Source organism: Vicia villosa, unplaced genomic scaffold (assembly GCF_029867415.1).
Source record: "Vicia villosa cultivar HV-30 ecotype Madison, WI unplaced genomic scaffold, Vvil1.0 ctg.003444F_1_1, whole genome shotgun sequence".
Classification (NCBI taxonomy): Eukaryota; Viridiplantae; Streptophyta; class Magnoliopsida; order Fabales; family Fabaceae; genus Vicia; species Vicia villosa.
In genome coordinates this window covers 65,233-126,180 of record NW_026706206.1, presented here as the reverse complement: position 1 = coordinate 126,180, position 60,948 = coordinate 65,233, and the positions used below count along the sequence as shown (strand labels likewise).

General features: G+C 31.9%; 4 protein-coding genes across 4 annotated transcripts; 2 read left to right on the top strand and 2 right to left on the bottom strand.

Moving 5' to 3' along the window:
• Positions 1-1,665: 1,665 nt before the first annotated feature.
• On the top strand, positions 1,666-4,996 carry LOC131640995 (heterogeneous nuclear ribonucleoprotein 1-like). The gene is made up of 4 exons (XM_058911336.1): positions 1,666-1,875; positions 2,263-2,484; positions 3,098-4,298; positions 4,411-4,996. The coding sequence occupies exons 2-4, from the start codon at positions 2,269-2,271 to the stop codon at positions 4,422-4,424; spliced, it is 1,431 nt and encodes a 476-aa protein (XP_058767319.1). The 5' UTR covers positions 1,666-1,875; positions 2,263-2,268; the 3' UTR covers positions 4,425-4,996.
• A 21,156-nt stretch (positions 4,997-26,152) lies between these two features.
• LOC131640997 (inositol transporter 4-like) lies at positions 26,153-29,462 on the top strand. The gene is made up of 6 exons (XM_058911338.1): positions 26,153-26,441; positions 26,551-26,621; positions 27,374-27,709; positions 27,785-27,892; positions 28,053-28,658; positions 28,774-29,462. Exons 1-6 carry the CDS (start codon positions 26,306-26,308, stop codon positions 29,269-29,271), a joined length of 1,755 nt encoding a protein of 584 aa, XP_058767321.1. The 5' UTR covers positions 26,153-26,305; the 3' UTR covers positions 29,272-29,462.
• A 1,174-nt stretch (positions 29,463-30,636) lies between these two features.
• On the bottom strand, positions 30,637-32,068 carry LOC131640988 (uncharacterized). Its single transcript, XM_058911329.1, has 2 exons — positions 31,931-32,068; positions 30,637-31,251 (listed from the first exon to the last, which is right to left on the bottom strand). The coding sequence occupies exons 1-2, from the start codon at positions 32,066-32,068 to the stop codon at positions 30,637-30,639; spliced, it is 753 nt and encodes a 250-aa protein (XP_058767312.1).
• A 3,223-nt stretch (positions 32,069-35,291) lies between these two features.
• On the bottom strand, positions 35,292-38,905 carry LOC131640996 (U-box domain-containing protein 4-like). Its single transcript, XM_058911337.1, has 2 exons — positions 37,403-38,905; positions 35,292-36,868 (listed from the first exon to the last, which is right to left on the bottom strand). Exons 1-2 carry the CDS (start codon positions 38,729-38,731, stop codon positions 36,806-36,808), a joined length of 1,392 nt encoding a protein of 463 aa, XP_058767320.1. The 5' UTR covers positions 38,732-38,905; the 3' UTR covers positions 35,292-36,805.
• Between the last annotated feature and the right edge of the window lie 22,043 nt (positions 38,906-60,948).

Sequence of the window (60,948 nt, the reverse complement as noted above, 5' to 3'; positions counted from 1 at the left end):
TTTTCCATAGTTATGCATATGGAGATCTCCCATTTTAAACTTGTTAGGTCACAAATCCTATCTTTTCTTTTTGGATAATTAAATAAATTAAAGATCAAAGGCAAATATACTATCAATAATGAAAAAAAAAGAGAACACTAATTAAAAAAAACTAAGACAAAAAGTTGTGGTTATCAATTAACACAACAATACCATTTTCTTAATAAATGAAAAAAGCAATAGATTATGCACATGCATATTAAACAAAAAATTAATTTATTTTCTTCCTATACCTGTTTATTCTTCTGATGAGTGGATACACAAGCAATCCTTTCTGTCATTGGCACATAACCCTACTTTTTTTAATAATTAATTAATTAATTTTTAATTTGAAAGTTGATGGAAAGGTGTTGTTGTACAGCAACCACTCGTATTAAATATCAATATTTTTGCCCATTCAACTTGTTGCTTGATTTTGTCTATTCGCCTCAAAATTCATGCCATTTCCCAAATTACTCCAATTTACTTCTTCTCCATCCTATTACATCACCATCTTCTATTTCAGCTAATTTCTGATTTCTTTCATCTCAAGCAATGCTAACAGATTTGTTTCTCTATTTGTTTCCAATTCAATGCTACCATTATTATTATTACCATTTTGCAAGATATGAATTCTATCTTCTATTTTTCTTTTCTTAATAAAATATTTAGAATAATGATTTAAATAGAAATATAATTATAAATAAAATGTAATAACAGAAATTAATTTATTTATCGATCCCATTTAATAAGATAAGGTTTGACAGTTGTTTGCGGCCGTCCAAAAGTATAAATCTTTGAAAGAGTAAAAAGAAAAAGAAAACCGTGAGTTCAGATTAAAAATGTTAAATTTTTACGTAAACGAAGTTAAACTACAATATTAAAGTTTAAATAGTTAGATTTTTGATTTGACTTGAAATTTTGACTATTTCAAAAAATTAATATTAACTATGATATTGTTATTCTTTTATTAAACCTTTGAGATACTTTATTCTTTAATTAAATTTAATTTTTATTTCTTTGGTACAAATATTTGACTTTATATATAGAATTAGTTTGAAAAAGTGAACCACCATTAAAATGATACTAACTAATCATCAAAGAGATAAACAAAAAACTATAAAAATCTTAAAATGAATATTAATTGTAAAGATAAGTAAAAATAAACAATAAGGGTATTTTAGTGAATATTTATCCAACTTATCATAATTTAAATCAATTACAAAATTTTAAACTATCAAATTTTAAAACAATATTTTTTTAATATATTAAGAAATACATATTATATCCTTAGTTGGACATGATGAGAAATTTCCTCACAATGTCTAAATATTATTATTTTAATTTTTTAATTAAAATAAATATTATTTTTTTAATCTCTTCCTATTTTCTATTCTACCTAAAAAAAAAATGAAAGTTGAGAAATGGCAAGGAGTCACCATCTTCTATCCTTTGGTATTTCTTGAACAATAGGATAGATATTAGATAGATGAGAAAGAAAGACAAACCTCTCTCTCTCTCTCTCTTCACCATCTCTACAAAAATAAATTTATAAAATAAATTATAATTTTTTTTATATAAAATTATAAAAAAAAAAGTAAAATATAAGGTGATATACAAATACCCTTTTTCTCATTCATATATCTGTTGTTTCTGTGTGTGTGATACACATCTTTCATTCATTCATTATATATATAAATAATTTATCATCTTGAATCAACGGTAATTGTTGTTTGTAAGAGAAAAAGAAACAAAGAGGAAAAAAAAAGAGGGCCTCTCGCCCTCTCTCTCCTTCTTATGCTTTCTCTCAGATCTTAGATTTCTTCCTGATTTCTCATCTGGGTTTGTCTTCTCTTGGTAAACCTTTTCTCTTAATCCAATGACTTTTTTTCTCTTCAAGTTTTTATCTTTTTGAATTTTTGAATTCTGGGTTGATCCATTAAGGATCCGTTAATCTAAGTAGACAATCATAATCAACATCATAGTACATCATAGTTTTCTGCTAAAGATGTCTGATAAAAAACATAGATTTGTTTGTTTTTTTTTGTGTGTGCATGTTTTTGTTTTATTCGTAGGTTGTTTAATCAGCATTACTATGTTTTTGTTTGATGGTTGTTATGGTTTTGAGGAAAAGATAAATTGTGTGTTTTTTTTTTTAAGGTTTTTGTTTTTGTGGATGTGGATTGTTGTGGTTTGAGATTGGATTTTGAATTTTGAATTTGATTGGAGTTGGTGGAAGTGCAGGTGGAAATGGATCCTGGGAAGCTGTTCATTGGAGGGATTTCCTGGGATACTAATGAAGACCGACTCAGACAGTATTTTCAGAGCTTTGGTGATGTGGTTGAGGCGGTGATTATGAAGGATCGTACCACGGGGCGGGCTCGTGGTTTTGGATTTGTTGTTTTTGCTGATCCTGCTGTTGCTGAACGGGTTGTGGTTGAGAAACATGTCATAGATGGTAGAACTGTAAGTCTGCTTATATATATGATAATTGGTTTATGTTTCTTTAGATAGAGATATATGCGCTTATTTGTCACTGTTGTATCACTTTCTTTTCGTGTTGAAAAAAAATTATGATTCGATGTCTTCCATCAGAAAAGATCGATGAAAGTGCGTCTATTATTATTTCACTAGAAGATTCAGATGCATTTTGCTGTGTTATGAAGCAACTTCAGTTTAGAATTTTACCAATAGACAATATCGGTTTGCGAAGAGATTTGATTACATGATAGCAATGGCTAGACAAATAGTATGAATGAAAATTGATGCCAGCCTGAGATGTTAATGCAGTATGCGACACTTGATGAATATCATAATTACGTAAATCAGTGTCGTGAAAAATTATGATCCGCTGCGATAGCTATTACAAAAGTAATACTATTGTATTGGAAAATGTGCGCCGAGAAACATCTGTTTCTGTAAGCTGACAGCTACGTCAGAATATTCCTTGAAGATATGTACTTTCCATGTGGTTTCTAATCAAGCGATAGCAGATATTTGAGCTGCAGAATCATTTCGCGAGAAGCTTTATAACTCTTGTTATGATAGTGTTTAATTGAGTTTTATTATCATCATGCAGGTCGAAGCAAAAAAAGCTGTCCCTAGAGATGATCAGAATGCGTTTAGCAGAAGCAACAGCAGCAGTCACGGGTCGCCGGGTCCTACTCCTATACGCACAAAGAAGATATTTGTTGGAGGTCTAGCATCGACCGTTACCGAGACTGATTTCAAGAATTACTTTGATCAATTTGGAACAATTACTGATGTTGTTGTGATGTACGACCATAACACACAACGGCCTCGAGGTTTTGGATTCATCACATTTGATTCCGAGGAAGCTGTCGAGAAAGTGCTGCATAAAACTTTCCACGAACTTAACGGTAAAATGGTTGAGGTTAAGAGGGCTGTCCCGAAGGAGTTATCTCCCGGTCCAAGTAGAGGCCAGCTAGGTGGATTTAGTTACGGTACTATGAATAGGGTTAGTAGTTTTTCTAATGGTTTCGCACAGGGATATAATCCAAACCTCATTGGAGGACACGGACTTAGAATAGACGGTAGATTGAGCCCTGCTAATGTTGGCCGCAATGGATACACTCTTTTCAGTCCAAGTTATGGGACAGGACTCAACTTTGAGCCACCATTGAATGAAAATGAAAACTTGTCTAACTTTGTCATGGGACGAGCATTGAGCTCTCCCTACAGTGCAAGTCCGAGCCGGTACAATAATGCCATGGGGTATGTTGGTTCAAATGTTGGCAACAATTCAGCCATAAGTTCAACAAATCAGAGTTTGTGGAGTAACGGAAATCTTAACTATGCCAATAACCCTGCAAACCCCGACTCTTTCCTAGGTTATGGAAATGAAAGTTCAAGTATCGGTTCTTTTGGTAATATCGGATCACTCTGGAGTACCTCTGTCGGTAATCCTAATCAAGCTGGAACTATTGGGTCTGGATATGGTAAGAGCAATCTTAATTATAGGCTCGGAGATATGATATTAGAGTCAAAAGCCGTAGGTTATGGAAAGAGTAATGAAGGCATTGTTGAATCTGATTCATCATATGCGTTCTCAAATGGCGGCTACGGCGAGGCATACAAAAGTACTTATGACGCAGCGCCATTTTATCAAGACCATACTTGGAAATCAACAACTTCTGAACTCGAGGATCCCGGTTCTCTTAGTTTTGGCCTTGAAAATGCTGTTTCGGATTTAATGCGCAAAAGCTCTAGTGGTGGTCACGTTGGAGCTTATGCTGTTGCTAATAGACAATCAAACAGAGGTAGACCGCGTTTCTTTCTTTAATTATATGCTCTCTTACTCGAATAATAAAATATGACGATACAAAGCTTGCATGTATTAATTAATGTGTTTTTGAACGTGTTTTGATTCAGGAATCGCTGCTTAGGATGATTAAGCCACGAATGATGCTAGCTCGTGTTTCGAAGGTGAATGAGTGTGTGAAAAGCATGAATCTACTTCGTTTTGAGATACTTTGATCGTTGCTTCTAAAATTTCGTTAGAGCCAATTGGTTTGGCTGTGTTGAATAACTTGCAAATACACAAAACTTACAAGGGGTTTTTTTTACTATAAGGGTTGAGTGTGAATTATAGGTTTTCTTTCTTTGGGATTTTGAGACTTGTTATATGGAGTTTGCCACAAAAATGATGCACACCTCTCTCATGATAGAGTAATACACAAAAGAAGAAAACCTTCTCCCTTTTATTTTCTTTTGTTATTTTTTTTTTCTTTCTCTTTTTCAAACTGTTCTTCCTTATCCTTCTTTGGACAAGTAGAGTTGGACCATGTTGCTGCTAGTCTTGGCTGGTTGGTATCTTTTAATTATCTTCTTTTCGATGTTTTTGATTTCTCAGAATCTGTAAACGATACACGATATTGTCATTGGAATGTTCATCTAGGTTCCATAAAATGTTAGCTGATTCATCTTCTACACAATACAATTTCTTTATATTTCTCTATTACATGCTTCATTTATGAATATTATCAATCATGAGTGATTCATCATCTCTTGCTTATTTTCCAACAATTTCTGTGTATATCATTTTTTCTTATGTTATCTATGAGTTGTAGCTCCTTTCCTTCTATTCATGTATGAACACAATGTATGTGGAATGACACTTTGATTACAAAGTATGATAGTGTGTAAATATGGTTCAAGTGGTTATGAAGTGTGTGTGTGTGTTATACATGGGAAATTCAAAATTCTTACTCATACTCCAACCAAACATGAAAAGCTTGTTATCCGATGTTAAAAGTGACATATATCTTTCTAAATTGAATATCCTCTCATGGTTTGAAACATAAATGATGTATTTTGCTAATGTTAGGGATGATGAACTAGAATATTGTTATGTTCACAAAACCTTTTTCCTCAAAATGAATCTCCTTCCTTTTTTTTTAAAGGGTTAAATAAGTTTTTGGTCCCTATAAATATTGCAGTTTGCAGTTTTATTTTTAGTCTCTCTCTGCCTTTAGGCAACGGTTTTTACAAAATAACCGTTGTCAGAACTAGCTGAAATATTTATAGGGACCAAAAACTTATTTAACCCTTTTTTTTTTTAATTTCAATGTGAGTTATGTGAATGAGGCTCTTCACAATTTCACCTCACTAATAGGACATTTATTAGATGATGAGTTAGTATGTACTTATTTTGCAATCTTTTTTGTTATACTCCAAATGTCTACAAAAAGATCTATTTTTCCTTTTCACATTTGTTTGCAAATTGACATCTCTATTCTCCTATACATCCACTCATTCATTTGTACATTTATATAGAAATTTGGAGGGATTATTTCCTCTCACATTAATACTTCTATAATTTTTATTCATATATTATGTTTTTTATGTGATGAACTTTATGGTGCCCAAATGTGAAAGGTGAGAAAAATACCTGAAATTAAGGGAATAGAGTTGAATTGTATTGCTTTTAATAACTTTTCTGATCGTTTTACAGTCAAAGAGTATGAAAGTGGAAATTGAAGAGATTAGGAATAAAAATCACATAAATTTATATTGGTTCACTCCATAAACTAGATGTTAGTTCAATTATCTCACATTAGAGAGGTTTTCAATAAATCACACCTGATTGATTACAGACAACCACTAAAACAACATAATCTTAAATTTTCTTGCCTCACACTAAAGAACATCTCTGCCTTAAAACTTGTATAAACTTCTTTGTCTTAAAACTTGTATGAAATTTCTTGTCTTAAACCTTTAATGATTTTATTGCCTCACACTAAAGGATTCGCTTGCTTCACATATGAGGACTTTGGAAAATTACAAAAATCTTTAAACCTTTAATGATTTTCTTGCCTCGAACTAAATGATACGCTTGCCTCACACCTGAGGATTTAGGAAAATTACAAAAGTGTTTGTTTACAACAATTCACACAATGCAGTAAACTTAATAAAATTTGTTTACAAGTGTTTAAATTTTCTAACAAAAAATAATTAATAGAGAACACTTGTGTTTAAGTGTTTGTTCTTTGCTAATATTATAGTGAATTGCAAAACTAATTCAACATGTTGCTGTAGCGACTCATAAGTAATATAATTATTGGCAGTGGATGAGCAACTTCAATATTTGAATGTGGTTCCTCTATATAGACCTTAAAATTTTGAACTTCAATATTTAAATGTGGTTCTTCTATATAGACCTTAAAATTTTGATTTGACAATCATTTGTCCTTTGGATATGGAGCCGTTGGAATTGTATGATATGTGCATAGTCTTATATAATCATTACTTGTATTGATCCTTATCCTTTTATTCATTGTACTGAAATATCTGACGTGATATGATAATTATGAGAATATTCTTTGTGGTGATTCAATATAATAGGTTTTTGTCATTTAGGCACAAGTTATCAATTCTTAGGCAGACTTCTCATAATCTTTTTAACGTGATATGATGTGGAATATCCTTTGTCTAGAATCTTAAGTCCCGCAACAAGAATTTGGAATCTTGAAAACACCGTTTTCACAGATTCATCATCTTCCATCTTGAAGGCTTCATATTTCTGGATTAGGGCAAGAGTCTCTGTCTCCTTACCTTGAGCGTTGCCTTCATGAGTCATTTTAAGGGAATCAAAGATAGACTTTGCAATCTCTTTATCAGTGATCTTTTCATAATCAACATGAGAAATAGAAAATAACAAAATAGACCTAGCTTTGAAATGATTCTTGTAAGCTTTATTTTGATCATCTATCATTACACTTCTTGCAATCTTGACACCAATTGCATCTACTGGATATCTGTAGCCATCAACTACAAGATCCTAAATATCAAAGTCAATCGCAATACAATACGTTTCAATTCTATCCTTTCAATGGTCAAATTTTTCTCCATCAATCATAGGAGGTTTAACACCATACTAATCTTTATCCTTATTATCAACAGTTACATTGTTGCTAGAGTTACTTGTGGGGGTAACCATTGTTTTTCACGTAGTCTGAATCGGTATTGAACACTATTAGGTGCTTGATAAAGATTCAAACTCAAAACAACTGTTAGGTATAGAATGACTTAGAACACAAGAAACAATATGTGTTCATGACTCGAAACAAGACTCTAAAATTGAAAACAATATCTTTGCAAAACAACTGCAAAGAATGACCTCAGACTTAGCAATGTCTGAACAATACCCTTATACCCTATGTTTGTCACAAGTTAACAAACATAACCTATATAGACTCTAAACTTACCCATACCCGAAAGAAGGACATGAGTGACTCAAACAAGACTCAAGAGAAAAGAAAAGACTCTATAATCCTGAGCAATTTAAACAACATACCTGGACTTTAACCAAAGTCTTTATCAAGAAATGTTATTTAAGGACGAACTGCACCAGGTGGACTTGTGCATAGGTTGGATCATGCACTCGATCAGAACAAGTGATACACACCATCAATTCATGTCGTCAGGTGATAATGCAAAGAATATTCTTTGCTGGTCTTTGAGAATACACATGACTTGAGTTATGTTTTGAGGTTTTTGTGTGACTTTGTTCTTCTTGCTTCAAGATTGGTCTTTGAAACACTTTGCAAATGGATAGAAGCAGAACAACATTGTCTTTGTTGATCTTCACACTCTTTTACTCCCCCTGAGATATACAACTTTAGGATGTTCGTCCTTGAAGTTCCCTTCATTTGGAATTTGCCGCAGTTTCCAAGTTTTAGAAACCTCAGTTTGCTTGCTACACAATATTCAGATTGCCACACTCTGTAACTTGAAATAGAAGAAACTATAAATGTATAACCATAAATTAATCTCCAATATACACGTCTGATTTGTTTTATACAGACATTGCAAATATCCAACACCCATCAAGATATTTAACAAAATCAGTATGCTACATCAGAGACTCTTGCCTTCTTCTTTGATGTGTGAAGATAATTGAGAACTCATGGCTAGAAGAACTTCTTCTCAGTCCAGCATCCAGGTTATAAACCTAATAAGTACTAAGTCTCCCGTCAAAGTACTTACCAGCTTTTCAGTTATAATTTTCTACTCACACTAGGTCATTCTGACTGATTACCTCTTCACATTTATACTTTCTTTTCTTGGCAAATAAACACAAAAGAATTGAAGATCTTGAGATGACGTTGTAACATCAGATACGACATCATCCTTCATGATTCTTAGTTCACATCTTTAATGTTAAATTGACAACACTCGGGGTAATAACAGAATAATCCAATTATCAGCAATATCACGACATATCAAGGGATAAAGTAGCCAGCATCTCAATTAGCTTTTCTTCAGACTTTCATTATGATTTTGAGATGATGGATGCCATAGTCTGTACCTATAGAGGAGATTCCCTCAGATAGGTTTCTGGAACAGACTTAGTTATAGCATGACACTAATTTAGTCAGGTTCATCTGACTTCCTTAATTTCAAACACACTACCCTTTCTGGATAACAACTAGGGCAGTAAACATTCGTGACCATATTTCACTGTGGTTGAGACACAGTATTCAGCTTCAACAACTGCTCTATGGTTATGAATGAAAATACACATATCTGGTTCCATTGATCAGAGGAAAATATCAGATATAAGCTCATCTTGATTTAGACATAAAGGATCAGAAAAGAATATCTTCACGAGTCTTCTTTAACACTGAGCTTTTACTTCTAACCTCCCATAAAATAAGATTTGGAGTAGAAGTACATGTTGATTGTGTCCTGATCAACTTATAATCAGATGTTTCCTCTTCCAGACCAGGAGTAGGTTCCAAACCAATGTTCTCATACTACATTAGTTTAGCACCAGAAAATCTGTTCTTCTACTGGTAGCTGCATACCAGTACTCAATATCCTAACATCCAGAAGGACATTTGTTCCTCATTTTAGGAACACTCCAGCCTTGAAACTCTTCAAGGTTCACACTTGCAGATGATTATGAATATGATTTATCAGTTGACATTCATCGGCTCTAATAAACCATGCCATTATGAGTGGACTTGAGAGATTACTCAAATATCTTTGACACTTTAATTATAGATGTAAGGTTCTGCCATACATTCTGTTGAATATAAATAACCCTAGAATCTTTCTTTTACAATAGGGGTTGCACTAGAGGCTATGCAGCGGAAAATAACCACACTTCAACAGAATTCACAATGTTTGCTTCTGCACCAAGCAACAGACTAGACCCTACTCCAAACATCAAATCCCGATCATAAACCTTAATTACAGAGGTTACCTTATCAAAGTCTTCACTCCCGCATGAAAATTTTGATAATACTCTTCTTTGTGTATAATGATTGAACAATGCAATCCAAAATCCTCACTCCCGCATGAAGTTTCTGAATTTAATCTTCTTGTCCAAGCATCATTATCTTCTTTCATCAAGAAGGTACAACGGCTCTGGTCAGGTTGGTCTAGTCTTCCACAAATAGGTCCATCCTCCATTTGAAGGGACCATACAATATGAATACTCCTTGTTCAAACAATCTTCTACCTTGTACACAACCAGAAAGTATCCCCCATGGATCTCATCAAGAAACAGACAGGATGCCTGCTCTGATACCAATTGAAATTCTGGTATGACAGACTCAGATGTCATATATGGATGTCGTGACATCTGATCTGACATTATAAAACAGACAAGGTAGGCAAAATAAAACAATGCAAAAAATTAAAGAACACAACAGAATTGTTCACCCAGTTCGGTCTAACCAACCTACTCTGGGGGCTACCAAGCCAGGGATGAAGCCCACTATTAGCAGTATCAATTCAGAGCTAAACTCCCATTTTACAACTCCTCACTTAATCACTACCCACTGACCCTTCTACCTAGGTTCTCCCTAGATATGAAATATCTCCATTCCACTCCCAATCATAGCAATGATAGCAGTCAACAACTCAGCCACTGTATCGATGGCCTAATTTCCAACATTCTAAGCACACAAATAAATAGAACTTGAAGTTGCTTCAAATCTTCCTCCAAGAACAATACTCCTCTTGCCTACAGGATTCGAGAATCATAATGGTAACCTTCCCACAGTCCGGGAGGTTTACCTTACAGACTCAGCCCTTAAAAGCTACATTATTAAAATTACGGCTGGTACCCAAACTAGGTTACAAAGCTTCCTATTTATAACCTATTCCCAATTGGACTTGGGCCTTTAATCACAGCTTTCTTTGCTGTTACAAATCAACAAAATTCTTCTGCTAAAAGAAAGGTCTTCAATCATAAGTTTCCTAAATTATCTCCATAATTAGAAACTGCATAATCTTCAATATTCTGACTTGATTCTTTTGACCTTTAAATCGTGACAAACTGACATAACAAACTGTTGCTAAAATTGCTCCACAATATAAGCTCCAAGATATTCTCCACAACTATCTCCAAGATATTCTCCACAAATATCTCCAAGATATTTACCACAAATATCTCCATAAAATATGCTCCAAATAACAATAATAAATTGTTACACTTTTACAACAGATTCTTCTATAAAATCTTTCCACATTTAGTTCCCTAAATGTTCTCCTTAGATATAGCTCCACATAGGATTCAATGTTTTAGGAGTATTCTGTTTCTATTATAACAGAATCCAAACTGCCAGCTCAATTCCGATGTCACGACATCGTCTTCGACATGTTGTTCCAACTGTTGAAACATTTCAACACAACATGTTTTTTCATTAAATAGAACTTCGATCTGCTTTCTCTTACAAGTTATAATTCTATTTATCATATTGCTGCTAAATTAGTTTTACCAAATATAAAGCCAATATGAAAACATCTACAAAATATCTATTTATTGGTCTACTTATTGTTGTCTTTACATGTATTTCTGAATTAAAAAATGTGTGTGTTTAAAAAATGGAGTTTTAAATGAAAATGAAATGATTTAAAAAAATAGCAGACTGTTCCGTAGATGCATCTACGGAACACTCTATTTTCACCACCTTCTGTATATGCATTTACGGAAGTATTTTTAATTTGAAAAAAAGTGTTTTTAAATATGTTTTTTTTAATTTTGTACGCTTCTGTAGATGCATCTATGGAAGGAGACAAATTCCTTTAAAGTATGAGGTGTTTCCGGAAATCCATGTACGAAAGTTAGGGGAAAAATGAAAATTCTTACTGTGTATAAGAAATTCATGGGATTGGTTGGGAAATTTTCTTAAACTAAATGACTCTATATTAAAGGAGAAAATGACAGTGAGTGTGAATTTTTATTTGTCGGCATGAGATAAAGAAAAATCACTTTGAAATTTGAATGTCAATTAAATCAAAGATTGTTGGAAGATCAATGCTAGCTACTACTTTGAGTTTTTGAAGTGTGGAAAAAAACTCTCTGATAACCGATAACGGCTATGTAGTCACCGTTAACGGCTCTTTCTGATCTCCGGCCTCCTTCTACCTTCTTTTCCTCTCCTTCTCTAATAAATGCTTCCTTCCTCTTCCCTGAAGCTAACCTTTCGTCCTCCTTTCAACCAAAACCTGACCTTGGAAAGAAATTTTCTACTCCCAAACCATTTGCAAGTGTAGTTTCCAACAATGTTTGTGACATCCCGCTGAGTCAATTCCCTCCTGTTTGCATCGAAGGCGATAGACTGGCCATTACTATCCCAGAAGAAGAATATAAGCTAGGCGTCGAAGCTTGCAAACACCATCTCCATGGCAGAGTGGTCTGGTCAAAGGGCTCTTCACCTCTCACGGTGGTTAATTTTAAAGAGAAGCTCTTAACGCTCTGGCCCTCGATTGGTAAGTGGGGTGTCACTTCACTGGGAAAGGGTTTCTTTGAGTTTGCATTCTCGTCTCTTGAAGATGCTCAACGGTTCGGTCAGTGAGTGCGTGGACTCTCCCTCAGGGAGTTCTCAAACTCTTCCTCTGGACTAAAGACTTCACTCCTGCTACTCTGAAGCAAACCTCAGCTCAAGTCTGGATTAGAATCCATGGGCTTTCTCAAGAATACTGGAGGCCAAAAATTCTTTTTGCTATTGCTAGTAGTATAGGAACTCCGATTTGTATAGACTCTGCAACAAACAAATCGGCGTTTGAAAGACCTTTTGGCCATTTCGTGCGTGTGTTGGTAGACTTAGTACACATAAGGACAAATTGAAAGCACCTCTGATTGAGACAGAGGCGGGAAAGTTAAACATTAATCAAGCCACTAGTGCTGAGAAGATTATTTCTGATCAGGATGTTAACTTGGTTGGTGAGCCATCTACTACTCTTATAGTTAAGGATATTAGGGAAGAAAATCCCAAGGAAGGAAATCTGGATAGTAATGCCATAATCCAGGTAAGTTCTGAGGAAGGATCTAAAACAGATAGCGAATATGTGGGTGCAACTCAAATTGTTGAATTTGTCCCAGAAACTCAGATTGACCCTGCTTTCAAGGATAAGGTCTCCATTTTTCTGAATGAAGCTTGGGACAACATGGCAGTTAATGAAAGACAGGATGATGAAGGAGTGGACATGTTCCCAGACAAGGACTTTCAGCTAGTTTTCAACAAGAAAAGGAAGAACAAGAAATCTGCCTCTTCAAGCACAATCAAAACTAGACCTAGGTCTAGTAAAACTAATCTGTCCTTATGAATTGCCTCTTTTGGAATGTGAGAGGGGTAGAAAATAGGGCTTCTAGACTGACTCTTAAAAAGCTGATTCTTAATAACTCTCCTGAGCTGCTTTTTATCTCTGAACCTTGGATGAAGTGGGAGATTTTCCTCACCACTGGTTTGACAGGTTTAATCTTAAATTATTTGCTGTTAATAATAGGGACAACCTTCTCCCTAACCTTTGGTGCTTTTGTAAGTCTAACTACAATCCTGATATTGTTTTAATTGATGATCAACATGTTTCTTTCACTTTGAATTTGTTTGACAATAATTCTGTTTTTGGTTTCTCTATTGTGTATGCTTCTACTAATTATAGGCATAGGAGGAACCTTTGGCTGGCTTTAGATAATAGATTCCCTAACATTCCCTGGACTTTCTTGGGTGACTTTAATGCTATTCTTAACACCTCTGAATATCGTGGGAGCCATGTCCCTGCCAAAGTCCCTATGCATGATTTTCAATGTTGGACTGATAACAATAACCTTATTCATATTCCTACATTAGGTAATGCCTTCACTTGGTGTAATGGCAGAAGAGGGAGACATAGGGCTGAGAAAATGTTAGATAGAGCCATTTGTAACATGGCTTTGATTAATTCCTGTTTTTCTATTGTTAGTAATACTCTCACTAAAACCAATTCTGATCATTACCCGATTCTCATTACTATTAAGAGGGATAATCTGTTTTTCAAAAGCCAATTCAAATTTCATAAAATGTGGACTATGAACAGTGACTGTGATAGATTAGTTAAGGAAACTTGGAATGAGAATTTCTATGGTTGTCCTATGTACATCCTTGATCAAAAGCTCAAGCTCCTTAAGAGTAGACTCAAGTCTTGGAACAAGGATACTTTTGGTAATGTTCACTTAAAAACCACTCAGGCTGAGAATAACCTCAAGGATATACAATTATAGATTGAGGACCATGGTTATTCTGACAGTTTAGATGAAAAAGAGGTTGAGGCTCAACATGAGCTCAATTTGGCTTTGAGTATAGATGAGGAATTATGGAAGGAGAAGTCCAAGCTTAATTGGCATCTCCATGGTGACAGAAACACCAAGTTTTATCACATCTATGCCAAAATCAAAAGAAAAAATAACCTGATCTCTTGCTTGAAAATCAATGGCAAGCTGGAGTATGACCAAAAAATCTTGGAGGATCATATTGAGAATCATTATTTTAAGCTTTTCAACTCCAATTTGGGGAGGCAGAACACTAACCTTATTCAAAGAGTGATCCCTAACTTGGTTAATGAGGAAACCAATGTTATGCTAACCAGTTTGCCTAGTCCTGATGAGATTTTTAATGCTGTTTCCGACCTTAACATCAACTCTGCCCCTAGGCCTGATGGGTTTGGAGCATTTTTCTATGTGCACTATTGGAATGTTATTAAATTTGATGTTATAAATGCTATATCTCAGTTCTTTTTGCAGGGGTGGATTCTGCCCAACTTTAATGCTAGTAGTGTGGTTTTGATTCCAAAAAGTCAGGAGGCTAATAGCATTGATCAGTTTAGGACAATTTCTATGGCCAATTTTAAATTCAAACTCATATCTAAAATTCTAGCAGACATGTTAGCTTCCATCCTTCCTACCCTCATCTCTCCTGAACAAAAGGGCTTTATCTCTGGTAGAAACATCAAAGAAGGCATATGCCTCACTTTTGATGTTATAAATATCTTAGGTAATAAAAGTTACAGAGGCAATGTTGCTCTTAAGATTGACATAGCTAAAGCTTTTGATACTCTAAATTAGGATTTTCTCATTGAAACTTTAGCTTGCTTTGGTTTCAATAGTAAGTTTTGTCATTGGATTAAGGTGATTCTTAACTCTGCTACTCTATCTATTGGGCTTAATGGTAAGGCTATAGGTTATTTCAAGTGTACCAATGGGGTGAGGCAAGGTGATCCTATCTCACCCCTTATCTTTTGCATTGCTGAAGATGTGCTAAGTAGAGGTCTTACTGAGCTTGTGACTAATAACCAAATGAATCTTATCCAAGCTACTAGAAATTGTCACGTGCCTTATCATACCTTGTTTGCAGATGACATTATGGTCTTCTATATAGGTGATACTAAATCACTCAAGGCTATTTCTGATCTTGTTGAGGAGTATGCTCTTAATTCTGGCCAATTTTGCAACAAAGACAAATCCCTCATTTATGTTGGTGGCCTGTCTCAGGATAAACATACCACTCTTGCTGACATTGTTGGTTTCAAGAAAGCATCCCCTTCTTTTGTTTACCTGGGGGTGCCAATTTTTATAGGGAAACCTAAAGAAATTCATTTACTCTCTATTGCAGGTAAAATTAAATTGAAGCTAGCAACATGGAAGGCAAAGCTCTTATCTATGGCAGGCAGGGTGCTTTTGGTAAAGACTGTCATTCAAAGTATGTTGGTTCACAGTATCACTATTTATGACTGGCCTATAAGCATCATCAAAAGCATAGAATCTTGGACCAGAAATTTTATTTAGAGTGGCAATGTGGAGACCAGAAAAATGGTTACTGTGTCCTGGAAGAAATGCTGCAAGAAAACTACTGAGGGTGGGCTGAGAATCATTTCTTTGAAGCAATACAACAAGGCCACAAACCTCTACTCTTGCTGGCAGTTCCTTAACTCTAACAGTGAGTGGTCTAAGGTGTTAGCAGCCCGAGTGTTAAGACATGGGAAAATGATAAATTACTCCATAAAGTCTTCTTTGTGGAAAGGTTTCAAGGAGCATTTCAACATGATCAAAGACAATTCAGTTTGGATATTAGGGAATGATCAAAAAGTGAATTTCTGGCTGGATGATTGGGCAGGTGAACCTCTTGCTCTTAAACTCAAGATCCCTGAAAAATTCCATCATAACTTGGTTTACAAAGTTGCTAATTTTTGGAAGAACAATCAGTGGTCCCTCCCTGCTAATTTGCTGCTAGCCAGGCCAAACATCATGGACTCAATCTCTAGTTACTCTGTCACTGATATGGGCAAGGATGACTTGTTGGCTTGGGAAGACATTGAGAATGGATCTTTAACTATCAAACATGCCTACAATCTGTTGAAGCCTCCTGTTGCTGATAAAATGTTTAACTTCCTTTGGGATCCGAATGCTGCTCCTGTCCATTCCATGTTCTGCTAGAGATTTCTCCATAATAAGGTCCCTACTGATGAGAACTTAAAGCTCAAAGGTTTTTCTTTTCCTTCAATTTGTTCCCTCTGTTGTGCTCAGGTTGAATCTACCCTGCATCTTTTGATTGTCAGTTTGCCCGTAACATTTGGACCTGGCTAAGCGCTTTTATTTCTAGTTCTACTCCCATCAATTCAATCACAAACTGCGGTCGAATCATGGAGAATAACCGGGGTCTTCAAGCAAGGGCAGTGGTTAAGTCTATGATGCTTCATGCTTTGTATTTGATATGGCAAGCCAGAAATCTGTTAAGGTTTGAGCACAAGCAATCTAATTGGAAATCCTGTGTTAGTAGTATTATGGCTAGGGCAAGATTGGTAGGTAACTTAACCAAAAAGAAAGCCAATGACTCAATGCTTAGTTTCACTTTTCTCAAAAGTCTTGGCATCACCATTAATCCCCGTGAATCTCTTTCTTTGATTGATGTTCTTTGGTGTCCTCCGTTATTTGGGTGGATCAAGTGCAATGTGGATGGCATGGCTAAGGGTTCCTTGGCAGTTGTGGTGGTATCTTTTGGGACTGTCATGCTTCTCACATCCTAAGCTTTAGTGCGTTTATTGGTGAAGGCACTCCGGTGGTTGCTGAATTCATGGCCACTATAATTGCTATTGAAAAAGCTCAACAAATGAATTGGAAGAAAGTTTGGATCGAGACAGATTGTAAATTGGTTGTTCTTGCTTTTACTAATTGTAACTTAGTGCCGTGGAAAGTTAAATCTCGTTGGCTTGTGTGTTGGGCTTACATGCTTAGGATTGATTTTAGAATCACTCACGTTTACCGCGAAGCCAATTTTTGTGCGGATTTTCTGGCAAATATAGGTTTTATTAGCAAAAGGTTTTCTTGGTTTAACCATGTGCATAAAGATATCACAAAGGATTACTTGCTAGACAAGAATGGTACCCCTAGACTAAGGCTTAGTGTTTAAGAGGTTTTAAAAATAAGGAGAGTATGAATTTTTATTTGTCCGCATTAGATAAATTGGTATGGTTTGAATTCTAGAACTTTATAGTTTCAAAATTTTTTTTCTAGCCTTCACATATGAGAAAAGAATTATAAACACCAACTTTTTATCCTAAAATATATCATAATGATTATATTTGTACCCTTAGCGAATTAAATAATATATTCATCTAAATCTCATATCTAGTCGTAGAAAAAAAATAAAAATTGAATGATAGCATAAATAAAAATATTTAATTTGAGTTTTCTACACAACGATAAATGTAATTTTTTTTTGGTATATTACGAATTTGAATAGTTGCGTGACTAGAGAGATTTTTTATTTTTCGTTCAAAAATAATTTATTGAAAGATTTTTTATTTTTTCATTCAAAAATGATTTGTCGAGAGAATTAGTAATTTTTGGTTCAAAAATTATAATTGAGAGAGTTTGTAATTTTTCCGTCTAAAAATTACAATTGAGACATGCAATTTTTATTTTTCCAACAACTTAAAGGTGATTTAGTAAAAAGTTATACATAAATTATTTTATTAGTTACCTACCAATTTAAAAATGCTGCAGTAAATACAACTTTTGTTTTTTAAAATTCTACAAATTCAAATAATATCCACAACTATAGTCCAATTCGTAAAGGACAGGTTCCAGAAATTGAGTAGAATATTTGGACATTGTTGACCTCTTTAAGTAAGCAAAAAAGATTTGTAAGAACATATTCAAGGAACATACTTTTGAGCAAAATTCTCATTTTACAATGTATTAGATGCCATTTTAATGTTTTTCAAAGATAAAAAAGATGTCCTTTTAATGCCAGCTATTAAGAGTTTATCCAATGGTCTAAAAGAAAAATGCTTTTGTTCTAAAGTGGTACCTTCATTGTAAGTAAATATTTTTTCAGGTTAATTGAGTAACGAATGTATTTGATTCTTATGTTGATTAGATATATTTATTAATTAATAAATTTAAAATAAAAATATTTATTTATAATAATGACAATAACTGATTTTTTTTGGTTAAGATAAACCTCTTATCCAGAATAAATATAACATAAATAATTAAATTATTGATTAAATTTAATTTTGTTATAGACCGATACCTAATAAGAAAAAGTTTTACCTTGAACTCCTCATGACTTTTATATATAAAGGATTCTAGGTAAAGAAATAGATATAAAACATTTCATTCTTGCTCATATATTATTTATTATTATTTCACTAACTTGTGTGTTATAATAATTTTGCATGTCGCCTCTCTCTCATCAGAAGTATAAATGTACTGCAGCAAAATATTATCTTTTTATTTCAACGATTATTTCTAATTTAAATCAAACAAATCTATATAATTTTGGTAAGAGTTTCGTTTATTTATGTTACTCTTATGATAAATAAATTGAATTATCAAAAAGAAAGTATTAAATCTCAACAAATATATGATGATGAAAAGAAAGTATTAAATGAATAAATGTCAACAAATACATGATGATGAGAAAATGAGTGAAGCATCTGTCAATTAATCATCACCATATATTCAAGGATTTAATGGATATGTACGGTCAGTGTAAAATTTTTTACACAGTCAATGTATCACAACCAATCACATGTATTATTTTATAAATAATTAAAATAAAAGTTAAAATTCAATAAATATTTATGGGCTACAATTCACTGAAAGTGTAAAACTGCTTTACAGTGTCAGTGTATTTCCATTAAATCTTATATTCAATTAAACTATTTTTTATTTAAAAAATTAATAATATGACATATTTATGATTTTCTATAAAATAACAGTGTAAAATTATTAATTAGTACCTTTTAACTCCATGACTATATCATATGTTGTTTACCAAAAAATATGTGATTTGCATAATGATCTAGCTAATAATGAAATAATAATGAAATAATTTGAAGACTCAGAATCTGTCAATAAATTAGAGAAACTCGAAATTTGACATGTTATTCAAATTTAACAATTTTATTTTTTGATTTAACTATTTTAATGAATAGTAAATATAAAATATAAATCAATATTATTTTATTAAAAATAGGGTTAAATATATTTTTGGTTCCTACAAAATTATCAATATTTTCTTTTGGTTCGTATAAAAAAACGACATGTTTTAGTCTTTACAAAATTCTTTTGCATGTAGTTTTAGTCTCCGCTGTTAAACTAATGTGTATTTGCTAATGATTATTTTGCAGATATGTTTAGAACGTTATAAAAATTTCTTTGAAAACAAAAAGGTAAAATTGGATTTTTAAGTCGAGATTTTCATTACTTATTATCATTATCTTTTGAAATTTAAAAAATTCATATTTAATTCTTCTCATTTTAAAAAATGCTAAAATTTGACAAATAAACATTTTACAGTATTACAAACATGTATGGAAAAAATTATTTAAAAATTTAAAAATTAAACAATAATTAAACAATTTTCAAAATTTTAGAAAGTAACAAATACTAAAACTGCATGCATAAAAAAATTGATAAGGACCAAAATATATTATTTTTAATAAAGATTAAAAATAAAATTTAAGATAATTAAAAGACTAAAAATATATTGAACTCTTAAAAATAATACAAAAATATAAAATAGTAACAATGTATATAATAACTAATCAAATCTTAAAATAAATTTTGACAACTCATTAATAAATAAAAAAATGAAATTCATAATCATAATATTTATATTTGTTCAAAAACAACAATATAGGTGATTCCGAATAAGAAGTGAAAAAATGGCTATGTACATTAATGAAAACTAAATTGATTTTTTTCACTTTCTAAAATGGCTATGTCGCATTAAATAGTCATAGTTCAACTAACCAAAAAGATATTGTTAGGTTGAACGTCAAGATCGAATTTAAACTCTTACTCTTATGATTGTATAAATTTTTAGTGGCTACGACCCTTATGAATTATATATATATATATATATATATATATATATATATATATATATATATATATATATATATATATATATATATATATATATATATATATATATATATATATATATATATATATATATATATATATATATATATATATATATATATATATATATGAAAATGTGTTCTACAGCAAAATCCAAATGGAGCTTGACAATGCTGATATAAGTGGGATCGATAACTTCAGAACCTCATAACTTCAGAGTCTTCTGTTTTTGATATGCTATTGTTCACCAGAACCTTTGTAGCACATAAGCGAGGGTTAGTTTCTTCTAAGGTTGGCCACACTGTTCATCAGATTCAGAACTTGTTTCTTAGATGAGACACTCCCTCTGAGTATCAGACTTGATAAAGATAAAATACCCAAATTATGAACCGTCCTGGGTAACTCCCCATGGTTCCAATAAATCAGATACTTTCTTTAGAGTCTTGATACTAGAGATCTTCCGTTTTCACAACTTGATTGATAGATTCATTTCAGAGCCTGATTTCCAATATGGAAAACTCAATGCTTAAATGAAATCTTCCAGATCCTGATCTGTTAAATCTGAGTGAGATCTTTTATAGCTTTCGGAGAATCAAAGTTTTTCTTGATATAACTATTGATTCTGAATCTTCTATCAAGTACTTGCAGACAGTCATCAACTTCGGATAAGCTCATTTCTTCTGGCACACATCTTTGAATGTAGATTTTGTCTTGACTTCTTCCAGGAAGAACTTGTATTCTGAAAAACTTGTTTTGATGTCTTCAGATATGAATCTGAGAATTCTCAACTCCATCAAATTTCTTTCATTTTGACCTGTCTAAGAATGCCTAGTGAACTTGTTCAGAGTTCCTCGGTTAAACATCAAACAAGCAAACATTAGAGGTAATTGTTTTTTATTTTATCAATTGATTAGAGATTGAATTATTGCTCAGAATTAATGTTGCTAAAGATAAGAAAATTAACATGCTTCTGACATTAATGATATTCCTTCAGATTTTTAATTTAGATTCTTAACACTGTATTCGTTTATGATGATTTAAAAGAGATAGTGTAGAATACTTGAAGATAAGCTATTTCATTCATTCATTAAGGAGCACAAACACAACAGACGACAAAATAAAAATTAGGAATGACAAACATATTAGAACAAACATAACTACAATGCAATAGTTCAGAACTACACAAACAAAACTTCACATCTTTATTCTTCATGAGCATCTCTAGGTCCAGAGTGATGAACTTCTCCAACAATCTCAGCCTAGTATAAGAGTGCATAGAGAACTATCCCTAAAGGTATTACAAACTGATGATGGTTCATTGAAACCACAATTGGATCCTTGAGATAGTTGAAGATGGTCTGAGGTATATTAACTCTGACATGATGCATAAGACAGTAGATGAAAATTCTATCATCAAAATCTAGAATGTTCAAGTTGAAACCTCTAGGTCTGAAATTTTTTAGCACAAACTGAAACCAGACAGCCGCAATGGGATTAAGAGTTCCGGGATTAGGTAGTGTATATCCTTTTGAGGGGTCATGGATGACGCTAAGCTTTTCAATTGAGAAAAATAATAATTATTTTATGAAATAGAGAATTATAAGAGATTTTACTAAATTGTCCTTCATTAATTATATGGGAAAGACAAATAAAAATAATGTAAAGAAAGAGAATAATAAATGTTTAAAGGTATAATAGAAAAAAATAGTATTCAACTATTAATGATTCATTGAAATTGTAAAACGAATTATAATAAAACACATTTTTTTTTAAAGTGACTTATAATAAAAAACGGAGGGAGTAATAGATTGTTTTGATCCTTCTATTTTGTCATCCCTAATTTTTATCAATACATTAAAATTCGATTTTATCATTATATCATAAGTTTAATTATTATGATTAATCGTCTGTGACTTTAGGTGTAATCATGTTAAAAGTTAAATGTTTTTAATAATGAAACAGTTGTGATTTATTAAGTCTAATTCTTTCTAACATTAATGGTGTTTATAAATCCACATTGGTTAAGACTAGGGGTGGCAAAACGGGCCGCCCGCCCCGTCTTATGCCTGCCAAAAAACGAGCGGGGCGGGCATGCCCGCCAAGTAAAATGGGCATAAAAGTCATGCCCGCCCCGCCAAGATGGCGGGTTGGAGGGCGGCGGGCTTACCCGCCTATTTTTATTAATATTTTTTTAATAGATTAATAGGCTTTTTTTTACCTTTTAATTAAACTTTTCACTTATTTTTTAAAACAATTTTTTATGAAAGTAATTTTTTAACAAATTTACTCAAAAAAATATTACATATATTTATAAATAAATGTATAAAATAAACCATCAAGAATTGCAATTACTAGAATTAACTAAAAAAAGAGTGAGTTTTGGAGGAGGAGCGGGCTTTGGCGAGCGGCGGGCTTTGGCGGGACGGGTATGGCGGGCGGCGGGTTTTGGCGGGGTGGGCTTTGGCGAGCGGCAGGCCTAAAATTCCAACCCAACCTGCCATTTTTTAGCGGATGCGCGAGCGGCCCGGCGGGCCCCGGCCTGTTTTGCCACCCCTAGCTAAGACCTTGTAATTTATTGTTATTTTTCTCTACTCAATTGATTTTTTTTTCCGTATTTTTTTAAAAAACACTAGTCTTTTTAGTTGTAAAAAAAAACATTTATAATATAAATATAAGAAAAGTTATTGTTATGAAAATCACAAAAATACTTTTTTGTTATTTTAGTCTAAATTAATAATTTGAGAATAAAAAATGTTTTTTGTTGGTTTCTTTCAACTTACTTTCACTTTTTTACTTTTCACTTTTCAAATTCACTTTTCAATTTTCACCTTTTCACCTTTTATTACTTTATTATTATTATTATTATTATTATTATTATTATTATTATTATTATTATTATTATTATTTATAATAAATTATCAATCAAAACATTCTAATAAATTATTTTTTGATAAAAATATTAATACGATTATTTTAAAAAATTGTTAATTTAGATTTAAAATAGTATTTAATTTTTAAAAAATTAACTTTAGTAAAGGAATATTAATAATGAAGAAATATAATTTGAAATAATTTTTATTTTAAAATACAATATTTTTTAAAAAAATAATAATAATTTTATGTTTTTAAAAATATTTCAATTAAAATGAATTTAAAAATATACTTTAAAAGGTGTGTTATTAGATAAAATACAAAAATGTGTGTAACTTATCATTAACTTTAATTTATATGATTCAAAATATTAGTATATTAATATATGTCATTAATAAAGTTTATACAATTAAACTATTGTTTTCACAATTAAATAAGAAAAATTATTTGTTATTGATGTCATTTCACAAATATATGTTATCAATGTAAATAGGAGAAATATATATCTACCAGAAAAAAATCTATTATTGATCTAAATATTTTTATATACGAAAAAATGGTATTTATGATCCAAAAAAATTTTACTCAAAAAAGGTGTACGGGAAAGAAACTATTATGGGTCTAAATATTTTTATGTAAACGATACCTAAACATAAATAGTATTTGTATATGAGAAAAAACTATTAACGATCTAAATAATTTTATATATGAAAATGATATTTATGATAAAAAAAATTTATTCAAAAAAGGTATACGGGAAAAAACTATTATCGATCTATATATTTTTATATACGAAAATTTACAATTGATTCAGATATTTTGGTAAACGATACCTAAACATAAATAATATTTGTATATGGGAAAAATCTATTAATGATCTAAATATTTTTATATATGAAAAATGGTTTTTGTGATCTAAAAAATTTTGATTCAAAAATGATATACGGAAAAAAATCTATTATTAATCTAAATATTTTTATATATGAAAATTTACTGTTGATCCAAATATTTTTTTAAATGATACCTAAACATAAATAATATTTGTATACGGGAAAAAATTTATTATTGATCTAAATATTTTTATGTACGAAAAATGGTATTTATGATCCAAAAATTTTGGTTCAAATTTTGTTTTGATTTAAAATAAATTTATTAGGTATCAAATGCGCACAGTATTTTAAAAACTGGATCAATCATCAAATTGGTGAGTGAGGATATTGGGTCATTGATTCATTGGTCAAATCACATGACTAGACTGAATAGCTCGGTTGAATAAACCAGTCTCTATTGCAAATCTATATATTTATTAAATTGGTTGAATCGAATGACTCAGTCTTAAAAAAAATATCACAACACCTACAAAATTCTAAATTTTCAAAATATTATAATTTGACATGTTTATTCTTTACATTCAAACTCTAAATATAATCATCACTCACAATAAAATAATACAAAATTTAAATTTAAGTAAATTTTGAACTAGGTCTAATTGTAAACAGGATAAAAATTATTTGAAATACATTTTGAATAAAGTCTAACTTTATTTTAATTTTATTTTTTTAAAAAAAATTATGAAAATAGCGTCATTTTGTGTTAAAAAAACATACATTTGAATTGTCGGTTTTCTAAAACCGCTATTTCATCAGGTTTTTTTTCCAGTTTTGACTAATTTTAACCGGTTCAACAATATATCTGATCCAACAATCAGACCAAACCGATGATCCCTCCGATTTCTAGTACAATCGGTCCGATTGACCGCTTTGGTTCAATTTTTAAAATACTCAATGCACATACCAAACTAAAACTTGTGCGTATGTACGGATTTATTAATGATTTATATATAAAAAGTACTCACCAACCAAATTTTTAGTCTTAAAACAAGTTGAATTTATACAAAAACATGAGTTAACTCTTTATAATCTCAACTACTTATTGTAATGGATTCAATGATTTTTTTTTTGTTAAAAAAATTCTAATAAAAGGCCCTACGATATTAATTGAATTCATTTTTCAAGTACAAGAGACATTTTTTTTTTGTCTTATCTATTTAGATTTTAAGAAAATATCACGGTATAATCCAAATTCAAATGTCTTATATTCCACAAAAGAAAAGGACCTTTTCTATTAATAGTTTTTAAGAGAAAATTTCATAAATCTAAAAAATTCAGCATAAATAAAAATAAATTAAAATATTGTTCTATTTAAAATTTAAAATTCGAATAAAAATTCATTTTAGTACCTCACAAAAATTATACTATTCAAATTAGTTTCTCAAAAAAAAAACTGATTTAATCCTTTATAAGATTTAATCGAACCATATCAATAATTTTAAATCGTAATTGGACCTCAAGTTGACTTTTATTGTTTTATTTTTTAAATACTCATTGCTACAAACAAGATATTACAATTAATTATTCACTCTTTAAAATCATAATTATTTCAAAATATTACAATAAATTAAGTTAAATCCTTTGATACCCATGAGTTTTAGTTGGTTATCAATACCTTTAATGTAAATTGGTTTATATTTTATTTTTTTAAATAAAATAAATAAAATGGTGATATGACATTGAATATATTCATTTGATTGGTTAAAGGTACCTGTACCCATCTAAATTCAAGGGTACCGAAATATTCACCGTAAATTAAACTTTATTAACAACTCAAAAGTTAAAACCATGCCACCTCACTCAGCCAAAACAACTCATTTATTACTCTAACAAGTTTCCTAAATTAAAATAAAAAAATATTTTTTATTTTAATACAGCTAATTTGTTTGTTATTATGTCGTGTAATTAACATCTTTAACCTCACCATTCGGATAAACATAACCTTTTAAATTTCTATTTATATAAAGACAGATAATAACAACAATAATTTAGGTAAAAAAAAACAATTTATTCTTTATAAATAAAATTTTCTTAATATTTATAAATTTTTTTATTACAATAAAAGAAACCTAATATGAGTAAAAAAGATGCACTAGGTGCGGAGTGTTGACCTGATTTAAGACCGAACGTCACATGTGGGACCCACTACATTCACTCTTGTTTCTCTACTTTTTCTCTTCACTCGTTTCTATATAACCTTAAACTTTGGTCTCATTTTCAACACAACACTCTGCATGAAACAATAACAAAAACAAAAACAAAAAAAACAATCATTGTCTCATCAATAATCAGACAACGTTTAAGATTCTTTGACATTGTTCATCAAAATCAAATCGTGTTTTTGTTTATTTGATCGAAGATGGCTGAAGGGGGTCATCAATTAGCTGACAAGACAGAGTTTACGGAATGTTGGCGAAGAACAACGGAGTCACCTTATATTATGCGACTTGCTTTGTCTGCTGGTTTAGGTGGTCTTCTTTTTGGTTACGACACAGGTTAGTATTTGAATCTATAAACCGATTTGTGAAAATTTTAGGAGATTCTTTTTTTTTTTTTGTTGCATCGTTGCATGTTGTGATGATTGGTGGATTTGTTTACGTGTAGGTGTGATTTCTGGGGCTTTGTTGTATATTCGTGATGATTTTGAACAAGTTGATAAGCAAACATGGTTACAGGTGATGTTTTTTTTTTGTTTACTGCAATGGTTTTTGTTGAGTGGGACCCGATTTTTGGGGGTTATATTATATGAACCATGCAAAAGTCGAGAGATGAGATCAGAAAGTTTTGTTTTGTTTTGTTTTGATATTATCTATAGGATATAAAATATATTGTATGATCTGGATCTAACGGGTGAGATTTGTCAATGTGATTACAGAGGAAAAACCTATGTGTGTGTTTGTTTTCAACTTTTTTAGTTTTGGAGTAGAGAAAATTGATTTTGTTTTTTAAGTTGTTCTGATTTGGTGATGATATTTGAAGATTGAAAATTGATTTTTAGTCTATCAACGGGCTATTACTGAATGTATCTGAACATAAATCATTTTACGTTCAATTCATATAATTTGTACCGAAAATTAAATCATTTAAAATCAGTTTGCATGTTTGTAGAATTACGCACAGAAATTCGGGATCTTATGCATTTCAAGGGAATTGAATCGTGTGTGTTTGTTTCAGAATGACAATTTTTTTTTTGGATAAATTAATTACGTAAAATTGATTATGGCTGAAGCACGATTTGTGTCGTGCTTCTGCCAAAATCTTTGATTTCTCTATTGCAAAAAATCATAGTTGAAGTGCTAGGGACGTGAGAGTTATTAGTGCACCAGGTTACGAAATATATGTTAATAGTGATTTCGGATTCTATTCGCTGCTGGGAATCTAAATCGGATTTCAAGATGGTTGTTGACATGATTGTTTTGTTATGCAGGAAACGATTGTTAGTACGGCTGTAGCAGGAGCCATAATTGGTGCTGCATTTGGAGGATACATGAATGACAAGATGGGGAGGAAGAAAACTATCTTAATGGCTGATATAGTGTTCATGTTAGGTGCAATAGTTATGGCTATTGCTCCTGCTCCTTGGGTTATCATCGTTGGAAGAATTTTAGTTGGTTTAGGAGTTGGTGTTGCATCCATGACTTCTCCTCTATATATCTCCGAAGCTTCCCCTGCTAAGATTCGAGGAGCAATGGTATCCACCAATGGGTTACTTATAACGGGGGGTCAATTTCTCTCGTACCTCATCAATTTGGCGTTTACCAAGGTATGTTCTATATCGGATTGAAAGTTATTTAGTTATTGAAGTTTATTCATAACATAACAATTTGATTTGTTTTAGGCCCCGGGAACCTGGCGTTGGATGCTTGGAGTGGCTGCGCTTCCCGCTCTGCTGCAGTTTGTATTGATGTTGTCCCTCCCTGAGTCACCTAGATGGCTCTACAGGCAGGTAATCTTAATTATCATCATGGCCATTGTTGTCAATCTCAGATCACGGAAAATAGTAATTTGATCATCATGGCCATTGTTGCCAATGAAATGGGTTATGATTTGATGTTATTATGCTTAATTACAATGAATATCTTAAATTATTGTTTATTTTCCTCCAGGGAAAGGAAGATGAAACAAAGGTTATTCTGTCGAAAATCTTACGCCCTGATGAAGTTGAAGACGAGATGAAAGCCATGCATGATTCCATTGAATCTGAGAAGGCGGAAGAAGGCTTAATTGGTCATAGTCTTGGACAAAAACTAAAGAGTGTTTGGTCTAACGACGTCGTTCGAAGAGGGCTCTATGCAGGTGTCACAGTCCAAGTTGTTCAGCAATTCGTCGGTATCAACACAGTCATGTATTACAGCCCAACCATAGTTCAGTTTGCTGGAATCGCCTCCAACTCCACCGCACTTGCACTTTCATTGGTTACTTCTGGTCTTAATGCCGTTGGAACTATATTGAGCATGATTTTAATTGATAGATTCGGAAGGAGAAAGTTGATGTTAATCTCCTTGATTGGCATCTTTGCTTCACTTGTAGTATTAAGTGTTACATTCAACCAAGCAGCTCACCATGCGCCTGCAATCGATAAACTGGATTCCCTTAGCTTTAGCGGGAACTCTACATGCAAGGCTTACATATCGGCCCCGAATCCCTCGTCGTGGAACTGTATGCAATGTTTGCATGAAGAATGTGGCTTTTGTGCCAATAGCAAGAGTGAGGTAAGTTCTACTACATTCCTCGTACATTTGTTTGTTGGACTCCGAGGCTCATCAGAGTCAGAGCAGACCTTAAGATACATAGAGCGTTAATAATGTGATTACTTGTGTCATACAGTTTCTTCCGGGAGCGTGCTTGGCAGGAGAAAAGATTGTGAAAGGCATGTGTGGCGCCCAAAAGCGAGTATGGTTTTCACAGGGTTGTCCGAGCAAAATCGGTTTCCTCGCAGTTGTAATCCTCGGTGTCTACATCATAGCATATGCTCCTGGAATCGGAACAGTGCCTTGGGTTCTAAACTCGGAGATTTATCCGTTGAGGTTCAGAGGACTAGGAGGAGGCATAGCAGCAGTTTTCAACTGGTGTGCTAATCTAATTGTGAGTCAATCCTTCTTAAGCATGATAAAGGCTCTAGGAACTTCAGGAACATTCCTCCTCTTCGCAGGATTCTCATTGATCGGCTTTGTAGCGATTTATTCGTTAGTGCCGGAAACGAAAGGGCTTCAGTTTGAGGAGGTTGAGAAACTGCTTCAGAAAGGGTTTAGACCTTTCCCATTTAACAGCAAAAAAGAAGATGTGAAAGGGAAAGGGAAGGAGGAAATGAATGACTTACCTTGATTGTTATAGACTCTTTGTTTGAGATAAAAGAAAAGGCTATGTAGTCTTGTGCTATTTTATGGCAAAACTAGTCAATAACATTGTGTAATTGTGTGTGGATTGACTCTGGAAATGCTATAATAAACATCAACTGTGTATAAATGATTTCCATTTTCATGAAAGTTGATTATTATGAGAATAAATGACTTTAGTTTCTGTTCAAGTGTAGAAATTTTTTACAGTTTTGCTCTCACATTATTTAACGTGTATGAGAAGTTTTGTGCTTCTAGAGCTGTGTTATTTGTACACTGCATTTTGGTACACCGTATTTAGCTGTGTTATTTGTACACTGCATTTTGGTACACCGTATTTATACCGTATATGGCTTTAAGGCAAAATATTGTTATGCACAAAAATCAAAGTACAATGAATTATTAAAAAACTAAAATTAGTAGACCATATATATACCATTACTGTGTAGATGTTAGAAAATGGTGTAGAAATAGGTTTTCTCTTTTAGTTAATAGTTAACCCAATTGTCTTGTATTGCGGCAGAACCTCAATTGCAGCGTAATTTTAAAATCACACGTTGGGCCGCATTAGGAATCCCATGAGACAATTCCGTCTTTGTTTCTTCAAATACTTTTATCAAAATTCATAATTTTAAAAATCTCAAAACTCAACTTACATGTAATTAAAAAATTTAACATTAAATATTTTTCAACGTTATATATAAAACTTCAGATATAATTAAAAATTATTTTTCAACATTGTATTTAGAACTCCTCTCAATTAAAATTCATGTTGCAACCATCGCAATACACCTTGCAATAACCATAATAACCACAATCATAATTTAATTAAGGATTTTTCAATGTTTTATTTAGAATTCTTCTCTCAAGTATTTTTCAATGTTGTATTTAGAACTCTTCTCTCAATTAAAAATCATCTCGCAACGACCGCAATACGTCTCACAATTTAAAATCATGCTTAACATATTAAGTATGCTGTTTAACTTTTAAGTTGGTTATTTAGAATATGTTTGTTAAGACTAACTAGCTATTGAACAAATTCACACTTTCTCCGTCCGTTGGCTTAGTTTGCAAGTTGAGTGTTGGGTTGAGACTTGAGAAGGTTTTAATGAAAAAGTTTTACCTTGTACCCTTATACTTACACTTATCCACATGTCTCTACCTTTAAAAATAATGTTAACTTCACACACAGGTTTTTAACCAATTTACCATTTAATTTTCTATTATTTATTTAAGATTTTCAACAAAAAAAAATATGCACCCTTTTTTTTTTTAATAGGCAATGGAATTCATTCAAAGGAGCACTAGGGGTGCTCAAACCCGATACAAGAGTTGCGAAAGCATATAGCTTACTTTAGAGAAAAGTTAACAATGGCGCTATATACCATTCATAATAGCTACAACAGTTTGAGATGCTTATTCTACCCGAGTTTATCCACTTCCAAGAGACGAGTTTTATGGAAGATAAACAGTCTTCAAAATTCACCACTTCTTCTTCAAAAATTGCAGCATTCCTTGTATGCCAAAGGGTCCTAACAACAGCCAGCCAAATCATGTACATCATCTCCCTAGTCTCCTTCCTTCCTACCTTTTTGAAGCTGTTAGGGTAGTCCTCAAAATCTTTCTCTGTTATCCAATGAGGGCTGTCCATCCAATTGAAAACAGCATCCCATATACGATGGCTAAAAGAACATTCGAAAAAGAGATGGTACCTTGTTTCAGTGCTGGTTCTGCATAGTTCGCATCCTTTCTTCGTTTCTTCTATTTCAATTCCTCTAGCTGTTAATTTGTCCTCTGTTGGAAGTCTGTTTAGGATTAGTCTCCACCCAAAAAGAAGAATGTTGGTCGGAGCTCTCACCTTCCATAAACTTGCAAGCGATTCTTTCATGTTCGTTGTGATCCAATGAGAAGTTTCCTTTTTTGCGAATGCTTTGTAACATGAGTTAACGGTGAAGGCACCGTCGTTCTCCTGTGTCCATAGGGGTGGAAATAGGCCAGGCCGATAACAGGGGCCTACAGGCTAGCCTATATAGGCTCAGGCCAGGCCACGCGTTTTATTTAAATAGAGAAGGCTTGGGCTTTTTTATAAGCCTATATAATTAAAAAGGTTAGGCCTCAGGCCCTAAACAAAGCCTTTGAAGCCTACCAGGCCGACCTATTTAAATAAATATGAATAATTTTTTATTATCATTATGTTATGTTTTGTACTTTGAATTAAAATACATAAATAAAACTTGATTATCTTGAAGACCTTGTGAAAATGAGATGAAAACACGTGATGAACATTGTTTTCATAAATTCTCTTAAACAAATAGTCTCACAAAATTAATATTAATAGGTAAGTTAGAATAAGTCAATGCAAACAAATTTTTAATCTCTTGTTTTTTTTAGTTATTTAGTCTATTTAAACATTATTTTAAATGCTTATTTACATATGTCTAAAACAAATAGGCTTTTATGTAGGCTAACAGGCTAACCAGGCCTTCGAAAAGGCCAGGCTCAGGCCTAAAAATAAGCCTACGACAGGCTACAAGCCAGACTTAGGCTTCCGTTTTTTTGACAGGCCAGGCTCAGGCTTGACAAAGCCTAGCTCGGCCCAGCCTATTTCCACCCCTATGTGTCCAGCTGAATGTGTCGTGGCCATTTACCTCCGGTTCTATTTCATTCAGCAACTCTAACAACTGTTCCGCTAAATGGTTATTTTCTTCTCCTTCATTTCTGATGATTTTCTCCATGTTCCAATGCCATTTGTCTTCCTCCCATGCTCCTGCTGCAGCAACGCTCATAGATGTGTCAGTTGCAATGCACCCTACATATATGTATCGGAAGACTTTGGAAAAAAATTCCGATACATATTTTTTGTGAACCATAACACTAAAAAAAAGACATTCAGTTTGTATTTTTAAAATTTCTGGAACACTTATAAAAAGAGTTCTGATTTGGACATTACAGTATGAGTGTACCAGAGATTCGGTTTGTTTTTTGTTTTTGTTAACCATAACACTTTTTTAACTCTTTCAGTTTGCATTATTAATTTTTTTAATGTTTGCATGTATGGAAATTTCTCTGCAAATATGCGATAAAAATCAAATATGTGTAAATAACTCTGATGCATTCTCAATTACACAAAGATTCGTTACACGAGAAGAGATAATAATTAAGGTGGATTAAAGAAGTTGGAATTGGAAATAACATAACTGTTATCATCACTTGTTCAGATACCAAAACAGACAAGAGAGGGAGAAGCAACAAAGTAATATTTGGCTGTGATAAATGTGGGTAATACAAGGATACTTATAGTGGAACACAAAGTGCGACTAAGAAATGTAGATGTCCATTCATAATCAAGTCGACTCTGGCGAAAGATGGGTATGGATGGAAGGTTGATGTAAAATGTGGAGTTCACAACCATGGCTTACCTCATAGATTAGAAAGTCATTCATTTATTGGTAGGTTGACCACATATGAGAAGCAACATGTTGTTGATTTGACAAAGAGACATGTTCCACCTAGACACATATTGCTTTTCTTGCAAGAGCGAGATCCGGAGGATGTCACTCGAATCACGCAAATATATAAGCATAAGAGTATGTTACAAAAATAGATAAGAGATCCTAGAAATGAGATACAACATTTGTTTAAGCTTATAGAGGATGCAGACTACGTTTATTGAAGTAGAAAAAGAGATGACTAGAAAGTTGTCAGAGATATTTTTTAAGCCCATCCAGATTCAGTTAAATTGTTGAATATTTTTTCTATTGTTTTAGTTATGGACAACACTTACAAGACAAAGAATATATAGACAACCTCTGTTTGAAATTGTTGGCATGACATCAACTGAGTTGACATTTGTTGTTGCATTTGCTTATAAGGAGTCTGAGGAGACAGAGAACTTTTGTTGGGTGTTAGATAGTGTTAGAACTTTTGCGGCTGCGACTTTGATTAGGTTTCGATCTTTACCCCAACTGATATTATGGCATACTCATCATCTAGATGTCCATAATGCATTTCTACATGGTAATCTTCATGAGACAGTCTGTATGCATCAGCCACTGGTTTTTTGTGATCCTCATCACCCAGATTTAAGTAAGCGCCTCGTGCCTAGTACCATCGCTTTGCTGAATTTGTCGCCACCATTGGATTTCACCCCAACACCTCTAATCACTTTTTTTTGGGCGAAATCCATCATCTCGATCAAAGTTGTAATCAAGTGTAAATTCAATTCTGCTTTCACACCATCTTTTAGCCTATTGAGAAAAATCCCTTTAAGATAATATGGTTCTACCCTTCTAAAGGGGGCCAACATACAGTTCAAATGTAACGTGAAACTCATCGACTAGAGCAGTTCATAAAGACTTTGATGCATTAACAATTGAAAGCATTTACTCAACCAGCCTTAAAATGGCGACTGGGTTCATAATTTTCCTGCCATTGATATCAATTGAGTGTTCTTTTCTTCCATAGCTATCATGGCATCCATAACATTATTCTCGCTAGTTACACCCAGGGTTCGATGCGATTAGTCCACCTAAAAGTGACTTAACCCTCGAAGATGAGAACCATAAGTTTCCTTCAATTTTCATCAGGGTTGCGGAGATTTGGTCAAAATATAGAGATATTGTGGCCTAGGTTGTAAATTTTAAGGGTGAGACTGCATAAAATTTTGAATAGCTCGTCAATTTGGCACTGTGATTCATATTTCTCATTTTCACCGTATTGCACATCTGCTAAATTTATTCTCTGGTTGCGACAAATTCTTCATATGTCGTTTCTAAAGATTCCAATCTTAATTCCACTTTTCACGTATGTGGACCAAGAACTAGTGCCGAGAACCCTTGTCACTGGGATACCAGTGAAAGTTTCAGAATAGTATGTAAGATCATGAAAAATGAATATAATATATCATTGCAATTACACTAAGAGTAACTCCCTGCAGCAACAATTACAAAGTACAACAACACTTATAATTGTTAATTCCAAACACATTTACGATATGATTAAACGTAATCACTGGATTATAGAGCGTAATCTTTCTAAAGAACTAATAACAAACTAAATAAGAGAATTTTTCATTTTTTTTTCTACTTAAATATATTACACATAATTACATGATTTGGGCTAATTTTTTGAGTTTGAGTTTGAGACGTGCGCCAAATATATACCTTAATAATTGGAGGTCTACTAACATCGTCTTAATAGGCTTAAGTAGTTTGTAGTGGCATGCTGCTTGTCATTTTTTCTTACTTGCAGTATCTCTTACAACTGCTTTAATTGTTAGTATTTGAGTGTTCTTTATGCTTTACCAATTATTTTGTCTTTTGTTAATGGAAAACTTCCAAACACTTATTTCTTGTTAGTTGAAAGTTTCAAACTCTTAACCATTGTTGATAAATTGCCTATCATGTTCACATTTTAACTTATCCTATCTTGGTTGTGCATAAATATTAAGCTTACTCTGAATTGGTAATTTTGGGACTATCCTAGTGCTTATCGTAAGTAAACTATAATGAGTTGCAGTTGCACCTTGAAGCTGAAGTTAAATTTTGGTACCTTTTGTTTGTTGTAATTAATTTTCCAACATGGTTATGGGATTGACATAAATTTTATATTAATAATGCAGAGCAAGGTGGCGTGGCTAAAGTAGGGGAATTTAATTTATATACTTTTGTTACTGTTTACGAGTTTAAATGTCCCCTATTGTATTTGTGGCTTTTGAGTAATTTTGCTCTATATCTGTCCAACCTTAATCTTGTATTTTGCACCCCTTTATCATTTCTATATTGGTGTTAAATATTTTTAAAAAGTAATTTATTGAGATAAAATTGTCTTCTTTTGTCTTCTAGATCTGTATATAATCTGTTCATATGTTATTACTTGGATAAAATCAATAATTACTTCTCAAATGGAAAGAATATTATATTACTCAATTGGACAAATAGTAGTGTGAAAGCAACATCGAGTAAAAATTCTGCAAAAAATTTAAGAGGTAAAAGCATAATGAAGAAGACGTGAGAAATCAACATCCTTTAAGTTATTGAATGTCCTAAGATGCTTCATATACTTTGCTTTAACAAAGGCCACTGCTGTCTCACCAAACAGATTAGCCTTTTGATGATGCAAGCAATCAAACTATAATAGCATAAAAATAAATAAATAAATAAATAAAACACACTTTAAAAAAAAGAAAGAGGAGACCACCGACACCTGGTTTATTCAAAACTTGGGATATGAAAGTGCAACCATCCAAACAAACGGCAGGACAAAACACACCTGCTCTGCCAGCTAACTGGTGATTATTATAAGCGACAAGAAGATTTGAAAAGGGCAAAAATATATTGATCATCAAGATGTTGAGATATTAAAATGATACAATGTGTGGTGAATTTAAAATCAAGGTCAAGGTGGGGTTCTGATTTGCCATACTGATGTAACTCAAACCTTCATTTGGTAGCATGCAAGCGGGTGAACCGCTTCTCAAGGACAAACATGGGTAGGGACCTACAGGCAACAGCATCATCATCCCATTCATATGAAACACCATAAACACATCACAATAATCAGACCAGACACTAAGATACGTGCAATATCTGATCTTTTAGTAGCTGGAAAAATGGAATAGCTAAATCTTTTGAGAATATTAATATTAGAAAAGTTTTCGAAAGATTCTTGTCTATTTTGGAATTCTGACAATTTCCACTTGTATGGAAAAAGTTTAAATATCACAATCAACTTCTTCCCTACAGGAACTCTGAAGGCAATTCATACAAAAATATCAGACAGTATATCAGATATGGAATCTGGGGATGAAAATATGTGTACTTTTGCTGAGCAACATTGATTTGTCAAAAACAGCACACTTTCAGTACAAACAGACAGATGAAGCTGATTTACTGGCTTGCAGTTAGGCATGCAATCATCAGATTAAAATACACAAAACCCAGTCACCAATTTTAACCAAAAGGAGCTACGGATACAGACATAGTCCAAATAGTAGTGTAGTACAAAGCTACAAACTCTTGACTTTCACAACAAGTAGGAAGATAAAACATACAATGATAAAATCGGAAACCCTTTTGCCAAAACTAGGGTCATCATCTACACTAAGGAAATTTAAAAACCTAATCAACCCAAAACTCAAAGACAACCATGCCTGTGTTTGGTACTGGGTTGGATAAACATGCACCATGCATGCAGTTGAAGCATTACTTATCTTCAAAGCTATCACGCAGTGACGCCACGCCGTGGATTCGGTGAAATCGATCCAAACCTACGCCATGTAACTCCAGGAAACACAACAAATTGAAACAAGGGAAAGCAAAATGCCAAACCTAGCTATATTCATGCATCTAAAGGTCAGTCTATATAGTCTTTTAGATTGCTAACTTCTTCTAACTTCAATAAACATTCTTCCAAGAATGTTTGCCACACTGTACAAACCAGACAGACCACCACTATATACACAATAATCAATTACATTGTATAATTACCTTCCTAACTAATAACCCAAATACGCAATTACTTCTCTAAGAAGTTGAAGTTGATGCTTCTTGTCTTGATTCTCTCAAATATCGAAGGAGTGTCTCAGCCTGCAGAACAAAACAGAGGAATTAATAGGAAACAAAAATGAAGATACAGGTCTGTTCTTCTACAAAAATCGCCAAAGCAATGATAGAAAATAAATTAACAAGTGTCATTGAAAATTAATTTCATCACAAGCATAACAAATCCTAAAGAAAGAATCAAGGTTTAATAACTTCAACTACTCATTCAGCAATGTCAATCAGAATACTTTATTCATTGGCTAAAAATAGTTTTAGAAATTAGTCTTGATAATAATATGATCTCAAAAATTGCTACTTCCAGAACCTTATCTGAGCATACAAACTAACATTCAAACATTGGCTAATAATAGAAAAACCTTTTCTTGCCAAAGTTTAATACAGCTAAGCACATAAGAGGAAAAACAGAACAGAGTCAAAAGATTTCAACATTAGAATAAAAGGTCAAATGCACAAAGTCAAGATATCTGAATAACAGGGTCATGATATTAATAAATTAATATGTATATGAAGACAATTTATTCCTAAAGTATGAAGCAAAGTACAGAGATTGAAATCTACCTTATGCTTAGCTCGAGGAGTTCCATTCTGGGAAAGAGCTACAAGGGGAGGAATCCCACCCTCTCTAACAAGTAACCCTCTGTTTGTAACATTGTCAGCACAAAGCTGAAGAAGAGTCAAAACAGCAAATTCTTTTCCTTTCACAGACCCGTCTTCAATGGCTTCCACAAGTGCCGCTATTCCACCTTCTTCCACAATCGCTTCCTTCCCTTCTTCAATCCCCGCTAAGCTATTCAACACCACCATTGCTTTCTCCATCATACCATTCCCTTGCTCCGCCACCAGCTCCACAAGCGGCTTCACCACACCGGCACTCACCGCTCTCTCCTTGTTCTGCTTAACAGAACAAAGCTTGTACAGAGTTGTTAATGCGTCTTTCTTCCCTCTGTTGGAACCGTTCAGTAGAAGCGAAACCAATGGCGGAATCGCACCGGAAGCCCCGATTGAGCTCTTATTCTCTTCCACCAAAGCTAAACTCAAAAGCGCACACGCCGCGTTCTGCTTCGAAGTTTCCGTTCCTGTTTTCAACACATAAATCAACGATTTCACAGCTCCTGCATTGAATATTACCTTCTTGTTATCCTCGTGAAGCGACAGATTCAAAAGCGCGGTCACAGCATGTTCTTGCGTCCATGGATCAGTACACCTCAGCAGAGGAACCAGAAACGGCACCGCACCGGACTCACCAATCAGAACTCTATTATCAGCCCTATTTTTAGCAAGCAACCTCAGCTTCGCCGCAGCAGAACGTTTCACCGCCACCGACGACGACTGTAAACCATCCACACAAAGCTTCACCGTCGGCTGAAGATCCTCCGGCGAAATACTCTCAATAATCTCCGTCGAAAAATTCTCCCTCTGCAAAAACCCCATGCAAGGCTCCACCTCAACCTCCTCCTCACCGCCACCTCCACTATCACCTCCACTATCACTCTTCAAATTACACTCCGGCGACGGAAGAGTCGCCAACCGCTGCAACTCACCGGAAATATCACTACTACAAGCAGAATACTCACTGAAAGCCTGCGAAAGATCAAGAAGGTCCTGCTCAGTCGTAGACGACCTCCCGGATTTAATATTCCGGGAAGCGAGCTCACCGAGACGGAGGTCGACGACAGAATCGGTTAAATTCTCCGATACACACGTTGATCTCTCGGTAAACGTGCAACTACTGTTATCTTCATCAAAGATACTAGATCTTCTGGTTCGCATCGATCTTCCAATATTCCGCTGCGATTTCGAGGAAACAGACGAATGATTATGATACTGATAGATTCTCGGTAAAGGAAAACGATTCGAATTCGAACGAGATTCTTCAAGAGAAACCATTGTTAAAGCTTCGAGGTTCACGAATTTGGGATTAGGATTTAGGGTTTGTATTCTGAATTTCAAAGTTTTATTTCATAGTGTGAGTGAAGAGGAAGAAGAAGAAGAAAAGAAGAAGAAGAATAACTGAATTTAATGTATTATTATTTTAATTTATGTGATTTATGTGAATTGAAATTAAATAAAAGGCTGGTTTTTGCTGTGAGGATTGGCGTTGATATAATCACTTGGTGTTTAGATTTGTAGAGGTGACAACCGGTGGAGATAAGGTGGGACCGGTTTTTGGAGACAGAATCGACGGTCAGAGATTTTGATTGAGGTGATGGTACTATCGTCGACGTCAGTTAAAGCGACGTCGTTTTGTTGAAGTTTGTTTATTTATTTACGGTTTGCGAGAAATGCTGAAATGTCTTGGTTTGTGTTGTTTTGTTTTGTTACTGCGCCAGTGTGGTTTTTTGTGGGGACGTAGCATAGGAAGATTCTGGTGAGAAGGAGCTGTAGGGAGAGACTCTGTTACAGTTGTCAAGAGTGAAGGGTGAGTAAATGGCACGTGTGGGGGTCATTAATGTGTATTAACCGTGTGTTTGTTTGTTTTTTATGTGGAAAACAAATGAGGTGTAGTGTTACTTAATTCAAACCAAGCATAAGGAATGTTTAGGGTTAGGAAAATACCATTAGCTTCTTAGTCAAAAACCACCAAACCCTAACATAGAAACATCAGAGTTTCTGAAGTATTTGTAAGAGCAACCTCGGCAAAGTATGAAAAGAGAGGTGATGAGGAAGTGATACTTCATTTAAGGTCTAAATGACTAAATGATTTTGTGGTGTCTAAGATTTTAAGATGATGAGAACATTTAAAAGTTTCTATTAATAAATCACTTAATTACTATTGTTATTGTAAGAATCTTAGTTGGTATTGGATAGTTAGATTTGAATTTTTTTTTTACTCAATTTAGCTATATACGTATTTGTCTCATGAAGGAATGAAATGGAGACGATTATTGAGCAAAGTTAGTTGTATGATTTAGCTTAACATCTTCCTTTACTGCTGTGAAAATGTGAATATAAAAACACTTGGTGCCTTTATTGAGTTGTCATCATGAGCTCATCATCATGTCCTGATTCTGACGACCTTGCATTCACCCTTCAACAAATCTTCCAAAATCAAAACCATTTTCTCCAAAACCAACAAACTTTCCAAAACAAGCTTTCTACCATCAACACCGAACTCAACCACCTTTGGAATTGCTTGGGACCTCCAAGATTCCAACCTCCATCAAATAGAATTTTCCACGCCCCCACTACTTCTATTAATCCTGACATACTCATTCTTGACGGCACAAACCCCATGGGTTGGACCTTCAAAATCACTTTTTTTTTTATCATCGCCTCACTCTAGAGGATCAATGTAGCACATCACTGCCCTCTACATGAGGGAGAAGCGTTCACATGGTTTCAATGGATATTCACAAATGGTCAAATCATCTCTTGGCTCGGGTTCTTGCACAATCTAGAGATATGTTTCGCTCTGTCGATGTACGAATATCCAAAAAGTGTGTTGTTTAAGCTCTGTCAAAAGTTGCAAAAGACAAGTTTTTGAACTGACGTAACCCGTACCTACCACCACCAACACCCAACCCACTATCATTTTCATATTTCAAACCAGATTTTACTATCTCACAACCTAAACCTCAACCAACCATTCAATGCTTATCCCCGACAAAATTCCAAGCTCACCATAAGAAAAGACTTTGTTACAATTATGATGAGCGTTACCAAATTGGTTACTGTTATATTAAACATAGGGCATATAAAATTTGGATATGTGTTTGATCAATTATAAATTACTCTACTCCACATGTAGGGATCATAATAGTTTTAGGTCGAAGGGTGGTATACACTACTACCATCATGAGAATAACTTATGACATTTGAATAATATTCAATGTAGTATTATCATGGCAGGTTAATCCTATATATATGTGTGTGTGTGTGTGTGTGTGTGAAGATTTGATAATTCTTTATCCATGAACCATTAGATGTGATCATTAGTTTATTCTCATAATTAACTCAATGCTTTAATGTTATTCAACATCACAATGAAGCTTAACTAGGGATACTTTAAAAATAGTGTCCTTATGTTTAATGAGGTCTCACGATTAAGTCACACTCAATGCTTCATCAAACAAACTAGCTATTATACGGACTTTATTAATTTGGAGAAAAAAATAATAAATAAATTCCTTATTATTAATACATAATTTGATACAAGTAATAATTTTTAATAAAACTAATGGCATATAGGGTTTACACTAACAAATAGAACAATGCAAACTTAATATTAAGGATCATCAGACAATAAGCTATCAAAAAGAAAAATTTATCAAGTTGTAATGATTAGACAAAACAAGTCAAATCAAATTCAAAAATATCATCATCAAATGAAACGAAGATGTGAGAGATAAGTGGTATGTAAAATAAGCAAGAATAAGTCTTAAAGTACTAAGATAATGCACACACACTAAAATGTTTTCAAACACTTCATATATTCATAATTATTCTAAACACCAATTATGCCAGGTGCTTAATCAATAAGAAGCAATTATGTCCAATTAGGATGGTGAAACTATATGTATAATCGATTATAGCCTTATTTTAATTGATTAAGCAACAATTTTTCCTCTTAATTAACAAGGAATCCAATTAGTCAATTAAGGAGAAAATTTTAATTAGGGTTTCCTATTTTGGCTAAGTCAAATAGATTAACGTCACACTTTAATTTATTAAAGAGCGGTCAAGCATATGGATTGTTTTCTTTTTTAGCTAAAATATTTTCCTATATAAATGAGTGATGTGCTCACTTCAAAATCACATATGTTTATGATCTTACTACTCGCATATCTCAGTCCAAAAATACACATTTTCTTCAGAGATTGTCATCGCACAGACTCTAAAGAACTTAGAGGAGGCTTACTCCTAGGGAAATCTTGATGCTTAAAACTCTTCAACCATTCCTTATCTAGAGCCATCGAATATGCGAGGTTCTTATAGTCGACCTTTGGGTGAGGATGTTATGAGGTCATCGCCATGATTAATCGGTGATGATTTCTGATGAAAAGTGAAAAACTATAACTACTTACACAAACTAATAAAATAAATTTAATTAAATATAAGAAATTACTAAAATAATTATAGTTTTAGGGTGTAAATTTCCTTCAATAACTTTACAATTTTTATGTACATTAACTAATAAAATGAATATAGTAAATTATTAAAATAACTTTAATTTTAATGTTAAATTTTTCTTCAATACTACTCCATCATGTTGACCAAATGTCTCTAAACACAAGAAATAGGAGTGAGTGAATTGTGATATTTAAAATTCGAGAATAATTTATAAAACTTTAATTTTGGAAAATATTTATATTAAAAGATAAATAGAGAAATAACATCAGAAATGTATAAAGAAGATGAAGAAGAACAGATATACGAAGTGGAACGGAAATAAATTAGGGGTGTTCGTGGGTTGAGTTGAGTCTAATTTGATTAAATCCAATACTCGATCCAATCAATAGTCTTTGGTTTAGGTTGAGTGTTTAATGCGTACTTCTAAGAATAAACTCGAACCAAACCAACCCGCTCATCAATGGATTGGACTGGGTTGGGTGCGTGGGTCACCCACTCAATGTAATTTTTAAATGCTAAATAAAATATCAATTTAATTAACACATTATTTTACAAAAACATTTTAAAAAATCATAAAATTATGTATTTAATTTGAATAAAATCTATCATTTAATACCTAAAAACTCTTTTATGATTCATATCAAGTAAAAAAATATACAAATGGTGTAAAGTACAATTTAAAAGATAAAATATATCTCTATTTGAATAGATAAATTTGATCTCTCAAATTTGATTTAGACTTAGACTTTTACAAGTAATAAAAACTATAATTATATTTAAAAAAAATATATGCATTGTAAGATTTATGCTAGATAATTTATAAATAAAATAAAATAAAAATAGAGCGATATGTCAATGGGTTTGGTTCGCAGGTTCGTGGATTTAAAACTTCAAACTCGTTACCCGAACCAAATACTAATGAGTTTTGATGGGTTAGTTTGGATTGAACCCGTACATGACTGGGTTGGATAAAAATAAGAGTTGAGTTGGGTTGGGTGAATGGGTTCGCGGGTCGGCTCGTACCCCTGAACACCCCTAAAATAAACTACGAAAAACAAAGAGAGACAGGATAGAGAGATTGCACCAGAGATTTATATAGGTTAGACCTAACCATTTGACATACTCTTGTCCCTAAGAGTTTTCTCTTGAGATTTCCTCTAGAATCAAATTTATGCTTTTACATGATCAACCCACAAACCTTCAACAACTAATACATCTTTTATATTGTCTAGCTCAAGAACCAACAAACATATCTTTTACATACGCTTAACCCAATAACCTTTACCCAAGTCTTTTTCAAGTTTAGCTTGCAACCTTTAAATTTTTCACAAATATATTTTATAAGAGACTCACTCTCTTGAATAAAACAAATTAAGCACAGTACCAGTACAACTTAACTCTTAGAAGGACTTTTTAGTATTTCGGCATTGCAACAACTTTAGTAAAAAAATAATTTCAAAAACAAAGAGAGTAGAAAATAATAGAAAGATTGCTATTCAGAAATCCCATGTAAAATGAAATGAGGAGAAAAATTATTTATATAAAAAAACGACTAAAAAAGAAAATAACTCATGGATCAAATAAATGATTTAATCGATCAGAAGAATTATTTAATAGATTAAAATAATCTTTAAAATGACAATCCTAATCCAGAAAAGGAACCCCTAAAATGACTATATAGTTTAAAAAATTAATGATTTTCCTAATCGATTAGAAGATGTTTCTCTTTGCTTTAATCGATTTGGCCAAAGTCTTAATTGATTTTATATTTGCTTTGAAAAGTATTTTATGTGTGTGTGTGTGTGGTTGCTTTAGTACCTCAAGACTTACTATTGTCCTTTTTACAATAGATTCATCACTCTAAAGTGCTAAATGCAGGACCATGAGAGCTTGAGATATATTCTTCTTGATCATATGTAACCAATAGGAACTAATGGACATTCACATTCAACTTCCTCCTTAAGATTGGTCACAAAGAATTCTTTGAAGAAAGTTATCAACACCGAAAGTCGTTTGACCTATGGAGTTAGTGCATTTGATATGCTTGATACTTGTCATCAGTTGTGATTATCAAAACCAATTGAAAATTATACATGCATAATACATAGATCCACATATATGATATTGCTCCAACATATGTCGTAGTGGATATATATCTTCCATTGTCGACTTCTACTTCTTTAGCAGCAAAAGTAAGTTTTAGAATTATCGTATCAATAGAGACTGGTGATTTCAAAGACCGTTCAACAATTTTTAATATCTTAAGAAGATAAGAGTTGTATATTTGTTGTGATGCGGAAAAGTAAATGACATAAATATAAATGAAAGAAGGTAAAATGGAGATTTCAGTGTTAACAGTAAGAAAACTTGCTAGAGGTAGTTTTTGTCATTACGTATTTATCATGCATATCCTTAGGTCAGTAATATGGTCCTTTACTCTATTAAAATTACCAAATATTGGTCCCATTCGTATCACCTTTTGGTCTCAACCCCGTGAGATCAGTGCATTACATTATAGTCTGGTATATTGGCTATTAACCAACACTAATCCATACTATAATACATTTAGATTTTTAAGCTAACAATGTCTCTAGACGCTAGTATCCAATAGCTGATTATCTTGGATCTAGTAATGACAAGCACCTTTCGATGTCAGGTCACATCATGAAAACATGTTTTAGGTAGCTAAGCTAAAACAGGCATTAAGATTAAAGAGTCATCAATATTAAATCATGAGTAGAGTTATAAATAATATCATGACCTATTTAGCATATAAATATAATGACTAATACTAACCCCCAACAAAGAGATTTTAGCTGCACTTACTCATGGTAGCATAACTTTCGGTAAGCATGCGGAGCTGATCTTAGAAGTGTGATCTTCCATGTCACTTGAGTAGTGTTTTTGCCTTTAGTATATCTCTCTCTCTCTCTCTCTCTCTCTCTCTCTCTCTCTCTCTCTCTCTCTCTCTCTCTCTTATTCTCTTATTCTCTTGTTGTAGACCAAAGTGAACCTACTATAATTTTGTACTACCTCGATCCACAAAATCACCCTTTACGTTGAATGAAAATTTCTATTTATAGGCACAAATTTGGACTTCTCATCAAGCGCACCACATTCTCTCCCAACGCGTCTACCATGCTCTAAACAACCTGTCTAGCCTTGTTTTCTTCCTCATCAAGCAATTGTTGCATGTCTTCCACGTGTCCCTAACCGCCCTTTCTTGCCCAGCGCATCACCCTTTCGACTAGTAACCTAACCCTTACTTCATAATGAAGTAATTGCAGCTGGATGTACTATATGGTCGGGCCATCCTTCAGATAGCGTGCCTATGCTAGGCCTAGCGAGCTTTGTTCTTCTGCTGGATGTACAAGAAAAATCCAAATAGGTGTTTTCTTACTTTTACAAATAATTAGGGGGTTTTGTATCAATTATTTGTGAAATAAGTTAATAAGTGCCGACATATTTAACGTAAATCTGACACTTATCAACTTCACAGACGTAAAACCAAATTAACTATCAATAACTCGAGTCTCTTATTTTAGTCCCTCTTCAATCTTTGCTTCCTATAACTTCATGGTTTCACTCATAAGTTAAATCCACTCGTAGTTTGAACAATTTAGTATATCCTTTTGTTTTTATAGATTGGAACTAAAGTGATTTTTCTTCATCCTTCTAACATTTGCTTTAATTTCATAATTTTGTTAAAGAGTTTGGTGAGTCAATCAATTCATCTCAATTTTATAAGTTTCCACACTTCAATAAGTAAGTTATTTGGTCCAACCTCCTCACTATTACCCATCCATTCAATGCTTATTTTACTTCTAGTTTCTTAATTCAATTGTAGTAATTATAGTTTCGACCATATTCTCTTATGTCGAACATGCTATAGTAGGATAATATATCATATTCTTCATTAAATAAATTGTAGAAATATGTCTTTCACATATCAATTATATTATTTTTCATCGCTAAGACTTTACCTTCTTCTTCTTCTTCTTTAACACACTTTACTTGAACCAAATCACTCACTTTTCTTTCTTTTCCCTTAGCAAACCTATATGTAGAGTGTTCTCCCTCCTTGATTTCTAAAAATTGGTATTATCCATCAAAAGCTTGGTTACTTGGTTAAGTCACTACCTTTTTGGTTTATTTCTCATATTTCTTATACTTTTTCGAAGTTTCAGCATTTGTACGGCTAAACCATTCTTTAAAACATTCCTTTTTTACTCTAACTTTAATCTGAACACTTTTATTCCACCACCACGATTCATTACCCCTAGGTTTAAAACGTCTTGAATCTCTCAATATCTCTTTAGCTACTATTTAAATTTATTTGACCATCTTATTCTCTACATATCATTTGCACTTCCTTGTGCCAATCCAAATTCTCTTTTAAGATCTTGTATTATAAAATCTCTTATATTTTATTCTTAAAATAAAAACTTTTATATAATATTTTTCAAATAAAAATGTTACAGATATAGAGGACCAATAAAAAGTCTTGTTAAAGGGTTTTTTTTTAAAAAATTTATTCTTTATAAATTATGATAATTAAAAAATGTATAATTAGTGAGGAAATATTAGCTTTTCCCGAATAGTTTTAAAAAAATTAATTAAATGAATAGAAGAAGTTAGTGATATAAAAATAGTTTTTACTAAATAAATAGAAGAAAACAATTAATTATAATTTTGGATCACTTATTTTAGTTAATTCGCAAAAATATTTATATTTCAACTTCAAATTTGCAGTTAAAATTAATAATGTGTTCATTTTTTTTAATAATGTGTAACTTGATTTTTTTCTTTAAAATTTCACAAATATTTTTATTTGATAATTTTTTATGTTTCACAAATGTAACGTCAATTAAAATTAAATATGTAATCATTTTTAAGTACAAAAATGTAAAAAGACTCAAAAGTATTTGAATTTAAAAATAGGAAAATTAATTTCGTAAATCAGTAAAAATAAAGAGATTAAAATTGAAATTAAGGCTTACAGAAAATTAGTGAAAAAATTGTTTTTATTAGAAAAATATTAAAATAAAATAAACATAAAAAATTATTTTTAAAAGTTAGCTTTTATTAAATAATTTTTAAAATTTAGTGGAAAAAAGTTAGTTTTTACAAAAATAAAATAAAATAAAAAATAAAATATTAGTAAAAGAAGGTTAATTATATATTTTTCCTAATAAACGCATTCGCAAATAGATCCACACTCAAGATTACTTCTATCAATAGTAATTTATTAAACATTTAAAAGAAAAACACCCACAAGAGATTACAAAGAAATAGTAACAGTGCATACTAGTAAAAAAATAGGGTTAATACCACTTTATCCCTGCCATATAAGTGTGTTTTGTTTTACCCCCTCTAAAAAAACTTATTGGACAAACTTTACCAAATAAAGATTCCAAAAAACTTGACCCTAGTTTAAAATTCCAAGAGAATCTGCATACGTGGCATGCACATGCGGCATTTTTTTTATTTTTTATTTATTTTTAATTTCCACGTGGAATTTTGTTTTTTTTTCAATTTTTTTTTATTATTTTTTTCCAATTTTTTTTTATTAATATTATTTTTTATTTATTTATTTTTTTAAAAATTATTTTTATTCCAAAATTTATTTTTTATTATTTTTTCCAAAATTTTTTTATCGTAATTTTTTTATTATTTTTAAAATTTACTTTTATTATATATAAATTCGCAGGTATTCTCAAATCCCCATGTATTTTCAAATCCGTAGGTAAATTCGTAGGTAAATCCGCAGGTATTTTTAAATTCGCATGTATTGTTAAATTCGCAGGAATTTTTAAAGGTAAATCCGCAGGTAATTTTAAATTCGTAGGTAAATCCGCAGGTATTGTCAAATTCGTAGGTAAATTCGCATGTATTTTTAAATCCGTAGGTAAATCCGCAGGTATTTTTAAAGGTAAATCCCCAAGTATTTTTAAATCCGTGGGTAAATCCGCAGGTAAATCTGCAAGTATTGTCAAATTCGTAGGTAAATCCGCAGGTATTTTTAAATTCGCGGGTATTGTCAAATTCGTAGGTAAATCCGCAGGTATTGTCAAATATTTTTTAAAAACGTAAAAAAAATATAAAAATAATAAAAAAAGAAATTTAAAAAATTTTTTAAAAAATAATTAAAAAAAATAATTTCCACGTGGCAGTGCTGACTGTGCCACATCGCTTATGTGTTGTACAGTCAGCACTACCAAAAATACCACGTAGGCAAGATTCTAAGAATTTTGACAAAAAAATTTGATCAGGGTCAAATTTGATGGAATCTTTATTTGGGAAGGTTTGTCCAATAAATTTTTTTTAGAGGGGGTAAAGCAAAACACGCTTATATGACAGGGGTAAAGTGGTATTAACCCAAAAAAATATTTAGTGAATAAAAAATAATAACAACAGTGATTTGTGCAGGACAGCCGACCACAGTAAATGGTAATCACCAAACACATTTAAAATATTAATACTTACTATTAAATCAACGAGAAATTTCAATACGCACTAATACACGCACTAATATTCAATTGAAGATGAAGTTTTTATCCCAAGTTTGGTGGAGATCATTATCAATGTGGTTGATTTTGTGATGTTAAAACTAATCCATAAACTTACTACATGAGTTAGAATTAGGATAAGAGTTAGACTTTCACAATATTGTGAATTCAAATTCTAGATATATTTATATTTAATCTCTTATATGTTTAAATTGAGATGGTTAATAGTATCTAAATTCATTGGTGGTGATGATAATATGATACATATATGTTTGTGCAAATGGTGGAATAATTTATATGTGATGGATTATTGTAGAGAAGCTAATTCGTGTGCCGACTTGTTGGTAAATGAAGGCCTTTTTATAGATGGTTATCAGGCCTTCATTGATCTTCCGCAAAATCTTTCGTCTATCGTTTTGTCCAACAAATTAAGCAAACCTAACTTTAGATCTACACACTTTAGAGTGAGGGTTTGGTTTGACCCCCTCCTTTTTTTTAAGTAAACCTAATGTATTGAGTTTTTATTATAGTATTTTTTATGTCAATTAATGGGAAAAAATAGACCTCCCATAATTTGGAGCCCAGTGCAGTAGAGTTTGCTGCTCCTATGCAAGGCCAACCTTTAAATTAAATATAAATATATCTTTTAGATAAAATTTGAATTTATAAAGTCTAACTCATATACATATATAGAGAGATTATATGTATCAGGTAGATCGAGTTCTTGTCTATGATGGATGGCTAGGTAAAGGTGGGGGTAGGGGAGTATGTAGACCCTACCTATGGATGTCATCTTATTCTCAAGATTGTGTCACAACTTTGGGGCCCAAAGTTGTTCTACTTCAACAATTATTAATTGGACCACCACTCGTTCTTTGAGGTGGTTTTGCTGTTCGGGAGGGCCTTCTCTATTGGAGTTGGTTCACATGTGTGCTTAGGGATAAGTTAAAAACCCTATTGTGTACTTTATCCTTTTTCTCTAAGGGACAGAGGCAGGGCATGCCAGTGATTTAGGGAAATGCTAAGGTTATTTCCTCAACATGGACTTCCGAGGTGATTTCGCCTCTCTCAAGTGAAGACTTAATCCACTATAACTGAATCGATTACAATCTCACGGGCCAATAGCTGGTGACTTTCGTTTGCACACAAACCCCCCGTGACTAACACCTGCACGGGTACCTTGTACTTCTGTACTACAATATAACGTTAACTTTTTCTTCTTGAACTTCAGAGGCTCTCAACATGAGTTGGAAGAAAAAGAATGAACAATGAATTCTTTGGAGCTTCAAGTCTTCAGAACCGCGTCTTCAGAGTCTCTAGCACTTGGTCTTCAGAATCCTTTTGTCTTCAGAAACTTGAGTCTTCAGAACCACGTCTTCAGAGTCTTTCAGCACTTGGTCTTCAGAACTGGTTTCTTCAGAACTTCTATCAGAGTGATGATTTCAGACGCTTATGCTTTTGAAGTTGTTGCTACTGTTCATTAGAACTTTGTAGCGCGAAAACATAACCTGGTGGCTTCTGATGTTCTCATCAGAATTAAACCTGTTTGTTAAGTACTAAACAATAATAAATGTTAGCATAACAATAACAAAATTGTTCATACATATTGTTCTCATCAAAACTCAGAGACGTATTGCAGAACCAAATCTTGTTCTAACATTAACAACTAGAAAGGAAACCCATACTCTAATATATATATATATATATATATATATATATATATATATATATATATATATATATATATATATATATATATATATACATATATATATATATATACATATATATATATATACATATATATATATATATACATATATATATATATATACATATATATATATATATATACATATATATATATATATACATATATATATATATATACATATATATATATATACATATATATATATATATATATACATATACATATATATATATATATAATTCTGGATGGAGAAACCATCATAATTTTTTCTACAAAAATATCTCTCTTCAACCAGCAATTGGACCTTCTGGATTTCAAGGATAAATGGGTGTCAATGCTCCCGATAAGTTCAACCTTGAAACTACGGTGGAATTTTGTTAATCATAGTCCAAATCAAGCTCATAAATCAAAATCAGCACACCGACGAAATACTTAGACAATTAGCATCTAAGGTTGACTCAATATCCACCCATAATAAAATGTTTGAGACCCAAATCTCCCAAGTGTAAGAGCAACAAGCTTATTCCTCAAAATCTCCTTGAATATTTCGAGGACAACTTGAACTAAACCCAATAGAGCATGTAAATATTGTCATATTAAATAGTGGAAAACAACTAGAGGACTTTATTGGAAATGATAAAATTGAGGAGAGTGAGCTAACCCAACCTACAAGTGAGGTTCTAGAAGAATAAAATTAAAGAAATCATATGTTTCTCCTCTGTCGTATAAACTACCCATTTCATTTCCAAAAATACTTGCTAAAGTCAAGACAAGGGAGCAATTTAAAAAATTCGTAGAAATATTGAAGAAATTATACATTAACTTTCCTTTCACAAAAGGTATGTCCCAAATTGCATATTATGCAAAAAAAAATAGAAGAACTTGTATCCTATAAAAGAAAGATGAATGAGAATGAGACAATAACTTTAACAAAAAATATAGAGCAATAATTCAAAATAATCTGCCCCAAACATCTGAGAAGATTCTCAATTCCATGTGATATTGGAAATATGGGTTTTGAGTGTGTCCTATTCCATCTTGCAGAAAGTGTGAGTCTTATGTTGGGAATATGAGTTTTGAGTGTTCCATATGCCATCTTAAAGAAAGTGTGAGTCTATGTCGCTATTAGTTTGCAGAAGCTAGGTATCAGTGAGCTGAAGTATACACACATCTTCTTGGAGTTGACAAAGCGGTCCATCAAATACCCGATAGAAATCTTAAAGGATGTTTGATAAGTACCCTACTACAAAAAAAATATTTCACCTCGGACGTGAAATGCATTTAACCTCGTCTAAAGAAGCGAAGTAACAAAGGGCGTCATGAAAAGAATCAACTTTATCCTTCAATTTTAAAACACCGAGGAGAAAATGCTTATGCACATGGGTTCGAACCCTAGCTTCTGCTCTTTTAATATTTTCAAAACTAGTGCATTAAACCTCTTGGTTTATCAATAATACTGAGGGGTAAGATTGATTTTTGTAATTCCTTACAAACTATAGAATATTTATACATAATATTTCATTGTTTACAAATAATATTTCTATAAATATATATAACAAATTTTGAATCCGATTCATCATCGTCATCACTTTTGGTGAAGATTAGATGTTGGATCCTCGTTTCATTGAAATGTCGGGGAAGATATAATGTTGTATGCAATATATTCCAAATCCCTTTCGCATTAATTTGTTTCTGATGTAAAACAAGAAAAATGTTAGTTAAATGAATGGATATATGATTATTTAAGAACACCGTAAAAAATGATTATTGAAGAACACAAATCTTAAACACAATTTATTTTATGCTCTTGCAATCCATTGTAAAGAACTTTACCAAGTTTTTTACGTTTCAATGTTTTCATGTTATATGTTTCATTAACAATTATTGATATTCGAAATGCTTTTATAATGGATGTATGTTAGGTTTCGCACATATCGCTAATGGAAGTATCTTGAGTGTTGATACTCATGAAATGGATGACACATATTTGTTTAAGGACAATGATCAATATTCTCAATTATCAAGCCAAGATAATACCCCCGGTTTCTGACAAAAACCGAGGTAAAAGGTGTATAAGTTTTTTTTAAACATTACATTGTTTACACAAAATATTAAATTACATTATTACAGCAAATGCAATGTTATCATAGTAATTGTTGTTCTTGAAGAACAACATATCTTTGCTCTAATCCAAATCCTGTTGGATACACTTTGTGCTCGTTATTTTAAAGTTCTATGAACTACATGCAGTCAAATTTTAAAGAGTTATCTGCTCTAAGGAAATATCAGTTCAAAATATTGGAAATGTTTTTTCTGCACTTGCAATCCATCATTGAGAACTTTTGCAAGCTTTTTAAAGTTCCAAAATTTCATTATCTTGAGAAATTTTTATCAAGGCAAATACTTTCACAAGAAAGATATACAGTAGTTGATGTAGATAGTTTTTTATGGATTGATTTCTTGGCAATATCTTGAGCGTTATTCCTTTATAAGAATGTAGGATAGATATTCGTTGTTGTAACTGTGTAACATATTCTTCGGCTATTAAAAATATCGAAGGGATATTTTCTATTTTAAATAGAAAAATAAAATAAAATAAAATAAGTAAGCCCCTCGATTTTAGAATAAAATCGAGGTGAATAATATCTATTTTTTAAACATTACATTGTTTGCACATAATATTAAAAAAAAAATCCAGATTCATCATCATCATTTAGTATTCACTTATAAACAAATACTAAAAACATAAACTGCAATAGCTGGGATTCAAAGCGTGTCTTAATTTGTTTTTTCCATCGGTTTTATTAAAAACCAAGGGAATAAGTTGTTTTTATTTTTATAAAAAATAAAACATGGCGCACCTTGACATAATACCTCGGTTTTTTTGGCTGAGGTGATAACTTCGTCATAGTAAACGTTATTTGTTGTAGTGGTGTAAGTAAGGTGTTCATGCCAACAAATTTTATAGAATAGAAATGGAGGAAGATTCTCAAATTTCCATTATTTTAAGTTTACATTTCCTTACTATTGTTGAAGCCACTATAAATGTTAAGCATGATAGGCTTACCATTAATATTGGAGACGAATAAAATTAAAATTTCACTATAGAAGTTCATGAATATTCACTCCCTTGAGAATATTGCAGTTGGTTAGATATAATTGATCGATGTGTCAAAAAATATCCCTTTGAACTAATTCCTCGTGGCGAATTGGAATTATGTTTGATAGGAAGTGCAAATCAAGATGTGAACAGAGAAGCTCAAATTTATAACATATTCTTGGATGAAAATCCTATTATTCGACGTCAAAAATTTAAAGTGATAAAACACGAGGCAAATCTGAAGGTGAAACTGAAACCTTTGTCGGATCTCGAGTATAGACTCTCTTATAAAAACTTTATCTCACCTATCATTAAAAACACAAAAAAAGAAGGTAAAGAGTCTTAAAAAATGGATGGAGAAAAAAAAAAGAGTAAAGAATCCAAAAAAATACCCCATAGTAGTTGAATACACTTTTGAAAATACAAATTTGAAGGAACCACTTATTTAGAGGTTCAAACATTCAAGCTAAAGACCTTAAAAAATAAGTGTTACAAGGGAGGCAACCCACATATTTGTGGGTTTAATTTGATTGTGGGTTTGTTTACTTTTGTAGGAATTATAAGAAAGCTACATAATAAATATTCCATTCATCACAGCCATCTTCTACCGGACGATACGTGACAGACAACCAATGATGATGAAGTGGATAAAAGTTTATAAAATTCACAATAGCAACTTGAAAATAATCAAAATGTAGTATATGTTGTTAAAATAAATTTTCATAAAATCAAGTAGGTATATATATATATATATATATATATATATATATATATATATATATATATATATATATATATATATATATATATATATATATATATATATATATATATATATATATATATATATATATATATATATATATATATATATATATATATATATATATATATATATATATGAGATATATTTACTCCAATAGTAAATGTAGACTTACTCCAAATCTTAACCATTGATTTTCATTAATCTAACGATTTTAATTGATCATTTAGTCTAATTATTTTTGAAAATATTTTTCTACATAAAAAACTAATTAAAGCCGTTAGATTAATGATAATCAATGGTTAAGATTTGGAGTAAGTCTTCAACACTTACTCTTGGAGTAAATATATCCCTCCTTATATATATATATATATATATATATATATATATATATATATATATATATATATATATATATATATATAGACACAATCTTCAACTAATTTTTTATTATAATTCTTTTGTTCATATTTAAAGTCTTTTTCTACATATTTTGATTATTGCAACAAATTAACGAGTATTGGATACCTGAAAATAAGTAATAAGAAATGAAAAAGTACGAATGACAACTTGCTGAAAATGTAATGAAATCAGTTTAAAATGCAATGCAAATTGAACGGGCAGGACCAATTCCTTGCTGGTCTAGAACATTGATTTTATTTTTATGCAGATAATTATTTATCATATATATCGACAATGTCATGAACTGTATAACTTTGCACTTCACATTATTAATTCCTTTGTTTATAACTAATCATTTCTTTATAGCGTTTTTAAAATTATGCTTACGCCATTTTTAAAAAATTAATGTTGCGTATATGCTGATGTAAAGCAAAAGTGACTTTATTAAAAGCATTACAAAACATAGATATATTATTATTATCATTATAAAAGTGGATGGTAGTAGTTGCTTAAGTTTTTTCTTGATCAAAAGATTCAAAGCATACAAATAATAGTAGTACGTAATTATGGTATAGATAATGCGTCCAAAAAAACTAAAATATATTGGTGTTTATATTTGTAAATGATTTCTTAGATTAATTAGATGAACCAAAACGCGTATTAATTTGACCATTAAAAAATGGCACCTACTAAAAATTAGAAGAAGAGGTACAAAGTGTTGGTTAGGAAATTGAGAACTAGAGACACGCAACGCAAGTAACTGAGATTACAAAGTGAAAGATAGATTATTAGATTATCTTGAATTAACTAGTAACAAACCCGTGCGTTCGCACGGGTTCTGGTACGGGATGCGTATTTGTTTCAGATATATATTTTTTAATAAAAAAAATGTTTAGTTATCCGTGAAAAAATAATAATTGAAAGTATAATTAATAAAAAAAATATTTTGATCAATAACTTCATGTCCCGTTAATAATCAATTTTGATCAATAACTCCATGTCCCGTTAATAATCAATTTTGATCAAAAATTTCATGTCTCGTTTCAGATGTATATTTATTTTTGTTTTTTTGAATATTAGATGTACATTTTTTTAATAATTTTTTTAATTAAAATTAATAATCATTATTTGGGAAATAAATAATCAACACTAAATAACTTCATGTCCCGTTAAAAAAAAATTGATCAGTAACTTAATATCCGGTTAATAATCAATATTTTGATCAATAACTTCATGTCTCGGATATGTCATCAGTTTATCATGAGAATTCAAACAAATTAAAAAATTTTAATTAGATGAACCAAAACGCGTATTAATTTGACCATTAAAAAATGGCACCTACTAAAAATTAGAAGAAGAGGTACAAAGTGTTGGTTAGGAAATTGAGAACTAGAGACACGCAACGCAAGTAACTGAGATTACAAAGTGAAAGATAGATTATTAGATTATCTTGAATTAATTACAAAGTTACTTTTTGAACTTTAGAGTAATTTGTTGTTGAACTTAATGATGGCTGCGCAGTTAAATTATTTGTGGTCGCACTTAAGTATTATGGTACAGTGGCTACTACTTGATGCAAAGTTAGAAAAGAAACCTACGAATTTGATTCTTATTGGTGATCTAAATCACTGTATTCGTAGATTTTGCCGCTATGTCCATTTTTATATATATACATTTTAGATGTGATTTATTTGCATATAACTATGGATTTGAAATATCTTTGGATTTGAGATATTTATGTAAAAAAGTGATTTAATTTTACTTTTCCTTAACTCTAATAAGTCTTAACTTGTTTTGAAATATCATATAACTATGGTAAAATAATCAAATTATTCTTTAGAATAAAATGTTCATTTTACTATTTAAAATTTTAATTTTATAATCCGCAAAACATATTTGAATCTAAAAGTCACTATACACCTTCAATTCATCATAAATAAATCTCTAATTAATTATATAGGAAGGCAAAATGTGAGATGTTACATCATTATCCCTTTAATTAATTTTGTCATTGATATTCACGTTTCGCATGCAAATAGATGACTCATGTATTTAGGATTTCACTCTCACGCATTTTTATTTGATCTTCACTTAAACTTTATTTATGTACTACATGATTCTCTTACTTCATATTTTAGGGTCTCCACGTTAACCGACTGGTTTATTTGATGATTATTCAAATCCGTTTCAAGTTCTTCCTAAAACGATACTAGGTTGAATAAATGAAGTATTTTCTACTTGACTCTTCTTAGGTGGGTTCCAATCATTTATGTTTCAAGTATTCTATTATCTCCAAAAATTGAACCTACATAAGTCGTTCCATGTTCATCGTCATAACATTCTTCATAGACTTTTCGTTGGGTCGGATCACCCTCGTCTTTAAGTAGCAACACTGGTGAGAAACGACTCATTATCCTTATCGCTTCTCATTTGAAATAAAATCTCAAATTGTCGCCATGGGAAGTTCCAATCTATTAGATCAACCATCTGAGAGTGATTAATTACACTAGGACTTATTCAAGCACTTACTTCTTGATGAGGATTTCTTGATAATCTTAAAGTTTACTATACTTTCCTTTTGAATATATTTATGGTTTCTAAACATGAGAATTTACCTATTCATACGGGATTCCAATAAATCATTTCAATACTTATGCATAAAGTACTCAATTCAACATACATACCTTCTAAGTATAGAGTAAGTCATTTAGTATTCCGTTGCAATCTTTAATTTGCGCAACTCATCGTAATCTCAAAGTAATCATAAGGTTCCAATTAAGTCTCATTGACACATATGCAATGAGTAGAACTGACTCAGATGCAGAGGAAAGACATTTGCTAAGGTTACACAAAATAGAACAATTGAGTATTCATAGGGAGGATATAGACTCTTAGATGAACTGATTCATTTTAGGATACGTCTATAAGTGAAGTCCTTGTACAAAAACTTTTCTACTTTAAATCGGACTTGGTTACTAACAAGGGTAAAAGGATCTAGATGAATCGTAAAGGGGCAGATTGGATAAAAAGAAGGTAAGCACAATTTCCATTTGCTTCATCTCAATTTTTGCTTACAACTAGACATTTAGATATGCCAAGAATTACTCAATGGTGCGACAAAATGGTTAAATAGTTGCAGAAGGAAAGAACACTGACTACTAGTGGCAAGAATAGGATAAAGAATCCTCTTTGAGTTTTGGAGGTAACTTATGAACTAGATGCAATTAGGCCTAAGCATGACCAATCATTTATCTATATGTTCCCAAAGTGAATAAAGTGTCAATAACAAGTTTAAAATATAAATAATGTTTTAAAGAAGCAAAGTTTGTTATACGAATTGATTCACGCCCATGTTTCCAATTTTCCAAATTTTGCGCTTTAACCCACTTAATCACCTCTAAGACGTCCATAGAGTTCTTAGTAAGTAACTGATCATCCTAAGTACCTTTAACATATTAGAATACACAAAAACATGACTCATCAACAATCTTGATCTCCTATCGTAGGGCTAGATTCTTAACTTCACAATTCATTGAGTTACCCCAAGAGAAACCTTCCCATGGCCATGTCACACTAATAAATATTTTATTTAGCACCAGGTATATGCTTGAAACACAATGACCTAAATAATCTTAGATGAGCCACTTTAGGCTTTCTTTCACACCAAGCTTCTAATGGTACTTTCATAGGAAATTTCTTAGTCTAAAACTTATTTATGATATAGGTTGTTGTGGTCACAACCAAAACTTATGGGACATCTTCTTTTGTTTCAAAGTACTTGTAGCCATGTGAAGTATTGTCTTATTGCTTCCAGTCTAATGTGTTGAGCAGTGTCCGGTTAGGTAAATTCATGCACAAACCATTTAGTTTCAGAAAATGAATCAAACTCTTTTTAGGTATATTCATCTTCACCATCAGTTCTCAAAATCTTGATTGATCTTTAACTATCATTCATAGTCAAGAATTTGAACCTTTTGAACACCACTAAGGAATCATTCTTGAATTTTATTGTATAAAGCCAAAGCATTATGATATATTTATCAACAAATATAATGGAATATATGATTAACTTTAATGAAGGAACTTCAAAGGCCCTGAAAAATGTCTGATTTTACCACACCTAAAGTTGTAGTTGTTGTCTTAGGCGTACTAGAAGTAAATAGAAGTCTACTTTGTTTTCCTTAAGACATAATTCACATGTTTAATAATATACATCTACTTTTAGTACTCCTACAACCAAACTTATAGAGATTAGATAACCCTGCAACCAAACTTCTTTGCATCTATTAAAATTGAGGCATTGTGCCTTTGTTGGGTTATTTCTCTTATATTTGTATCAATGTTGTACAACTTCAAACACTTGTTAAGCCAAATACTACTTTCATCAATGCACACCATCTTTCCCAATTATTTTATTGAAGAATTAAAAGATTTGAAGGGAAGTTTGTTGACCAAGTGACTCCAAACACAATAGGGTGTAAATGGTGATATTCAAAATTCCAAAAAATAAGTTTATAAAACTTTTGATTTTGAAAATATATTATATGATAGAAGAAAGCGGGGAAGGAGCGGTAAAATAATAGAGAAAAGAATAGACAGAGAAATAAGAAGTATAATAAAAATAAATAACTAAAAAATAAAATAGATCAGGGATATAAAGATTATACAAGAGATTTATCCTAGGTTGACCTAAACCACTTGACCTACTTCAATCCTCGAGAGCTTTCCCTTGAGATTTTCACTAAACAACTTAGAGCTTTTACACATGTTCAATTTAAAAGCCTTTAAAAATTCAAAACTTTTACATAAGAAAACAAAGTAGACTTCTATTTAATAACCAAAGCTAGTTCCTTTTATAGAATATTGACCAAAACTAGGTAAAAATATTTTCACAACTTCAAGACTTTAAGTTTCTTTGCTTGATGAAACTTTGTCTAACACCCTCAATTGCAATTTGATACTTTTGAATGATGAGACTTGTAAAATCTCTTTCTTGTTTAGATGCCATTATCAGGAACCTTTGAAAGAATTGTCATGATCAAACACCATTTAATACTTGTTAGCAACAAAGTCTTTTGAAAATATTACATGCAGAAAAGTAGAACCACAAAATTACCATTTCGTTCAAATTTTCTTTTAATATTTCTATTAATGAACCAAATGAAACTTTCAACGTTGATAAGATGATAACTTTATTAAGTATTAGACATACTATCTATTTCAGTTTAAACAAAGGTTCGATCCATCTTACTTCAATCACACTTAAACTTGATAACAACCCAAATATTTAGACTATAGGATGTGTTAAATGTAATATGTGATTCTAAGAGATAATTACTAAACACCCATATATGATGAATATCTCTAGAGCCCTGGATTCGCAAAATGGTTACACCTTAGAATCATGCCAGATTAAGGCCAGTCAAACACATAAGAACAGTTGGATAAAATAAACAACTAGGTTCACTAACTTCAATCCTTTAGAGAAGATGTCCAACTACAGAGCTTTGAGATGGAGTCTCTCCTAGAAGTACACATGATCAAAGGTGATAAGACTTGAGAGACCTTGACATTTCTCATATGATAAATTTGTGACAAATAAAAGGTTTTAGGTTCTTCAAAACACGTAAACATCACTATAAAAAATAGAGTACGAATCAATCTTAGGCACACATTATTATAACCTAAAATCTCATACTTATAAATAAATTATTTAAATGTCAGAATATTTACCGACATATCTCTACTTATAGACTAAAGTTAAAAGATCATTATAGAGTTCATCATCGGATCCTTAATCTTCAACAACATTTGAACAAGGTCTACACCAAATTACTCCCATATGTTCAAAGATTTTTGTACCAATATGCTTATGTGTTTCATTTTTGTGAACAAATGATATTTATTGCTTGCTTGATATCAAACATGCTTTGTGCTTTACTTACTATCAATAAACAATGAGCATTAGATGGTCAATGCTTTGTGGTGAGACACGCATTATGTACACTTCTTAATGTAAACAAACACTAAGCATTAAATGGTTGTTTTTCTTTCTCTTTAAATTTTAATATCATCTTGAAAAATTAAAAGTGCCAATTATTTAAATAATGTTTGTTTTTGTAAATAGTTAAATTATTGTGAAACATTTGAAATACTAGACTCTTCAATATACTTTTGATCTTCTATTTTAAATAAAAGGATATTCTAGTCCTATTATTTATATACATGGGATATTAGTCTTCCCTCTTTAACAAGTTTTATGATTTTTCTTGTAAGTCTAATTTTAATTTTTTTTACAATTTTATATATTAATAATTATGTAAAACTGATATAATGATTTGACATTTTTTATTTGTGTAAAAATTAGTATATCACGGATAAATATACATTTTTATGTTTGGTAAAAAAAATATATTGCTACAAAATTTCTAGACTTAAATTTCTCATCGACAATATCTCATCATCAAAAATAGTTTTAAGGACACCATATTAAAAATAAATTTCATAATTAAATAACTTATAGAAAAAAAAACTTAAATTTTTGTG

Bases quoted from the DNA above. Each gene is read 5' to 3' on its own strand.
- LOC131640988 (XM_058911329.1), bottom strand. From the start codon at position 32,068: ATGAGCGTTGCTGCAGCAGGAGCATGGGAGGAAGACAAATGGCATTGG. The intron at 31,252-31,930 runs GTAAATGGCCAC...CTATGGACACAG, and splicing joins TGAATGAAATAGAACCGGAG to GAGAACGACGGTGCCTTCAC.
- LOC131640996 (XM_058911337.1), bottom strand. From the start codon at position 38,731: ATGGTTTCTCTTGAAGAATCTCGTTCGAATTCGAATCGTTTTCCTTTA. The intron at 36,869-37,402 runs GTAGATTTCAAT...TTTGTTCTGCAG, and splicing joins CTCCTCGAGCTAAGCATAAG to GCTGAGACACTCCTTCGATA.
- LOC131640995 (XM_058911336.1), top strand. From the start codon at position 2,269: ATGGATCCTGGGAAGCTGTTCATTGGAGGGATTTCCTGGGATACTAAT. The intron at 2,485-3,097 runs GTAAGTCTGCTT...ATCATCATGCAG, and splicing joins ATGTCATAGATGGTAGAACT to GTCGAAGCAAAAAAAGCTGT.
- LOC131640997 (XM_058911338.1), top strand. From the start codon at position 26,306: ATGGCTGAAGGGGGTCATCAATTAGCTGACAAGACAGAGTTTACGGAA. The intron at 26,622-27,373 runs GTGATGTTTTTT...TTTGTTATGCAG, and splicing joins ATAAGCAAACATGGTTACAG to GAAACGATTGTTAGTACGGC. The intron at 28,659-28,773 runs GTAAGTTCTACT...TGTGTCATACAG, and splicing joins GTGCCAATAGCAAGAGTGAG to TTTCTTCCGGGAGCGTGCTT.